General features: G+C 35.6%; 1 protein-coding gene across 4 annotated transcripts; it reads right to left on the bottom strand.

Moving 5' to 3' along the window:
* Positions 1-15,250: 15,250 nt before the first annotated feature.
* LOC149814599 (putative LRR receptor-like serine/threonine-protein kinase At1g07650) lies at positions 15,251-48,216 on the bottom strand. Of its 4 annotated transcripts, none has more exons than XR_016427807.1 (24): positions 47,911-48,216; positions 42,773-42,959; positions 41,861-41,932; positions 41,655-41,723; positions 38,911-38,982; positions 38,759-38,830; positions 38,600-38,671; positions 30,647-30,718; positions 30,490-30,561; positions 30,332-30,403; positions 30,166-30,237; positions 29,975-30,046; positions 29,822-29,887; positions 25,062-25,130; positions 24,937-24,972; positions 24,742-24,800; positions 24,252-24,628; positions 23,986-24,181; positions 22,946-23,089; positions 21,832-21,950; positions 20,842-21,052; positions 20,507-20,728; positions 15,944-16,094; positions 15,251-15,868 (listed from the first exon to the last, which is right to left on the bottom strand). XR_016427807.1 is itself a non-coding variant. In XM_089988238.1 (24 exons), exons 1-24 carry the CDS (start codon positions 48,101-48,103, stop codon positions 15,479-15,481), a joined length of 3,153 nt encoding a protein of 1,050 aa, XP_089844364.1. In that variant the 5' UTR covers positions 48,104-48,216; the 3' UTR covers positions 15,251-15,478. The 4 variants fall into 4 exon arrangements, 3 of the variants coding, with proteins under 3 accessions (XP_089844364.1, XP_089844365.1, XP_089844366.1); XM_089988238.1 differs by having other exon boundaries at positions 20,491-20,728; XM_089988239.1 differs by having other exon boundaries at positions 20,491-20,728; positions 30,647-30,715.
* Positions 48,217-67,535: the final 19,319 nt, after the last annotated feature.

Here is a 67,535-nt window from a genome sequence, read left to right as displayed (position 1 = left end):
AAGAGGCACTAGGGGCTTATCATATATGAGAAGAATCCACAAATTTAAGGTATCCGTTATATTAAAGGTTAAGCACCCATACCTTATTGCTGAAAAGTAATTGTTAGCCCAATGTTTCTCGACTATTTCCTTAGTCACGTACAAGAATACGACTTTATCTTGCTCTCAAAACTTTTTTATAAAATAATTGCATTGTTGTCTTGTGATTGCTCGAGCTGTGCTCCACCAAAGTACATTGAGTGGTGAACCAAATTTCTCAAAAAAGTTTTTTGTTAGGTGCTTCATGCAAAATCCAACATGACATCTAAGTCATGTGTGAGAAACAACATACTGAAGCTCTAAGTGTCTATTTAAGGCAACTGTCAACTCTACTTTATCTTTGTATTTATCAGTGTCAAAGCGTAAATTTTTTATCTTCAAATGCCTCAAAAAACATGCTCACAACTTCTTTAACTCCTTATCTATAACTGTAACTGCTACATGAAACATATCACCTCTAGGATTAATACTATGGATCAACAATAATCTATCCATGTATTTTCCTTTTAAGAATGTGTTTTCTATCATAAGAGCTGGAGAACAACCTTTCAAAACTCCATCGCTGCATGAACAAAAGAATAAGAAAAGGTACTAAAATCGATCTTTTCTATCGGTCTTGATAATACCTAGCGATCTGCGATTAGCCATCATTAAATGATTATAATAGACAGAAAGCATCTCGAAGGACTCTTCGAATGAACCATATATATCTTTGGTCAATTCCGGTCCACTCTATGATTGTTTATAATTAACATCAACACTTTTCTCGCGACTTATGCCATTCATGATTTCTCTTGGAGTCAACAACAAATTGATTCACTTTTCAATAGGTCTGAAGCTTTTGCATTAGCAAGAACTCACGTTCTTTAGATACATGAGCAAAATCCTTCACCAGCATGTTCCACACTTCTGATGACGTCTGGAGACCCACAACCAGTTCGAGCACCTCTTTAGACAAGGTGCATGTGATCACAAACTCTAGGTTGGGTTGATTACCATCAGAACTTTTAATTGTCGGTGGTGGCACAAAATTTTTTCCATCGATTAACTCATTCATATCTTGGCTCTCAATAAAACCAAGAAGTTGAGTCTTCCATAGAAAGAAATTGGAGTTGTTCATCTTGATCGTAACAAAATTTGCTGTGTTTAGGTTAAACGGGTAGAAAAACTTGACAACACTCAATGGATGATGAAGCCATGGTACACTATGCATCTCTCTCACCCAGGAGAAGAAGTGTAGCTTTGATACCACAAAGATAAATCAGGCACACACAAAAACTAAATTTAATGTGGTTTGGTGTGTCTAGCACCTATGTCCACGATGGGTCAACTCCCTCCAATGAATTATGGTGGTGGAACCTTCCACTATTTTAAATGTTTACAAGAGAGAGTTAAAAGGAGATTTACAAGGAATTTTCTTAATTATGTCCTAAACTTAGGGTTTGCATAAATAGGAAACTTAGTACTTAGTGAGATCCATTGGATCTCCTCTAGGTTTTGTCGCCGCCCCTTGTTTCCTCTTCTTCATGGATCTGTTCCATGTATGGATTATGAAATCCTACCTTGTGTGACTTTTAAGATGGAAGAAAACCCAATTTCCTTTTCACCTTGGGTTTCCTTTTCATTGTGGGTTTCCTTGTCATGGGAAGTTTCCAACTTATGATGAGTTTCCATATAGAAGTCCTTAGCATGGTAAGTTTCCTTCTTTTCTTAGAGTGGACTGGTCTTACAACTGAATCTGGACCTGGACCGTGGGTCTGGATATTCATACTAACAAGGTTTCGTTCAGACACAAAAGGCAGGAACAATTAGCATATACCAGTGTTGGACCTTGTAGCTAGCCTGTAAAATTTAGGTGAAGCACATCAAAGGAATTTGAATGTTAGACCTCTGGTAACCAATGAATATACGGCCATTACGCAGTCGGATGAACCTTAACCTCAAGACTGACGGCCCATTTGTATAGAGGTTGATATAGATATAGATTATCTAACGAGGCTATTTTTTATGCAGCTCCACTACTGCTGACCATCTATCTAAACATTTCTGTGGATGGACACCGTACCCATCTCTAGAAATGCCAGGATAGATGGCTGTCAGGCAGGCTGTTCATGCTCACCATACAGCGACACTGTATATAGTGTGCCGTTTAATGGCACCCCAAACCCAGTTTTAAACTGAGTTTTGAACAAGAAAAATCAGGTTTTGGTTACCAAAACCTGGTTCACCTAACTGGGTTTACGTCAAAACCCAATTAAGTGAAAAAAAACTCCCCCCAAGTTGAAAACTTGGTTTTATCAGGGAAAGGCTTCTCCACCCCTCAAATCCTCCCCCACCTTACTGTAGTCCCGCCATTTTCGGTCAGTCATCAGATGGGAAATGGCCAAAAAAAATGTTGTTTTTAATATCAAGGCACTGGCCGAGAAATGGCCAGCCAGCCATTCTTTTCTTTTCTTTTTGTAATTTTTTCCCCTAGATTGTATATTTTTTTTGGGTGACCAAGAGCCTAAAACCCAGGTTTTTGTCACCCAAACAGCATTTTAAGGCTGTTTTTCAGCAAACCAGGTTTAGTAAATACATGGTTTTTGGGGAAAACCTGCTTTGCCAAAAATCAGGTTTTGCCCTTGTCATTCAAAACGGGGCCTTATATAATACCATAAATAACTAACTAAAACCATATTTCTAACAAGCAAAAGCTGACACATACCATGTACAAGTGATGTACGTAGGGGTGGGCATCGGGCCGGCCAGCGGGTTTGAAATCTGCTCATGACCTGGCCCAAATTCATTAAATTGTAGGTTATTTTTTAATAAAATTAATAAATTAATTTTAGAATACCAATTTTTTTAAAAGTTAATAAATTATTTTTAATAAAATTGATAAATTAACAAGTTTCCATATACTGAACTAATTATCTTTCTAGTTTTTTATAAAATCAATGCAACTAATTACACATAGTTACCAAGTTACTATGCAATTAATTAATTTTTTAATATTTATATTAATAAAAATTAATAAATAGTTCAAGCCCATCGAGCCGACCCAGACCCATCCCACGTGTATAACAGGCCGGGTTTCGGCCTCTAGCTAACGGGCTAAAACCTTGACCCAAACCCGGCCCATGGCAGGCCGGCTTGCCCTATCAGGCTGCCGGGCCTGTTGCCCACCCCTAGATGTACGTACACCTGGTTGTTTTAAATCTTAAAAGTATATGGCATTAAATATTATTTATTTGACAAATAATAATTTAACCATCGAGCGATTAAAATGAAATTTTGTTAGAATAGATTACGTAGACAATTAAATTCAGTCTTTCTCCCTAACTGAAAGGTATATTTAATAATACAATAGCTTGATTAAAGAAGTCAACTAATTATATTTCACGTAGTTCAGAAAAAAAATAAACAAGTAGATATTCCAATATTTCCTAAGTGAGCAGTTAAAATAAACGTCCACTACATAGATTGTCAAATACCAAAAAACGTGATCAAGTTTCATGCCTAAGAACAAAGATAAATAACAACAGGGTCTCTCCGTGGTTGGTAGGAGCTGTCAGTGCACGTCTTCCTGTGGTGGGACGTTGCGGGTTCAAAACCCCAGTGGTACGTTGAATAATAACTGGTGGGATCTTTAAAAAAAAACAAAAAACAAGAATAAATTATGCAAAAGGTAGAACCTTAAAAACAAACCAGTTTCAGAGACCAAGAATATAACTCAACCCTCTTTTTTTTCTCTTAAGTATATACCGGCCGAACAAAGACACAATAGCTCTAAGGGCACGTTTGGAAGAGAAAAAGATGTATGAAAAGTTGCGCAAAATAGAAAATCGGTACAGATTTTTGGACCTTTCCAAATGAGAGAGACTTTAGCTTAAAGAGTTTTTCTAAAAAATACATTTTTTGATAGACAACATTCTTCCATTTGGGGGGGGGGGGGGTGGAAGAACGTTGCCTACCAAGAAAAAATTTATTTTCACACCACCCACCTCACCAAATCTCATCACCACCACCATCCATCTCACCACCACCACCCACCATCACCACCAGCCTCCTTATCCTCTCTCATTTTTTCACTCTGTTTTTCTCATGCTACAGCCTCTCTCAGATGCGAGAGAATCGTTTACGGTGGTTTGGACATATTCGGCGAAGGCCTAATGATGCTCCAGTTAGAAGGTTGGAGAAATGGGAAAATATATTAGTTAAAAGAGGTCGGGGTAGGCCTAGGAAGACTTGGATGGAGATGATAGGAAAGGATATGAATGCTTTGAACCTCACCGAGGACATGGCATTGGATAGAAATGATTGGAGGAAAAGGATTCATGTGGAAGACCCAAAATGAATTTCTTTTTTGGTTCATATCGCTGACCCCAATTGTTTTGGGATGAAGGCGTTGTTGTTGTTGTTGTTTGTTTTCTCATGCTACACAAACAAGCGAAAAACTTTTTTTTTGAAAAACTTTTCATATCAAAAACTCAAAAACTCTCATAGGCAAAACTTTCTTTTCTTATGAGAGTTTTTCTCTCCTTCCAAACATGTCCTAAGTAAACGTCCTTGAAAAAAAAAAAACAGAATGTTGTCATCGTTTGGAGAAACTAAGCATACATAATCACAACAAACCTACTATTTCCCCTAGAAACTCAAGATGTGGCATCACAAACACCTATCTTTTTGTAATAAGAATGTCAGAACTTGAAACATAGACTTTGACCTCAAGTTTCTACTTGTAACTGTAGTTTCACAGATTTGGTCAGGTTTCACATGGACGTGCTAGTTTCAAAACTGGAGTTTGATGCGGTGAGATAGGACTTCCTCCAACAGTGTATGCGTGGCATGGTTTTTTCCACCATCTTCATTACTTGGATTATTGAATTGGTATCTACGGCCCAAATTGTGGTCTTGGTTAATGGTGAAGGGGGTTTCTATTTTGTGATGAAGCCTGGTCTTCACCAATGAAAGATAATTAAACTTAGGAGATCATATTGAGGTCTCACTGAGTTGATATTTACCAATAAGTCTAGATAGCAAGGATATTTCTCCTTTAATATTTCCGAATGCATGATATGGACAAGGGTAGCTTTGTCCTTTGACACTATCCAACAAAAGGAAAGGTCATTGGTTGGACCTTGATGCCCTATAACGTTGGGAGCTTTCATCTGTCCAATCAGTGCCTTAATTATGGTCAAGTAAATGTGGAATACTTGTTTCTTTCAAGGAATTAGTCAAGTACATGCTTGTGAAATTGAAGACAAAATGCTAACTAACCTTTGCACGCCTGTCACAACATGAGCAACTCTCTTTATTATTGTCCCTTCATCCCATGACTTAGATTTTTACCAACCCAAATTTTAATTACTATTCTTTATTATTATCCTGTCATCTCATGAATTAGATTTTTACCAACCCAAAATTTAAATACTATAATGAATATTATCAATAGTATAGTATATTCGCATATGATTTTAATTAAGTGTAGAATTTCATTGTTTATGGAAAACAATTATATATATTTTATTTTTATTTTATTTATAAAAAATAATTATACTTATGAAACAAGCTACGCACTTTTATAGATATATATGACATGTCAATTTAAATATGCAAGTAAAATCTTCATGATCAAATCAATATTCTAAATTAATATATAAAACCATTTATAATGAATTGAAATATTCAAGTATATCTAGATTAATCAAATTTTAAATAATATATACTTGCAATTAAAAATAAATATGTAATTATAAACAACAACCATCGATATGATTTTAATTAATATCATAAATAAGATCAAGCTTATTTAAATAAGCAATTGAATCTGTAAAAAATATAAATCATTTGATTATCATGCAGTTTCAAACATAAAAAAAGAATTGCTTCTAATTTAAGAAACAGAATTTAGAGAATTGAATAAGTTTTTTTTACACATCAAAAATCACAAAATTATAATATAGGTTGGAAAGTTATGAAATAAGTAGATCTCATGAGCGCTCCAACAATACAACCAAGAGATTGATGTGGTTCACAAATCATAATCAACCCGTAGAATGGTGCTACTTAAATGCATATTTTACCTTATGCTGACCAGAAAATATTAAGGAAGCTTATCATACTGTTTATAAAAATGACTTGTCTTTAACAACAATAAGGACTTTGAATTTGTAAAGGTGGAAGTCATAAATCCCTAGAGGTGACATACCAATTCTAATTTTTAGTGCAAATACAAGAAGAGAGCCCTTCTCATTTTCATAAATTGCCTCCTTGACATCCTTCTCCCAAACAATCACCGTACACCTAACTTGCCAAACAGGGGGCCACTCACCCACTTAGAAATGTCTTACACCATTTCCATCGCATAAAGAAAAAATCCCTCCCATCCAGCAACCTACCGGCTCCCAACTAGATCCTAATTAAAATCCTCACTTTGTACTAAACATACTCATGAAAAGTGGCCAACGACGCTTGTCTGGTAGGAGCAGTTAGTGCCCATCACTTTGTGTTGGGGACGTTGCAAGTTCAAAACCCAATAGTACACATGTATGACTTGTGGGGTTCTCCCTAACCCCAGCTTGCCCATAAAAAAAAAAATCATGAAAAGTGAAAACCTAATTGAAAGGGGTCTAACTCAACCCTTAATTTAGTTTTCATTTCATCATCTTGGTCTTAAAAGCCTAGAACTGTTTTTTCTCACATTGTTTTTGTCAAAGCTAAGCAATGAAGTGGCTAAGTGGATATGGGGTTTTAGATTCGTGTTCATGTTAAAGATTTGCATTGATGTCCTTACCCTTTAGGCTAAGTCTTGAAAAAGAAACATGCATTCTACCCTCTCATTCTTTTTATCCAATAGGGTTTAATCCAAAGAACTAAATAGAAAAAAGTTTTATTTTTCTTTTTTAACTAGGCCAAGGAAAAACCCCTTTCACAGATGGTATATTGGTAGGCCTTCAATTGGTAAGACCCTTGAGGTGCCCCCTGCAGACCTGGGGTACATCAATCTTTTGACCTTGCATTAAGAGATGACTCCCTTGACATGTTCATGGTTAGATCTTATGTATCTTGAGTTTTAATGGTAGCTTTCTATTTTTAACTCAAGTTTATTATTAGACCTCATGTATCTTAAGTTTTAATGGTAGCTTTCTATTTTTAACTCAAGTTTATGATTAGACCTCATGTATCTTGATTTTTAATGGTTGCTCATTTTTATTGCATGTTCATAGTTAGATCTCATGCATTTTAATTTTTAATGATAGATTTTTATTTTTAATACATTTTCATAGTTAAATTTCATGTATTACGATTTTTAAATAGTTGTTTCCCATTTTTAATACATGTTCATAGGTAGATTCCATATATTTTTTTGATAGTGATTTTTATTTTAAATACATATTCATACTTAGTTCTCATGCATTTTGATTTTTAATGGTAGATTTCTACTTTTAATACATGCTCATAGCTAGACTTCATGTTTTTCAAATTTTAAATGGCGATTTTCTATTTTTAATACATATTCATAATTAGGTCTCATATATTTCAATTTTTAATGGTGGTTTTCTATTTCAATACATGTTCATGGTTAGTTCTAATGTATCTTGCATTTTAATGATTGTTTCCCCATGTATATGCATGTTGATACATGTTAATCATCATGTATACACATGTTTGAACCTTAAAAAAAAAACTATGCTTTTAGTAGGCATATGAGTATGTGCATTTCACACATAAGCCAAATTCAAGGATGAACCAAGTGTGGGTCCGAAATGTGGAACCACACAAGAAGTTCTAGGATCCAATTCATAAGACACTGTCTAGATAAAAAAGAAAAGAAAATACATATAATATATGTATGCATATCTCAACAAATTTCAAATCTTCTATGTTATATATATATATATATATATATATATATATATATATATAGAGAGAGAGAGAGAGAGAGAGAGAGAGAGAGAGAGAGAGAGAGGTGTATCGTCATACACCCAAAAATTATGATGTTAAATAGAATTATTTTACACCACTGATCGTGTGTGGGATTAGTGATACAAAAAAAATTGTGTAAAATGCTAGTTTCTGGTTAAATCAAATCATTTCTGGTTGCCAGCCTGGTTTAGGCCATACCTAAACCTACTTTGGTTTAGGTCAGATCCGACCCAGGCCTATTCATACCAGTCCTGAACCAAGTTTCAGGTCAGGTCAGGTCTGAACCATAAATTTGTTAAGGACTGAACTTGAATCCAGTTTTGGTTTAATCTGATCTAAACCTAGGTCAGTTTATATCAAGTCTGAACCAGGCTCAATTTAGACCAGATTTTAACTTAGGTGAGTCTAGACCTGATTTGAACCAACGAGCCCTATGTTGAGCATCTTGTTAAAAAAGAAAGAAAAGATAGAAAAAAATAGAGGTATATATTATTGAGTGTATACCCACAATTTGAAATGTATATGTGCAAACACATTTAAAACAAATACCTATGTATGCAGTTTGTGTGTGTGTGTATATATATATATATATATATATATATATATATATATATATATATATATATATATATATATATATATATATATATATATATAACCATGATGTATGATGTAAATACATGCAATGAACTAATGTATGAAGCAAACACATGTTTAAGTATGCATTACTATGTAGATGCATGCAGTGAACTAATGTATGATGCAAATGCATGACTAAATATGTAATATGATGTAAATGCATACAATGAATCAATGTATGATGCGATTACATGACTAAGTATGCAATATGAGATAAATGCATGCCATGAACTAATGTATGATGCAAATGCATGCTTAAGTATGCAATATGATGTAAATGCATGCAATAAACTAATGTATGGTGCAAATGCGTGACTAAGTACATAATATGATCTAAATGCATGCGATGAAATGATATATGACATAAATGCATGCATTAAAATGTTGTATGACCTAAATGCATAAATTATTTGGGCAATGAGATTGAATGTGAAGCATGTTATTTTTGAGGTTCTATATATGTTTAAAGCATGCTTGCACCATGATTTAATTATATTTGAGCATATGATTTAAGGAACATTTGCAGTGTCAATGGACACACTTGTGTGAATATTTTTATTATTGTATGTTATATTGTTATGCATGCGAGCCATGTCATTTATTTGATAGCTCGGGCATGAGCTTGAATCGGTTAAGAACCCATAAGATGTGCAAGGGCATACCATACAATACTCGCCTTCATTGGCAAATTGCTCATATGGGCTAAAGGCGCTAGAGTAACGTGATTGGGTTGTGTATGTAACATCATCATGTTATAGCTTTTGCCTTAAGAGAGTACTTGGGCTACAAAGCCCTGTTTGCCCCACGGATTGAGGTACATGAAATATTAAATGCATTAATTAAGAAAAATCCTATAACCCATTTACGCTTATGATCTATCATAGATATAAGACCTATAATTTTTTTGAAATTTTAATCAAAATAAATAAAAAATTTAATATAAAAAATCAAAGTTGTGAAAATGTTGATTTAATGTTTATATTAGCTAATTAAGGTTGTTCATATTTTTAGAATTTAAAATTTTAGTATTAATTAACTAGAATAATTAAGCCAATGTTTAATTATTAAATAATCATAATTAATTAAAAATTATGTTTAACTAACCTCAAGTGGCGAATAACTTTTCAATTATTCATTAAACTATGATTTTAAATTAAGGTTTAGACCTAATTTGGACTTGGATTATCTAACTAAAAGATCCAAAGTAGAAAAAGTCATGAAATCGAATTTCTAAAAATAAAGTAAGGTCTAATATGGTTTTTTTGTAAATTGAGGTTCCTAAAAGTAATATCAACAAATAGTGAAACTAACAAATAATAAAATATGATAAAAAAGTAACTAGGCAGTTAAAGTTAGTTGAAATAGAACAAACTAGAGTCTAACCATGGGTGGGAGGTAATCATTGTCCTGGGATCTATAGCCAATAGAATTTTACCAAGAACCCAACAGGATTCTAAACAAATTATAGAAAAATTCAATGAGGAAAAAGCTAGAATCCTTAGCATTTGTGGAGGTTTCTATATTGGTGAAAGTCTTCACATGTTTATAGAAGTCAAGGGTCGTATATGAGATTTTTTTTTTGAGAATTGGGTTGGACTAATCTCAACCTTCTATTTTCTTACAAATGATCTAAACCACATATCTCATTTTTATCATTACTTCTTGCCTATAAATACCACTCCAAAAGGAAGATGAGAGACATCTAAGAGCTCTCTCTCTCTCCCACGATTTTGGTGTTTTAGATCATCTTCTCCACTTGAGTGTATTGTAGGGTGCCTATTGAGGAACTCTATCCTGTAACACTTATGAGTTGAAGATCTAAGAGTGAAGTAGTTCAAGTTAGTGGCATCAACAAGATAAGATAATTAAGTGAATTTATATTTTATGCATTTTGATATTTATTCAAACTCTTCTCTCTTTTTTTCTCTCTATCTTTCTCTCATCAACTATATAAACAAGTATTTCATAATACATGTGGGTATGGTGAAGGAATTCACATGGTATAAACTATGATTATTTTCTTAAGTATGCACTTTCTTGAGTCGGACACAATTTTTGGCAAGAACCATGGTGAAAATGGATATGCACCAACTCTAATGTTGTTTCATCATTTCAAAACCATGATCAATCATAAATAGTGATTTATGTTTTATGAAATTATCATTCTTGAAATTTATAAGCATCTCACAAATTTTGTTTTTCTCTAACAAAGTCATACATATGAGATTATCATACTTAATACATGAAGTTTTTCAATTATGAGGTAGTCTTGAAAATTCGTGCGAATGTGATGGAATTTACAAAATGGAAAATGATTTCTTATTTATGATAGAAAGTCAAAATAACTCATGAAGAAAAGAGTGATAGCTATTCATGGCTTAGTCAAATTATTTATGTTTTTTTATGAAAGCAAGTTGTCTCAATAACAATGGTAGATTTGTTTCAAAAAGATGAAGAAATCAATATACATATTTGTTATAATACTTTTCACATTGCTTAAGATTTTACACTTGAATTTGAAACAACAAATGCACTCCAAGCACCTTCCCATACATATTTTTGAAACACTCAAAAAAATATATATACAATGTATATACATGAAATGATGGCTGGTTGGATAGACCCAGTCTGGACCCCAAATGTAGTCCAGACCAAGTTTGAACCATGCCAAGACCGGATGCATCTGAACCAACAGTTGGTTCAGACTTGGGATCCAATTGGGTCGACATTGACCAACCCGAAACCGAGCAAACCAGTTTGGGCATCCTGTGCCAAGCCGGTTCAAACCAGCTGGACCGAATGGTTTGGTCAAACTAAGGTATAAACCAAACTGGGTTGTTTGATCCACAACTACTCCAATACTGGATGGACAAACCAACAAACCGTGGCTCCTTAGCTGCAAAAATTTAAAAAAAAAAAGAGAGGAGAAAAGCAAAGAAAACAAAAAAAAGAAGATAGAAGGAAAAGGGGAAGATGAAAGGGTTCATTGCAAAAATGGTGGCCATGGATAAAAATAAAGTTTATAGCTACACGTTCCAAATTATTTTGACCTAAATATATTCTTCAAAAACCAAAGCAAATTATATTGCAAAACTTCTCTCATACGCATACTTGAGAGGGTTAGGCATGAGCCTAAGTTTTTCATATGTAAAAACATCATCATATCTGATTAGATGGTCACACACTCTTGAAATTAAGTGTTTAATTGCCTTGAGATCAATGCAATACGATTCTCAAAGAATGATTTTGTTTTGCCTATGCCTAGGTGTATGACCAAAGCAATATAACATTGCACATAGAATCAATAAGTATATGTATATGATTACAATAGATGCAATATGATATTGCACATACTTGACTATACTCATACTTGAGATAAATGCAATATGAAAAGAACGAACGTATCTATGCATATGATAAATGCATTGCATATGCTCAAGATAAAGGCAATGCGACATTGCTTATAAGAAAAATCACAATTGTCTATGCTCATAGAATTATCAATAAGACATCGCTCATGGAAATCGTGCTTACTTATGCTCATGTTTGTAATAAGTATACTTTGACATAGTGAATGAAATACTTATGATATGCTTGACACAAATACATTATGCCATAATGTCTATGCTTTGGTCGAGTGCCATATGGTAACACTTGTTCATATTATGCTAAATGTGAATTGCCTAAGGCTATGCAAAAAATGAAAGATGCATATGACATGAGGTTATACTTGATTCAAAGAACTTGCATAAGCAACATTTGATGCATAGAAACATGTGATCATGATGTTCATGTTTTTAACATAGATTATTGCCTTTCAAATTGACTATAATGAAATAAACACATATTTATGCATTTGAAATTTTTTGTATTTGATATCACTATAGGTATATACGTAGATGAGAAACAAGATGCTGCCCTCTAAGGGTTACAAGATATATATATATATATATATATATATATATATATATATATATATATATATATATATATATATATATATATATATATATATATATATATATATGAACATGTGAACCAAACTTAGTTTGGGAAAGCGAGTAAGCATGATTGCTCATTAAAGTTTGGTGAATCTTCATATATGTGGGTCACGTGAGAAGTTTTGGGTCTCACAACATTGAGGTTTATGAAGTTTCCCAATTTTCTCGTAGTATGGACCTTGAGAAATGAGTTTCCCAAGTTAGAGACCACTTTTGGGTGCAGTAAGGTCTCATTGAGAGTGTAATGAGCCATTTGTACTAGTTTTGAAAAACAATTTTTCTCTTAAGTTAGAGATTTTAGTGTGACTTGGTGGCCAAGGTCCTGTGTACCTATGAGACAATTTGTTACCTTGAGTGGCATTGTACTCGCCTTGAGAGCAAGTTTGTATCAAGTCTATGGAATGTGCTGAGTTGCCAACATACTCCTCAATTGACGATGGAGTATTGTTGTTGTGGGCTCTACCTTGGTCACTATTATGACCTTTTTTTCAAGGGAAGAAACTCCTTAATGAAGGATTCTAGACCTTGGTGCTGGAAAAGCCGAGTTCTCGTGGGGTTAAAATAAAATATGTAAATCATCCATGGTTAAATATACACTCCTCGTGTAGACCAACGAGCCTATAGTGGCATGAGGTAGTGGTGCTCTCATGGAGATAATAAGTTTATTGGAACCTACACTAATTTTTGTGTGCATTGGTAGAATAAAAAAGATGAATTTAAATAGAAAAAAAGAAAAGATACGCATGCATTTAGGTTTTGCATAGTTGGTAGGGTTACCTCTCGAATTAGAGATTGTGTCGAGTCAAATCTTGCAAGAAGTCAGGGTTTAAGAATCGTGTTTAGCCTTGGACTTAGCTTGAATCTATTTTTTTTTTTCAAAATGATGCAACAAACTATAAGAAACATATGGTTAAATTCTATAAATACATAAGGAAGCATATAGAAGAAGATGAGGCTGCCCAAAATAAGATTGAGGAGGAGGCAAAGAACAAAAAATGATCGCAATAGAAAACAAAAGGTCTAAAGGCCAAGCAGAAAGAAGAAGAAGAGCAGATATCGAACAATGAGGTGTCAGATGACCTTGCTCAGGAAGTTGAGCTATGAACAATCCTGGGTCATCATTATTGATTATTATTGTGAATCTGACATAATTGTAAAATAGAATGATTCATTAATAAATATTTTATTTTTATTTTTTGGGATATAGATTTGACATATTGGATGCAAATTGATAGAATTTTGGATGTTTAACATTAGTTTGAATTGACTATTCTTTAAATGTTCGAGGTTTTATAAATTTTGGATATTTAACTTCAGATCAGGTTGGATGTTCCTTAAATCTTCTATGTTTTATTATTTTTTGATGTTTTGTAAACCTTAGTTATTTAATTTCAATTAAGGTTAGATGTTCTCTAAAATTTAGATGTTTAGTAAATTTTGGATGTTCTCTAAATTTTGAATATTCTATAAATTGTCTATAGTATCAAAGTCGTATTTTATAAATGTAAAAAAATTGCATATTTAAGAAAAAAAATCACAAATACATGTTACAGTTCACATGCATATCATGTAGGAATTTAAGTACAATAATGATGTTCGCAAATAATACAGTATATTTACATATATATTATACAAATTTTCTTAAGTTCACAAGTAATGAAGTGCATTCACATAAAAATTATGTGAATATACTCAATTTTGTAAATAATAGAGTACGCACGGACCTCTCTATTCTCGCATCAGAGTGTGCGAATACCATCAAGTTTACATATAGTAAAATATATTCACATAAATGTCATGTGAATATCCTCAAGTTCATAAATAATAGAGTATATTCATATCAACATCATGCAAACCTCTCTATCTTAGTAGCACAATGTGCAAATGTCATCAAGTACACAAATAATGAAGTATATTCGTATAAACGTTATGTGAATGTCCTCAAGATAACAAATAATGAAGTGCATTCGCATAAATATCATGCTGGATTTTCTATTCCTGCAACACAATATGTGAATGTTATAAAATTCATAAATAATATATATTTTCATAAACGTCATGTGAATGTTCTTAAGTTCGCATGATAGCTTGCGAATGTCATACTATATATGCAAAGGTAGTACCTAATTTGAAAATATCAACTAGAATGCAAAAGTCAAAGACATTCACAAACATTAATATCTAAATGTCTTCATATATTTGCGAACTACCTTGATGATCGGTTACTTAAAGGAGATTCACATGGTAGCTCACGAATGTTGTTTATATGTGTGAATTTTGTACGGTATTTGTAAAGGTACGAAGATTTTATTTACAAGAGGTTCACAAATTCAGTTATGCGGACTTTGTGAGGTATGCAAAATCGGCATGCAAATGTACTTTTTAGTAAGAGGTTGCAAAATCGAGACAACATACCTATATATAGTGCGAACCTCAGAAGGTTCGCTCATGAGAACAATAAAAAGGTCCTAAAAAAGTTGGGCATTTACAAATTTTGACATGGAACAAATTTTAAAAATTGTAAGGCATTTTGGGAGACATGTTATTTTTTCTGTACAATATGGTTATTTTTTGAATTTTAAAACAAAAAAATAATCATATTTTTTACATAAAAAAGATGATGCAAGGTATGACCATAGCAAACGGACCAAGCAGAATACTTTTGTGGGTCAAATTGAGTCAATACAGCTTGCACGGATGATGATTTTCTAAACAGTACGTACAATCGACTGTATATATACATGATGGAAGCCCACGTGTGCATTTATGCGTTGGGCCATATCCTACGTGTGAGATTGCAAGCACATGAATAAAATTTGGTAGCCCAGATGACCACAGAGGAGTGACGACAAGCAGGGGAGTTCCCACAATAGGACACATCACTTTGTTTATATTAATGGATAGATTTCATGGGAACTTTCTGCTAAAAGATGCTCAATATCGTCGTCCTCTTCAGGGCCTGACATTGTGGTCCCAGTCCATTGCATTTCCGTTGAACGGCTCTGGCTCTGGTTGCTGCTGTGCTGAGAATGCACTCTAGGTGTTCTGTTACTCCACTCACCGCTTGATGGTGCTGGGGTTGGAAGTGGGGACAACACGGGTGTTAGGCCTTCGAGCATGCTCACCACTGTTGACATTGCCGGCCGAAGTGAAGGGGATGAATTGGTGCACAGGAGAGCCACGTTAATCATGTCCAAGGCTTCTTTCTTGGAATAGTTTGAACCCAGATCTGGGTCTACAAGCTCTAGCAGGTTCCCTCTATCCTGAAGAACACATGCCTGAGGAAAATAAAAAATGATTAGCAGAGTGGAACTGACTATATGAATTTTGAAATTCAACGGGCACAGACTCACCCAATCTAGAAGGTAATCACCATCTTTTGAATGCTTATAGCTACTGTTGCTCTTCCCACTAACAATTTCAAGAGCGACAACTCCGAAACTGTAAACATCTGCCTTGAAAGTCAAGTGACCACGCATGGCATATTCAGGTGCCATGTATCCACTGCAGTTGCACGAGATTTATATTTTCATGAAAAAACAATTCACATACCAAAACCATGGGTAGTACAGAGATGTCCTGCTTAAGTGTAGCTATGCAAAGCATGCGCGCAAAACCAGGTTCTTCCATTTTACCATGAATTAATTAATCATGGGAACTGGCAACCATAGTATCTCGCAACAAATGTCAAAAGACTCCATGGCCTATTATGAACATAGGCAACTTGAACGGACTTGGCTTCATCATAAGAGAGATGCAACCGCTTTGTCAAGCCATGGCCCTATGAATGAAGTCCATTTGGACTTGGATGGTTTCTTGAGTTGCCCTCATCAGTCAATGTGGCAAATGAATCAAGGTGTTGCTTCCCAGTTCACAAGTTGCATCAAGGGTCACCTAATATGTCTATGCAACAAATCTTGCACCATTTGATACCTTAGGAAGTGTTGACCCTTGTCACTGAATCTCGTTTATCACACTAACAGCCTGTTAAGTACTATGGCGAGTTTTCTTTGTTTTCACAATGTATCGTTTATGGGAAACGATGAAAGATCTTTTGGAGGATTGATTAAGTTATGAGTGAGGCAGCATTGTTAGATAAGGTGTTTCCAAGGAGAAGGGTAGGGTTTTTATTTAGCTCTTTGTGTCAAAGATTTGCTGTAATCTCTACTGTTTTCTTTTAAATTTCACCTTTATTTATAGAGATATTCTATTGAGTTGGTTCTACTTCATGCTATGCTCATCTGAGAAAAATGACAATCTCACTCAGGCTCGAATGGCTAGACCTACCATCTTAGAAAGATTTTAAAAAACCAGTTTCTAAATTAAATTTAAAAATTGATATATTAATTAAATCTAGCCTAACATGTCATATAGAGGGTAAGCAAGTTCCTCCATAACATTCATGCAATTTCCTCTTCACGCTCAGATGACTAATATCTCTCACTTGACCATGTAGGCAGATAAGTTACTCCTATTTAGTGGTGCACTTTCTTTGTTATGAGGGTTAATCTAGCTAGCTCTAAGTGGCTTCCTTCCATTATGACATCATGAGGATATTCTTGTTACATAAACTTGTCCATAATGATATTCTGACGAACTCGGCCATGCTTGAGTCTCATAAAGGTGATAGGCATTGCAAATAGCTTATCAAAAGTACATTTAAGACAATGGGGTTGCAATCATATCACGTGTTCGAACGTTGATCAGCAACTATTTCATTTTCTGTAACAGTATCATACACACTGATTTTGTACCAACGTGTTAGCTTTTTGAGCCAACTATTCATCAACTGCTTGATTAACAATAAATTTCCACATAATCCATTTTGATAATGGCATTATGAAAGGTTAAGTACTATTGGCTAAATGAATGTTCTGCTCCACATAACCTTTTCTTTTGTTTACATAATCTATTTTTCTTATGTTTTATTATGAAACCATAGTATTGTTCTATATATAAGAGTAAATGTGTCATGCATAATTTCTCTAGCTATAGGGGTATTAAACACCATGAAACTTTATTAATAAAATAATAGAGGAATGTTTTCAAAGAGAATCACGAGTAAGAATATCAATTTGGTTTCATGTCAAAAGGAGCAACTATAGACGCTAATTTCATATCAAGACAACTTATAAAAAAGTTTATAAAGAAGAGAGGAGATTTTTATATGGTATTGATTTAGAGAAAGAGTATGATAGAGTTTCAAAACAACTACTTTGATCAATATGGAAGGAATCTGACATAGACATATCAAAATCATTCAAGATATGTATCATGGAGCTTCAATGAACATTAGGACTACTTCTACAAGTAAAAATATGTTTCTGGTTAAGATTGAGATATACTAATGATTTGCTTTAAGCCTATGCTTATTTGTAGTCATTGATGAAGTAACATCTTTTGTCCAAGATGAGATCTCTTGAAGTATGTTGCTTGAAGATGCTACAGTACTTATTAGCCAAAATATAGATGATGTACAAAATAAACTAGATCATTAAAGGATCATATTAGAGAAAAATAGTTTAGATAATTACCAAAATAAAGAAGATCCAGTGCATCTTTTAGTGAGAATGAGAGAAAATGTCACAACTAATATATGTTAACCTTGCAATTCAACACGTCAAAAGTTTTGATGCATAAGATTTATAATACAACAAAATGATGGATTTGATGAATATACCACTAGTATAATTTGTGTTAGCTAAATAAAATAGCAATAGGTTAATGAAGTGTTATTAAATAAATGTGTGCCTCCAGAAAAATAACACTTCCTTGAAACTGCAATAAGATTGGCCAGTTTTGTATAGTATTTAATATTTGAGATGCATATGTTAAGATGAGTGTATGGAATTACAAAGAAAAATAAGATTGAAAATCATAAAATCCTTTGGAATATTAACAAATAAAGTAAAAAGCAAAGAATGCCATTCAAGACAATTTGGGCATGTTGTGCAAAAACTTACCATAGTAATAATAAGAAAGGTTGTCACCTATGGTACCTGGACACTCCATTTTGCCCTTCGTACCCGTGTCGACATGCGTCAACACTTGGACACACAATTTTACCATCCACACATACAAGTTTGTATTCAAATAATTTATAATTATATTTTCAGTATGTATTATATATTTTAGATATAACATATATATTTAGATTATATTTAGTTTATTTTGAATTTATTTTGTATTTATGTGATATTTAATATATATATATATATATATATATATATATATATATATATATATATATATAGTAATGTCTCCATACCCACATTTTTTGGAATGGTGGTGTCGTACCCTCCATACAAGTACCCATAACCGCACCCGCACCCAGGTGACAGGTTGTCACGGAGAAAATGATATAGAAAAGAAGAAAAAATGCCTAAGGCTAGGAGTGAGGCAATAATAGCTAATATAAAACATTCTAGAGTAACAAATGCTGTTCTTAGATAGGAAGGAATGGAGAAACAAAACAGATAAAGATGATCCATGTAGTTGGGAGAAGGCTTGATGATGATTTTAACATCCATTTGATGTAACTCTTAACCTAAGTGTGCTACTATATAAGAAAAATCCAAACGGATATTAACTTAGCTACTAGAGAATGTTCATCCATATAATTAATTTCATCTTCCTGAGAACTTTTGGCAATTAATTTAGTTCAAAACTTACATTCGATGTCTTTGCATGTTAGCTCATCCTATATGGCATTCTCTTAAGTCATCTATAACGATGAACAAACAAAATTTCTTAGCAATAAATAAATAATAATCATTTAAGTAGATTATCAGGTTCGTTTTGTCCTAGTATATATTATGTGAGTTCAAATGGTTCACAATGAGTCTCTAAATTGACAAAATGCAACATGGTACAACTGGATAGAGTAATCAGTTCTCAAAATTGGGTTTAATACACTACTATTAAAAAAATCAGCATCTCTAACCTAAAAACTTTTTAAAAGCGATAAAGCTTAGGCTTAGATTTAGTAAGATAACCTATAAGGGGAGGTTTGCACATTGGATGACCCCCAAAATCAAGTTGAAAACTTGTTTTTGGATGATGCCTAACTGGTAGATGAATACCTAATCAAATCCATGATGGCTAGTAACGCGGCAAAAACAAGGTGCATGCAATCTACTTGATAAAATGTCTGAAATAACTCCATCACAAACGAAGCCAGTATCACCACGTATCAATGAAGCATTGACAATGTACCCTTCAACATCTTTGACACCACTGAAAGATTTTTAGAGGTCGAATCAAACTATAAACAAGGAGGCATCATAAGATAGGATCACAATATGATTTTTCTTCAACTCTTTGTATTGCAGATTCACTGTAATATTTTCTGCATGCTTCCTTTTATACTTATGTTTGTTGGAGGAAAAAAATCCTCTTATAAGGCTTGAATGACTAGATTTATCAGCTTATGACCTTCACAAGATATTTGTCCTGAAAATGGACTTATAAACTTATATATTCATTAAATTTTGACAACACGTAGAGAGCGCAGGCCCATGATCCATGACAATCATGCAGTTTAGTCACAAGACTAACACGCAACAAGACAGGGCCTATGTGGTTCCTGTCAAATTTATCAATAGTATTAGCAAATTGCTCCTGTAACTCCAGAAATATCCTGAGGTATATCACTATTTTTTTATGAACAAGCATAACAAACTTTTCTTGATTGTTCACAACCGTTGAAACAATTATGGAAGACAGCAAAACAAATTTCATCTTACATAGTTACAGAAAATTAATGATTTTCTCTACCTAATAAAGATGTCAAATTAAGAAAAGAAAGCACCTAGATGATTATGACTGCGATTGCACTAGGAAACAAAAGAATAGGAACTCAAAGCAATAAGGCAATAATAAAACAGAGAGTTGAACTTACAAAGTTCCAGCTATACGAGTGCTGATGTGGGTGTTATCATCGTCATCAAGTTTGGCAAGTCCAAAGTCAGATATTTTGGCATTCAGATCTTTGTCGAGCAGAATGTTTGTACATTTTATGTCTCTGTGAACAATCTTCAGAGTAGATTCTTCATGAAGATAAACCAGACCCCTGGCTATTCCGATGCAAATCTTACAGCGGGTAGGCCAGTTCAGTTTCAGTTGATTTTCATTTGGACCTATAAAAATCCAACCATATAGGTATTAATAGAGTTACACAAATCACAAACACATGGATTTGGAGAAAGGCAAACTTAGAGGAGCATTTAAAAATGATCATCAGCAAGATTACCAAATAGAACATGGGCAAGAGAATTGTTTTCCATGTATTCATATACAAGCAGTAATTGTTTCCCTTCAATACAACAACCGTACAGCCTTACAAGGTTTGGGTGTTGCAAGGCAGAAATCATGCCAATCTCAGTGATAAATTCATGGCTTCCCTGCTTTGATTTGGAAGAAAGCTGCTTAACTGCAACAATGATTCCATCTGATAGATGTCCCTGAATCGACACATGGGCAGTTTTCTCTCCCAATTAGCATTCAACAGTTAACTGACATAAACAGCAGCAACGTCATATTGATGATTCCCCCCCCCCCCCCCCCCCCCCCAAATTTTCTGAGAATCAGTATCAAATGACTGACAATAGTTTGAACCTTTTTCACTTTCACGCAATGGTTAAAAGAAAAAAAAGAAGAAGTTGTTCTTGTAACAAATAAGAGCTAAATTGACTACTTGAAAAAACTATGTACTTCAGTCAAAATCGTAGAGCGAAATTTTGCCTTGAGGCTGTTGACAGAGTCTTGGCTACACAGTATCTGAACAGTGGGAGTTTAAGAACTTAAAGGTCAGTGTTACTGATGGCAATCCAGAAACTATGGCCTTCTTTACATGAAGGCATGTAATATAGTCACCTCGGTAGATTGGTAATAACCAGAGTTACCGGAAGCACCTAGTTAATCGGGGAAGTGCTTCCCCGAAGCGCGAAATGTCGTGCTTCTGAAACACGCTGGAAAGCGTGCTTCCCCTCGCTTTCTCGCATTTCCCCCACGCTTCCCCCTTTTTTTTCTTCTTCTTTTTTTCTTTTATTTTTCTTTTTTCTTTTTTTTTTCTTCAACCTCGATTCCTAGGTCACTTTCGAGACGGTTCGTGATTGGCTTCTAAGTCACCCCACAAATCCCGCTTCCTAAATTTTTTAAAGTGCCTCGCTTCCCGCTCCCGCTTCCCCGTATGGCTTCCCGCTCCCGCTTCCTTGACTGGCAACCATGGTAATAACTATACCTTGTAAACTGATCCAAAGCCTCCTTCCCCAATCTTGTTAGCAGCATCAAAGTTGTTTGTAGCAGCTTTAATTTGCCTCAAAGTGAAGGAACCAGTTTGGAGGTCAAGTCGCCGAAGTTCTGGTAAAGCAGCATGGTTAGAAAATAAATGGTAAGGCTACAATGAAATAATTACACAGGTTGCAAAAAAGTACATGAGTTTTTAATCTGGCATTTTATGGGAAGAGCTTATTCCAAAAGAACTCCAATGACAAACGCATTTACTGGCTATGAAATGGTGAGCTACGACTGGAGTAGGTTCACCCAAATGATATAATAATTGTTTAGTTTTCACAAAATATTGAAGATACATAAATTAATAAGATGGAAGTAGATTAAATTCATGAATGGACTAACATAAGTTTTACAATGCGCAATCTTTTTCAAATGTAATTCTTAGTAAGCTATGAGCAACTATCAATGAAGAATTGTTCCATAATTATGTTCTTTAAGTGCTATGGATCTATTTACTTACTGTTTTTACATACAAATAGAAACAATATTTACCAATAATTATGAACGACAAATAAAAGTATTTCTTGGATGACAAAAATGTTTTTGGGTGTATATGGATTGCATCTATGTTGGATATAACTTGGAAATAGTTAAACCCCAAAATTGACACCACAATCTAATATGGGTCCTAGCCATGAAGATCCAAGTCGAGACTAGGTTTATTCATGTTTGCGCTAATTTGGGCTCAAATAGCCCATTCAAACTTATGTGTGTCTTTGTTGGATCCTACTTCATCAAAAACTTAGCACACCCATATTGGATCCATCAGTCGAATCTGTTTTAACCCATGGATCGTAGCATTTTGGAAATGAACATAACTAGTTGGATCAACCAACATTAGTTGCTATTCTTGGGCCTTTTGCTGAACCAAGGTTTGTTGATTTTATAATGCTAATGCAAACTATTTACATAGCACAAACATAAAAATTAGATGTTGAAAATAAGCATAAATACAAATAAACAGAAGCTAATACTAGTTAATTATGCATTTGACTTAAAAAATAAAAATCCAAAATAGAATATCACGTCTTAATGTGTTTTATTGCATCACTTATTCTTACCTATTTCGTCTGGTTTGTGGCAGAGAAATCCCTTCTTCCAAAGGATAGCGATAATCAAGAATATCAACAACAAAAAAGATACCACACCAATCACAATGCTGATGATAGTCTTCCTGCCATTATCTGCCTTAGGAGGCTCAAAATCTTGCAGATAGAAAGCAAAAATTTGTATCAGGTTCTGAAAGAGAACAATAACGATAATTTAGAAAATAGACTCCCTCTCTTCACATGCCCCACACATGCATACACATGGACACACGTTACAAATAGCTAGGACTTGAACAGTGGACTAGGGATAGTACCAAGACAGCTAACTCCAACAGCTAGGACATGGAGACTGGACTACAGATAGTACCAAGACAACTAAGTCCATGCCGTTCATTCCAGGGTGCAGGTATTATGAACGGATGTGAGACCTTACAAACCAGGAAGATATGTTTTCCTAAGTTGGAGCATTAGTTGCCTAGTCATCTAATTGTGGGTACTAGGGTCAGCTACAAAGTGTATCTTAGACTGGTCTATTGGCACAGTCATACATTGGTCTGGTTACTATGTTAATCAGAAAGTTCAACCAATGTCGAATCCAAGGCGCTTAGCTCAGACACTGCCTTGTCTCAGTTTTTGTATTTCTCAATTTCTTATCAATATGTGAAACCGAGATAGTTTTTGTTGATATTGAATGTGCAGGCACCTAAATATGCAGTAATTAAATCATTGCCCCTTTATGTAAGTTTCCCTAGACAATAGCAATATTATGTGATATGTTTGTTTCAGCTTGACGATCAATTCAGAATTCAATGTTTTGGTTAAATTTACCTATGGAAAACCTGCAAATTGTTAACACCACCCACTCATCCTAGTGGGATGGAGTGTACCACCAGAGGTAGGCTCCATCTAAAATACGTCCAAGTTGATTTGGTGCTTAATATCTCCTTTCTAAAATGGAGGAATAAGCACAGCATGAAATTTGATGATACATGGACAGACATAAAAAAAATAATAATAAAATAAATTATACTGAATAAATGAGTGAGACTTACCAGCCTCGACTGAAATAGCTGATACAAGAGGACCATATACTCCTCTTTTTGGAATTCCCGTAGTGCCTTTTCCAGCCCAAAAGAAGTGAATCTCCAGTATGTTACTTGTCACATTCACATGAAATGTCTTCACAGTGGCCTTGCCAGATCCGTTTGCATCAGTTTTGATGTTAAAATCCTTCAATTCTAGCTTCCCCTGCATTTAGATAGTATAATGTAAGTCCTAAAAAATTTTGTCAGAGCTTTCCTATGACTTGATTGCTTACCTGAATATACACATCAAATATTCGATTTCCCAGGCTGCTAAAGTTTTTATCATCAGTTATTACTATTTCAGCAAAGTGGAGCTTCACTGTATAAGGTCCATTCCAGAGACATAGTCCATAGTATTTGAGAGAGAGTGGAGAAATACGCGCTGTTGTGTACAGTTTTGGATTGGGCATAGAGAGTGTTGAGCTGTTGGCCACAGTGTACTCATCGTTGTCATCATCATTGTCCAGAAAAGTCCCTGTATTGCTCAATGCCCAGTTTCCATCAGAACTTATGAAGAAAGTTGCAGCATTAGTTGTTCCATCATCTCCATCAAATGTTGTGTTGCCATCACTAGTTTTATTGCCCCCACATTTTATATGAAAAGAAGAGTCTGCCAAATGTGTTACAAACACAATTTATGTGGGTTAAAAAGCCAGGTTTAGAAGAAATCAATACCTCTGGCTTTGGGTTCAAAAAGAAAAACGCAAAAAGGAGCAGACTCACATTTTGGTTTTTTGGCATCACAGGGAAAATTTGTCCTCATGCAAGGATGTATAATATTCCTGTATTAAATGTGGAAAATGTCAATAACAAATAGTATCTTAACTACTTGCATTATTTATGTTTGGTAAGCATATTCATTGAGCATTCGGAAGCAAGAGAAATTAACATACTGCCAAATTGTAAAGAGAAGCTTACTGGTTTTCCAATGTCGTCGAGCTTTTAACTAAATTGCTGAAGATGGATGATAGAAATGCCAGTGAGAAACAAGATGGATTCTAGGAAATCTGAAAATCATAAAGTACAGGAAGAAGGACTCTTACGCTTTTTGTTGCATGCAATTAGATGATGCTTCAGAAGTCACAATTGTGAAGTTATTGTATGACAAATCCCTATAAAATAATGCCAATATCAATTGAAAGAAACACCAGAGAAAAATGCAAGGGAAACATGTTATGAGAAATCATCTAATGCCTTTTATACTTGGAAGTTGCAAAGTGGAAGAACTTGAAACAGGGCTTGATATCAAAGTCAAAAATAAAGGTAAGATTTAATGGTTAGATGACATCATCACCTCGAGTAGATCATTAACATTTCATAGGTAGACAAAATTAATCGCATGATCATCAAGTAGTAGATGGACATTTTCTTCATTTTATAAGATAGACGAAGCAAATTTTAAGAACAAGAATCACCACTAATCAATTATGGTTCTAAAAATGAAGTAAATCCGAGATTTACCATAAATATTCAGTTGACTTGTAATGAACAAACCAGATGCCAGTTGTTCAACTTGGCCAGATAGTGGTGGTCTCAATGCAATTGCAATGTCGCAAAACAACGTGGAACGGTAGTAACAAATTCAATAGGATTTGATGCGCAGAGTGTTCAGCCTTCTTATTTTCACTGCTGGCCCTTTTGTGATTGATCAGCATGAATGAAAAATAAGGCGATATGACCATCCATGTTTTGGCATTGTCATGGTTCATTAAAATGATCATCATCAGCAGCAGGGCGGCTTCTGATAAAGTCATATAGTCCCCTTGTGTGTGGGTGCATGTGTATGGCTAAGTTAAATTTATTTGGAGACCTTACTAAAGTGGGAATCTTGGTAAGTTACGATTTAGTGTGCCACAAAAATGACTGGGATTATAAGATTAAATGGCAATTTTTTTTTCTACTTTTACAGTTAACTAAAGAATTACTGTTTACATTCATATGAGATGAAAGAGAATAAATTAGAAACATATTGAAAAGGAAAAAACACCGAGTTGTCATAAAAGAGATTTTGTGAATTTAAGATGGCACATTATGACTCTCTTACAGCCATTAATTAGAAAATCCCTATCATGTAGGATAAAATGTTCATAAAATCTTCTACCGTCACATGGCTGCACCTGTAATAAAGTTCTGTAGGATAGTTATAAGAGGAAATGATGTTTTTGGAGGCAATTTGGTTTGTGCTCAGTGGTCACAAGAGTTGTACATCTTTTGAGATTACACCTGACATTTGTAGCCCTATCTATGATAACCTGTTGATGTTTTATCATGTTCCACTGCTCTTTATCTGTAAAATTTTAAACATGAAGTAAACTCATGCATTAGTTAGCAAGCTATTAACATGTTGTAAAACCCCCTCCGGCAAAGTCGCCGGAGGGGATAAGCTTAAAAAAAAAAAAAAAAAAAAAATTGGAAACTGCGGTTTCCCCTTTGGGGAAACCGCGTAACGGAGAGGGGAGGATAAGCCTCACCCCCCGAAATCCGCGGGAGGGTGAGGGTTATCCTCACCCTGCGTGAAGGTTATAAAAACCCTCACGCAGCCTCCCTCCACCGCACCCAAACAAGCGGCAGAGAGTGAAGGGGGAACGAGAGAGAGAGAGAGAACTTACCGGTGACGGCGGCGAGGTAAGCCCCTTCCCTCATCTTCTTCTTCGTTTTCTTTTCCGTCAAAGCAAGGGGGGGCCGGCAGCCATGGCTGCCGGCGAGTTACTGTTAAAAAAAAAAAAAATCAGAAACAGAGAGGGGGGGAGAGAGAGGAGAGAGGGGATCGGCAAGCCGGCCGACGCCGGTGGCCGATCTCCCTGCGTTGGGGGGGCGGCCTGCACCGGCCACCGGCCGATGCCCTCCTGGACACAGTGGAGAGGGTCGGCAGGGGGCCGCCCCCTCCCTGTAAACGAAAGGGGCCTTGCCCCTTTCGGTCCTTTTTATGCAGACCGGGTCGGTCTGGGGTGACCCAGACCGAACCGGGTCGGTCTGGGTGCGACCCATGTCGCGCCCAGACTGTGTACTTAAAAAAAAAAAAAAAAAATTTGGTTCGGCCTGGGTGCGACCTAGACCGAACCGGGTCGGTCCGGGTCGCACCCAGACCAAACCGGGTTGTGAGAGTTGGATGAACCGGCTCGGATCGAACCGGTTCCAGCCAAACTGGTTCAAACCGATTCGGTTCCAGTTGAACCGGTTCAGGCCGAACCGGTTTAGACCAAATCGGTTCAAGCCAAACCGGTTCAGGCCGAACCGGTTCAAGCAAAACCGATCGGGTTATTTGTGGGTTCAGGCAGAACCGGTTCAGATCGGATCAGATCTGTACCAATCCGGTTGAACCAAGGTCCAAACCAAAACTTTCGGATCTGGATCTGGGTTTTTCTGTTCGGACCCAGTTCAATCTGGACCTCTCTCAGATCCAGATCAACCAGGTCCAGATCTGACTGGATCAGTCTCGGATCTGGACCCAGTCAGGCAGGTCTGGATCCAATCAGACTGGCCAGGATCCAGTCCTGCAGGCCCAGATCCAACCTAGCTATCCTGGATCCAGTCAGGCTATTCTGGATCCAGTCAGAAAAGAACAGATCCAGTTCAGACCCGGTGAGACTTTCTGGATCCAGTCAGCAGTGTTGGATCCAGTCATGAGAAGGATCTGAATCCAAACAGACAGGGTTTGGATCCAGATCAGGATTGGATCTTAAAATAGTCTCGGATTAGCCCGAAATCCGAAATGCGCCAAGAGATCCATTTGGATCCGTGAGATCCATTTCTGTGAAATGGACATATCTTCGCACTCCGAACTCGGAATCGAGCAAGGTTTGGTGCGTTGGATTCGTATTAAAAAGAGGAATCCATTGGTCTATGAACTTCAGTCAAAATAGTAATACAGAAACCGTGGTTTCTTTAATAAGATTCGGGAGGGGTATTTTGGTAATTTTAGTAAGAGGTTTGTGAATTAATTCAAATATATTGCTTTAATGACCAGATCCTATTGTTAGAGCATCTTGAGACTCACCTTCGGTGGAAGTACAATGTTTGCACTTGAGGTAAGGGATGTTATAAGTAATTTTAGATGTGAATAAACCCTTTACACGTTGCTTGTTATCGTAGTGCTATAGGGATCATGTGATTAGCATGATAGCTTTGTGTTAGACCTTGACATGCATAAATTCCATGCTTGACAATTATGAGTTACTTTAAATACATGTTTATTTTGAGATGCATGTTAGTGTTAATATGTCATGCATGATGGAAAGAGATTGGGTTTATGATTGCATGTTAATTGAGCATTTATATCATGCATTGTGATGAGATTGAGTTAGATTAGAGTCTCATTTAATTCATTCATGTGGTGTGAATGGATATTTAGAGTTCAGCATGCAGTACCCCTTAAATCCCGAAAGTGGCGACCTGTGGCAAGGGTTACCTGGTTCGCGGCCAGAGTGCAGCCACCATGGAGAGTGGGCCGCCGGTGATTTAATGATGTAGAGACACTACATCATTGCGTGCTAAGTGAGAGCGGTGTGAGTCCTAACGTCATCATGAGATTGAGAATGAGATTGTTGTGATTAGTCATGACATCACTCGTGAGGGAACGAGTGAACTTTGAATTTGAGAATATTGTTCAATGTGTGAACTTGGCTATGACTTAGGATTTCACTCACACTGGTTTGAGACTCTAGAGGACCATGGATGGTTAATAACCATCATGTTTAGGATGTAGCATGAACCATACCGAGATTGAGAGCTTGATCCCCCGGCTAGCTACCGGTGGGGTCCCCGTGGTGGTTCACTGCAGTGCCTGGTGGTCTGGGGACCACTGAGAGTGTATGGTTCATTGTCTGGCCAACATGTAGAATTGGGGTGTTCTACAGGGTTGCTACGCCCATAGATGGCTATTACCGGTATAGCCAGCCTAGTGATAGTTGTGTGAAAGAGAGTAATTGAGAATGATAATGGGAGAAATTAAAATAGACAAACATGTGTGGTGTATCGAGAATTAAAATAAGACTAGGGGCTTAGAGCCCACTACAGTTGTAAAGTGTTGTTTATTTACTTATGATTATCTCTTACTGGGTTGTAGACTCACCCCCATTTGTGTTTAATTACAACTGTAGGTTCCAGGTATTAAATCAGTCGTTTGTGAGCAGTTCTTTTTCAGTCTTCAGCAGAGCAATGGTATATTTCTACTTTCCTTGTCATTGAATAAGATGTATTTGTTTTAGTTATTATGAATGATGAACAATTGTAAGAAAAAGTTTGATTTATGAGAATGAAATAAAAAGTTTTTTTTTTTTGCCACGTTTTCACTGTGTAAGCTTTGCACTCTTCCCTCTGGGAAGTAATACCAACCGAACTCGGACTCCTGAGGTCCCAGATCGGGGTGTTACACATGTAAACGAATCAGAAAGTAAATTTTGTATTTCTGTGCAGTTGGGTCCGTAGTATAGTCCTTTAAGATAATTACAAGAGGGAAAGGAAGTTCTGGAACAGATTTCGTTTGTGGTGATGATAGTTGTACACTTTTTGAGGTTACACCTTATGATGTTTGTAGTCCTATTCATGATGACTATATACTGGCACACATGTTTTCATTACTTTCTATCTGATGAATTGTGAACATGAAGTGAGGTCATGAAAAATTAGCGAGCAATTAACACAGACAAACAAGTGAACAATAAATAAAACAAACAAAGGGTTAACTACTGTCATATATTATAAAATAAAATAAGACATTCTAGAAGAAATAATACATCATTACCAATAGAATTCTTTTCTATCCCTTAAAGAATAATGTAGATTTGTCAAAGGAGAAACATACACTTCCTTATTCGTCCTCAATATTGAATCAGGTATGGTGCCAGTTAGGCTGTTGTTGTTCAGAAACCTACAAAGTATTTTCTTATGGCCATGTTAACATGCCAACTATTTGTTGGAAAAAATAAGTGCTACCATTTAAAACAAATACACTTACACGAAGTCTAACTTTTTGATGCCTTCTAAAGACCCTGGCACCTCACCAGTCAAATTATTAAAGCTTAGGTCCCTGAAAGGTAAAAAAAAAAGAACAATGAATTATGTAATGAACACCAGCCATTGTCATGGGTATCCCACCTAGCATTTTGTGTTCAGTCTACTACCTTTACATAATAATTAATTACTTACAGTATCTTCAAGCTTGTAAATTGATCAATATATTGAGGGATTTGATCAGATAGCATACAGTTCCTCAGTATCCTAAATCATAGAATCAGAATGTTAGTTTAGTCCATAGAGTGGCATAGACTAGTATAAATTCATGACGCAAAATCAATGTGGCCATTCAACTCACAGTCGTTTTAACTTCTTCATTCTGCTCAGATCCGGGAATCTTGAACTTGTTCCATTTATGCCATTAATCATCCTGCAAATCACAGTGCCAAGATCATCAATGTTGTGACAGAACTAGACAGAACAATAAAATATTACTAACTTGATAAGGAAACATACAACTGTGATAGACTTTCCAAATTGCTGATGCCAGATGGAATAGGCCCCATAAGATTAGTGCCCTCGATTGCTCTGATACAAACTCATAATGAAGAATCAGTGGAGCATATAGAAGAAGTTTCTGCCAATCATTCCTAATGTAATTGATAGAACTTACAATTTGTCCAGCCACTTCCACTTCCCAATAAATTCAGGCAGTTTTCCAGAAAATCCATTGTCACTTATCCTACTGCAGTGCAAGTAATCTTTCAGCAAATCATTTGTTTTCTCATTAATCATGTTCTTATAATAATTGATTTGTCATATTGTAACCTTAAATTTTACACAGTTTGATCTGTAATGATAGCACCAAAGTTTGTCATACTTTTCAAAACAGAAAAAGAAGTCCTGTATTAATTGAAAACATTTGTTTTATCAAAATTATATTGCACTGCTATTACAGTGCAGAACAATAGGTTGCGCATGTCCATCTCATTTATGGTAGGCATCATCTATTACTACTAGCTGGGTTCACTGATGCCAGTTCCAGTAACAGTCCCAGTTGACTTGGTTTTGCTCATTTATGGGGTTCAAGCCACATCCATTTTCAGGGCTATGAATCATAGTACATCCTTAATAGTAGGTAGGATATCAGATTTATTTTATGTTGTACTAGGCTGGATATAAGTATGTATGTGGAGCATACCGTTCTCAGTATTTCTAGTCAAAATGCATCTGATCATATCTCACCTCACAGTTTCATACTAGTGGTTGATCGGAAAGATCAGGGTTACCGGAAGCACCTATGGGCTTGGGGAAGCGTGCTTCCCCGAAACGTGCTTCGGAAGCACGAAACCTGACACTTCCGAAACACGTGGGGAAGCACCCATTTTGATTGGGAAGCACACTTCCCATTTGGCTTCTCCAATCACTTTGAAGCCACTTCACAATTGCTTCCCAATCACTTCCCAATCGCTTCCCACTCCCTTCCCAATATTAGGATGCACATTTTTTCTTTTTTTTTTGGGTTTGGAGCCTTTAACAAATTTTTTTTTGACAAATATTAGGAAAATTTGGTTCCTATTAGCTTCTCACTCAAATCCTAGGTCGCTTCCAGTTCGCTTCCCTTCTCGCTTTCGTGATGATTCTCGGTTCGCTTCTAAGTCGTCCCACGCTTTCCGCTTTCTAATATTTTAGAAGTGCCCTGCTTTTCGCTTCCGCTTTTTGAATCGCTTCTCGCCCCCACTTCTTAAACTAACAACTCTAGGAAAGACTAAGTGGTATATAGGTGTAAAGTCCAAAAATTTCTCAGAATTTCTAAATAGATAAAAGAAGATTTTTTCTGATTTTTTCTAGTATTTAGCTTTGATTAAATATCATTTTATGGCAAATTAATTAGCTAATGCTGGTCGATTATTTAGCAATTGATTATTGTTAGTATTTTGGCATTTATTTAAGTTATTTAATGTTTAATTGGGGACTTATGAGGTTTTATATGAGGTATTTGGATCTGGACCTCAATGAAGATCCATGAGGATCAACCAACACCAACATAAGTTCGAACTATCTGAATGAACACATAAGATCGATTGGATCTTAAATTATTCAGAATTGGATCTTTGAATGATACAGGTCAACCTGAATGAATTTGGATAGGGTTTAGACCCATACCGGGGTTTAAACTAGGGTCTAAACCAGACATAAAAGAGATTTCGATCAATTTGAGACCCAAATGGATCTCTTTCAAAAGTAGAAAGCATTTTGTATCCATTTAAAGACCAAATTGGATCTCATTAAATAAAATGAGTTTGAGATCCATTTAGAGACCCAAATAGATCCCACTAAGGAAAAGATATTTTGGATCCATTTAGAGATCCGAATGGATTCCACTAAGTAAAATAGGAACATCGAATCCACTTGGATACCCAATTGAATCCTGCTAAGGCTTTTGGATCCATTTAAAACCCAAATGAATCTTATTAAAATAAAATAAATTTGTTTGAATCCAATAATACCCACTTGGATAACTCTTATGTGAATAGGATTTGAGTCCATTTGGGACCCAAATGGATCTCACTATATATATATATATATATATACTAAAGTGAATTGGATTTAGGTTTAATGAGACCCAAGTGGGTTTCACCAAATCCAAACCCAAATGAGTTGGGGTTGGATCCAAGTGAATCCAACCCACAACTCCACTGTTATCAACCCATGTGAGTTGGATCCAATAGGATCTAACCTAGGACCCAAAACCCCATCCAACCATATGGGGGGGGTTGGAGTTGGATCCACCCAACCTCAAAAGTCACCTCAGTCACTTCGCCTCACATACCCTGCCTCACATCAGGTATCAAAAGGGTACCCCTCGACCACGCTCTCCCTCACTATTTAAACCCCTACTCCTATGTTTTTTCATTAGAACTATTCTCTCTCTCTTTCACTCTCGCTCTCTGAGTTCGACGAGAGGGCCGAACACCCCCCCCCCTTCTCTCTTTTGATGAGCAGAACCCTCAAGCCAATGACGACACCACCAGAGCATTTCCTTCTTGCTCCTTCTCTCCACTGTCACCACCCGGAGCCACCATCGTCGGCAGGTCGCCCGCCTACCACAGGACCCGGCTCCCTCTCTGCCTTCGCCTCTGTTTTTCGGCCAGCACCAATGCCTGGCCGGCTTCTTCTTCCTCTCCTTGTTATGTGTTCCCGGTAAGAGGGTGCAGGCCTCCACCGTGCACCATCGCCACCACCATCCACCTTGCGCCAGCCCCAGCCAACCAAACCACCTTCTTCCCCACTGCTTCTTCCCTTCACTGGACACCTCCCTCCTCCCGCTCTTCGTTCCTGTTTTGGCCGGAGGAAGCAGGCCCAACGGCCTTTCCCCCTCCTTTGTTTTCTTCTCTGACGGAAAGGAGTGGCCACCTGCCCCATCTTACATTTTCGGCAAGCAGAGGGCCACCCACCCACCCTCTGCCTCTCTTTTTTCCCGGCAGGACAGGAAGAGTCGCCCAACTCTTCCCCTCTCTCTGCTCCCTTGCTCTCGGGAGGGGTCGACTATCACTTCTCTCTCGGCTCCTTTGTCGAGAAAAGAAAAAAAAAAGGTGGCGGGTTGAGAGGGCCCCACTGTCGCAACCACCGCATCACTGCCACTGTAGCAGTGGTTTCGAGAACTGCACCACCACCACCATCATCGGATCCACTTTTCCATACTTGCGACATGAAACTCGAGGTAATCGCATGCATCCTCGTTCGAATCTGAATCGTTAGTAAAATACAATCTATGTCATGCTTATCGAGAATAATCTTCAAAGGTATTTTTAAGATTTCTCCATTCCTTGTAAGACCACACGTGTTACATGGTAGGTTTACGACAACTTACATACATGCATACTTTTAGATTATTTAAAATGCATGAATTTTCATATATATATATATATATATATAGTTTCAGAAATTGTTTGTTCTGCATGTTTTAAGAGAAAAATATATATTTATGAAACCATTGAATTTTATGAACAAAACTACCAATGTGTGCAAAAAAAATTCAAATTATCCATACGTGAATGTTTCAAATATGTTTCAAATGAAAATACATATATATTCAAGTTTACAAGCAAATTCATGCAATTCGGATTTTGCCAACATGTATATGTGAATGCATTTTTGAAGTTTTTGAATAATTGTATGTATGTGACTCAGGCTTTTTAAATATGCATGCTTAAAAATGCTTTATGTAATTTTACGTGTGTATGAATAAAAAATAGATTTTGATGCATGAGTACAATATGAATTTACGATGCATATTTGCACGATGTTTATGCTTATGACATAATGAACAATGGAATGCATATTGAATGATGTATGCATGTATTGTAGAATGTTTATGATGAAAACCATGTTATGTAATTGTTAGTTTATGATGGCTCGAGCCTGAATGAGTAGCTCTTGACCTTGTGTACAGTTAACTAGACTGATATATTAGTGCCTTAAATGGGTGGCCGATAACCTTGGGTTAAATGAAATCATGTGTGCTTGTGCCCTTTAGAGGTTATTGAACCTATAAAAGATTAATTATAGTTTAAAACATGTATGTCAAGAGAATTAATCAAATGATAAAGAATGTATATGTTAATTCTCTTATAACTTATAATGTGAGAGTAAGCAGGTATACTGTGCTCAGTAGGATTTTATTAAAGCACGGAGGGTTGCTTCCCCAACTACGGATAGAAGGGAATAGCTGCCATCAGTGTCGTGGAGTGGCGGTGATATTGTTTCAGCTGAAAATCAAGTTTGATATATTATGATGCAGGTGTTGGGGTTTCTCTCTCGTCGAATCGCCCCTCACCAAAGAATAGAAAAAGAGAAGCAAAACCAAGATAATAAGATACATATTGATTGAATATACCCCTAAGTCGAGCCTCTAATTTGAGTGTCGTCTGCATCGTACCAGTAGAATATAAAGAAAGAGAAACAAGTGTTTTATGTATATAATTAAGCATGACATGCATCATCTAAGAAAGAAAATGTAAATGAAATGAATTATAAGTGATTCATGCCTATGATGATTGCTTCACTTGCATTGGTAGGTCATGCATGAATTGAATGATCATGCATGAGTAAGATTATTGCATATAATATTGAATTGTTATTTATCTGCACTGATAATTGCTTATTTAAATGAAAAGACTATTATTTCATATATATGTTTGTTTCTATGCATGTATGTTTTGTTATTGTTTTTCCGTTGGGGGTTGTTCTAACTCCCTACTAAAACAATTTCATGTACTGAGTAGCTGCAACATAACGGTTGCGGGAAACTAAGACGATGTCAAAGAGCCAGTAATTTTCCTTTCTCGAAAACTGAGTGTTTGGATAAACTTCACTGGTTGTTTTAGAAAACATTACTGTTATTTCAGATTTTGTAAATTACTTTGTTTATGGAATAAAATCACTTTGAAAAATGGTAATTGTCTTAAATTCAGTATTATTGTAATTAATCATTCTATAACCTACCCGAGGTTTCGATACAAAATGAAAATTTTTAGAATTTTACGCATTTTTCAGGTTTAAAATCTTGGGGCATTATAATAGGAATCCACTCTAGAAAATATTCTTAGAAAATTGAAAACATGTGAACCCATATGATTAACAGGTCTCATGTTTCATTAGATTTTTTAGAAATTTCATTACCGGTTAGGAAGGTGCCAATGAGCTATGTCACCTGAGTACTAGTACGTGTATGCGTACGGGTACAGGTATGGAGGGTACAACACGACAATTTCAAAAAATATGGGTATGGGGACACAACTAAATATATACTAAAAAATATATATTATATATTTAAAACATCGATTGTAAGGTTATACGGGGAGAAAGTGTAGCTACACAACATAGAGTCTTAATTTTAGATCTTAGAATTAGAAAATGCCGCAAAAGAGATAGACATAGGATAGATCCTAGAATTAAGTGGTGGGCACTGAAAGGAGCTAAACAAGGAATGCTTGTACAGCAGGTAGTTAAGGAAGTTGATTGGTGTCTCGAGGAGGATTCAAAATAAATGTGGAATAAGATAGCGGGTGGCATGAGAAAGGTGGCTAAGGAGGTTTTGGGTGAGTCTAAAGGCGGTGCACCGCTAGGTAAGGATACATGATGGTGGAACGAGGATGTCAAATTAGCTATTAAGGTTAAAAGAGAGTGTTATAGAAATCTAAGTAAGAGTCGTGATAATGAGAATTTGTGGAAGTATATGATAGCAAAGAAGGAAGCTAAAAAAGTAGTTTGAAACGCGATGGATAAGGTATATAAGGAGGTTTATGACAATTTGGATACCAAAGAGGGCGAGAAGGATATTTATAAGCTTGCAAAGATGAGAGATAGGAAATTGGGGGATCTGGGTATAATTAGATGTATCAAAGATGAAATGCAAAGGGTTTTAGTCAAAGATGAGGAGAGATGGAAAGATTATTTTGATAAGCTATTTAATGGAAGTCATGCTCAAGATCTTGGAGACTTCTCCATTCCTTTTCATGAGATGAATCGTGACTTCATGCGCAAAATTCAAAAGAAAGAAATTGCAGAGGCTTTGAAGAAAATGAAATCAAGAAAGGCAGTTGACCCAGATGGTATACTTATCGAGGCTTGGAAATGCTTGGGTGAGAAAGGTTTAGAATAAGATTTGTCGGACAAATAAGATGCCTAATGAGTGGAGGAAGGGTACTTTGGTGCCTCTATATAAGAATAAAGGTGATATATAAGATTGCACAAACTATCATGGTATAAAACTCATGAGTCATACTATGAAGCTTTGGGAGAGGGTGATTGAGTATAGGTTGAGGAAGGTTATCATGATATCAGAGAATCAATTTGGTTTTATGCTTGGAAGATCAACTATGGAAGCTATACATCTTCTTAGACAACTTATTGAGAGATATAGAGAGAGGAACAAAGATTTGTATATAGTTTTTATTGATTTGGAGAAGGCATACGATAGAGTACCTAGGGATGTTCTCTGGTGGACAATGATGAAGAAAGGTGTTTCTCTCAAGTACATTAGTATAATTAAAGATATATACGAAGGAGCAGTAACCAATGTCCGCACTTGTGGAGGGGTGACAACCAATTTTCCTATAATGGTTGGGTTACATCAAGGATCTGCATTAAGCCCTTTTCTATTTGCTATAGTGATGGATGAGCTTACGAGATCAATTCAAGAAAATGTGTCGTGGTGTATGTTGTTTGCTGATGATATTGTTTTGATTGATGAGTCTAAAGTTGGGGTTAATGCTAAGTTAGAATTATAGAGACAAACATTGGAAGCAAGAGGTTTTAAGTTGAGTAAGAGTAAGACAGAATATATGGAATGTCAGTTTAGTAAGCAACGAAGTAGTGATGGGAGTGTAGTGAAGCTTGGTGAGCAAGAAATATTGATGGATGATTGTTTCAAATATTTGGGATCTATCATTCAAAAGTATGGAGAAATTGATAGAGATGTAAATCATAGGATAAAGGTTGGGTGGATGAAATGGAAAAGTGCAACTAGAGTGTTGTGCGATCGTAGAATGTCATTGCGGTTGAAGGAAAAGTTTTATAGGACGACAATTAGGCCCGCTTTACTATATGATACAAAATGTTGGGCTGCCAAGAGACATCATATTAAAAAAATGAGTGTAGTTGAGATGCATATGCTTAGATGGATGTGTGGAAATACAATAAAAGATAAGATTCAGAATGAGGAGATACGTAACAAGGTAGGCGTTGCATCCATTGAAAATAAGATGAGAGAGAATCATTTACGATGGTTTGGACATATTCGGCGAAGGCCTAATGATGCTCAAGTTAGAAGGATGGAGAAATGGGAAAATATATTAGTTAAAAGAGGTCGGGGTAGGCCTAAGAAGACTTGGATGGAGATGATAGGAAAGGATATGAATGCTTTGAACTTCACCGAAGACATGCCATTTGATAGAAATGATTAGAAGAGAAGGATTCATGTGGAAGACTCAGAATGATTTTCTTTTTTGGTTCATATCGCCGACCCCAATTGTTTTGGGATGAAGGCGTAGTTGTTGTTGTTGTATATATCTAAAACATATCTTATATATCTAAAATATACCCTATATATCTAAAATATATACTAAAAATATATAATATAATATAAGACACAACAAATGCCGTGTCCAGGTCGATACGTAATATAATATAAATATAATATAGGACACGACAAATGCCATGTCCAGGTACCAGTGTCAACACGAGTACGACACCCTAAGTGCCTTGTCCCGGTTACATAGGGAATGAGTATTCTCTTAGAAAAGGTTATGTTTGCCTTTGGTTAGGGAAAAGTAGAGAAGTTGATCTCATCACATTTTCCTTTCCCACTTCACCCAAACAAGCAAATGGTAAGCCCATTGTGAGAATACTCGTGCTCAATCGCACCCTAGATGCAATTCGGAGTTCTCATTCATTGCCTTTCTGACTACCTAGCTTGCTGCTTACCTAATGTAGGCTGTGTAAACTTTGTGATCTTTCAGTTCATTCAGAAGGAAAATATAAAAGAGAAACCAATGGCAGTGGGATCATATCTTTTCTCAAAATTAATCAATGAACAATGCTAGAAGGGAATATAGCTTACAAATCAGTCATTTTTGTCAAATTTGCCAAAGCTTGTGGCAGTTGTCCTGTAAATTTATTTGAAGAGAGAGCTCTGCATTCAAATTTAACCACTAGAAATGATGGTGAAGTATAAGGCCAAAGGAAATTATGAAATGGAATATGTTAGCAGTAATCTTACAGTTTCTCCAAATTGGTCAAGTTTCCAATATGTGGGGGAATTTCTCCAGAAAACTGGTTCGCTTCAAGTGATCTGCGGTTTCAATTGCTTAGCATATATCAAGCCAAGTGGAGATGAGTATATTGCATAATCAAGAAGAACTTCAAACTTACATATTCTTAAGGGTGATGACGTCTCCCAGTTCCCCTGGAATGGGACCAGATAAGCGGTTCCCCATGAGAGTCCTGGAAAAAATTTAAAAATTAAAATGGTAATTATGACAACAGAAAACAAAACAGGGTAGCAAAACAAAATTAGTTTATATGGATTTTACTGTCCACAATAAACAAAAATCATCACAGAGTAAATGGTCTCCAAAAAATCATGAGAATTCAGAACCAGTGTATTTTTATGAACAAAGGCTGCAAGAACTATACATTGGTGAGTTGGTGTACATCACTGTACTAGTTTGCAACTGAAACAAAGCACAAGAAAATTTTACATACCAGGAGAATATAAAGTGGATAATCTAACATGTAAAATCTCAACCTTGGGCCCCACAATGCATGTTCGCTAAATGCTTTTCCTCTTTCAGGTTGATGATTGACAAACAAAGTTTTGATGGAAGATTTCTCTACATAATTTTCTGACAAAAAAATAACTTTTTACATTTTATCCGTTGCTTGAAAAAGGTTGCTCGCGTCTATTTTTTTTAGCAATGCATAGTTTAGTTTTAAAAGTCATAGTTATCATGTCATCCTGCCACGGTTATAAAATTGTGGGTTTCCATGGAGTGGTTGAAAATTTAGTGTTTTGCAGGTTATGGGGTCATTGAGCGTTTGAGCTCGTATCTTTTCCCTATTTTGGGCCCGTAAGTGTAAATCAGTCACGCATCGCCAGAAGTTGAAGAAAGAAGGAAGAGAGATAGGAGGAGGCTGCAGCAATTCTTCACTCATACCCTTTTAATATATGTTACATGTACAATAATGCCCCTAAGCTAGTGTAGGGGATCCTTACACAAGAGGGGCAAAACAAGAAATAAAAGATACATAAATATCAAATATATCTTGAGTCCCAACAAACTGAGTTCTAATTTCTCAACTTTTGATCTTATTTTTGATAAAGTGTTGATCTATTTTAATATGTTTAGTCCTTCCATGCTAAATTGGATTAAGTGAGATCTTTTATCACATTTTGATTATCACAAAATAATATGAAAGATGACGTCTGCTAATTTAGATAAGACAATAAAGAAAATGCTAGGTAAGAAAATGTGTCTGGAAAGATCTTGGTTTCAAATAAAAAAATTTATTTCTCTCTTCTAGGCAAGAAAATTAGAAATAGTCAATTTTTCTAAAACTAACGGGCTAAGAAATCTAGCTGACATGACCGAAGAAGGACAGGAATCCATAGCAAAGGAATAACAAACTAAAGAACGACACAAATATTGCTGTTGTCAAATAAAACCAGATAGACTGAAAGGTTTAGTCGCAAACAATACACTGGTAGGTCTTCTTTTTTTTCATGACAGACTCAGTTAAGAAATAAAAATAATTTTCAGTAGCAGCAAATTGATATTTACAGTCTCTAAGCAAGAATGTAATTTTTAAGAGAAAATAAGAATAGAAAGATGCCAAAACAGGTTGACGAGTTTGAAAAAGGGATCATATCTGAAAATAGAGAGAAAAAGGTTCATATTAAGATTTAGATTCAGATCTTAAACTAATGAGAAAAAAACACCCAAAAACGGAGTTTCGTTCAGGGTTAACACAAGAAAGAAACACCCAAACGTGAAATCAGGGTGACGAGTTTGGAAAGAGCAGATCTGACTACGCAGACTCTAGCCTCCGTCATGCATTGCCATAATCAGGAGAAGAAGGCTGCAACAATAATACATGTGACATGTACAATAATGCTCCTAAGCTAGTGTGCAAGATCTCTTATATAGGAGAGGCGAAAACATAAAACAAAAGATACATAACTATGAAACATAAAAGACATAAGGCACGTCAGTCTGGATCCAGATCCAAAGTGTCATGTCTCAATAGTAAGCCTATAGAGCCTTAAACTCTCATTTCCCTTAATTTCACCACACATATTTACCTCTCAAAACATGGTATGACTTGATATTATATGAATAGCATACTCTCTCTCTCTCTCTTCAAAGCAAAAATTTTTAGTGTATGAAAACAAGAGTTGTTGAAATCTACCACTTAAATTGTCTTACTTTAGAAAGGAATTTTTTTTTCTTTTGGATAGCAACGGAAAGGTGATGTACACTTAACTTCTCCTACCAGACAAGAGGAGACCCCGTTGGTGCTGATATGTAACATTAAAAGACAAAAATTACACCATTTTTCTAGATTTTAAGCTATTGTAATACTTTACACCTTTATCAATTTCAAAACCATTTACGAGACATGTTTGAGTAAGCCACGTTAAACAGAATCCTATATATATATATATATATATATATATATATATATATATATATATATATATATATATATATATATATATATATATATATCCACCAATTAACCACCCTTTTAATATCGATCGCCCCCAGCCTTTCTGTTGTAGAATCTTGAGGCTACGCTTGAGAGCCTTCCAATGGGATTGAAACATGGTTTGAATGTGTTGCCAAAATATCGTTTTGCTAATGTGTGATGTTGAGAGATGAAGTTGTCAAAAAAAAATTCTCATGAAAGGTCTCAATGCATTGTTTCAGCAATGCCACTACTTTCAAACAGCAAAACACAACAGAACTGCCGATCCAAGGCTCCCAAACATAGCCTAAATGTTTTTTTATTTTTATTTATTTTTAACTTCGAGTCACTGTCTTGGGAAAGGAGGATCAACAAAAACAAGTAACAAAGAAGAGCAATAAGTAAAAGAGAGCAATAAAGTGACTTACAAATTGACAACACGGAGGGTGCTCCATTCCTTAGGTATTGTTCCATACAGGTAATTGCGAGTGACGTCACTAGCAGCAAGAGTAAACAAAATAAAAGAAATGAATATAAAATATATAAAAGAATTATGCTACATGACATGCACGATATATTCAGGGAAGAAAAAGATGGTACTCATCAATCATCAAAGATGAGAGAAATGTGTTACAATTGACCAAGGAATGTCAGCTTGGTTAGTTCCTTTGGGAGTGTTCCTGGGAGGCCTTGACTCTTGAGCACTCTGCAGTCACCCAAAAGTATCTGAGTCACATACTACTATATAAAAGTATCAGCAGCAGTAGTTTGTGTGTATATATATATTATTTGGTAATATTGAAGGCATGAAACTATTGAGTGTAAACAATCATAACTTTCTTTAACATTTTTAGATTTCTATTATAGATATTGGACCTAATTATGAATGTGATCTATAAAGTTTGTTTAGTAGAAAATGAGTTTTGAATTATGTGATTGTGACATTTAGAGGTTTTCTTAAGGGCTTAAAAAAATTAACAACACACAATGCATTAAAATTTTATGACTCAAAACTTATATTTTTAAATCAAAATAACATAATCCAAGGTTTGATCCTTAACAAAAAAAACTATGCTAGATGCATGTGGTCAGATTGAGTCGATAAAGCTTCAACCAATGATTTTCTGCTCAATAGTTCTGGTCCTTCAATAGCACCATATATATATATATATATATAAGGTAAAGATTCATATATGAAACTCATCATCATCACACCTTATCCCATTTACTTGGCATCGGTCAATGAAGGTACAAAACTATTAGACTAGCTAGAAATCTTAAGTTGTATCGATTCAATCCAACCACATAGATGTGCTCAGCATTAGTTTGCTCATTAAGGATCAAAATCATTTTCGTGAATAGAAACCTATTTCCTACTAAAACCTTGTAAATCACATTTGTTGCCTCCAATCCATAAAAGACTCAAAATATATAACAAAGTGTTTTATATTGACAGTTTCATACATTCATTATTACCAAATATATACCCATATATATATATATATATATATATATATAGAGAGAGAGAGAGAGAGAGAGAGATTACATGCTGGTAACATGACAGTAACTGGTCCCATTTTGCGTCACATTTCCAGTGCAATTACACGTAATAGCATTCTCAGATCCCTTGGGGGCGTCAGGGTTAGCCCACCCGGCGTCTCCACTGCAAGGGTCAACGTTGAAGTTCCAATCGGTCTTGCCCAGGGCCTTTGCTATTTGCTTCAGAGCACTCACTGCACCCATTGCCATTCATCTTCATTTATGTAACAGTTATCCCAACAAATTAAAATCCATCAAGGTTTAAGCCGATGCCACCAATTTCGGTTTTAATTTGGGGTTTTCTCAGCAAGGGAAATTCTTGTAATATATTATTATTATTTTTAAAATCACATTAATATCGTTATAAAATTGAGATATTTCAATATAGACACAATATAAAATTATAAATATCATGTTGCTCTCGGTATTTTGATCTTTTGAAATATGACGAAAAAAATTGGTAAGATTTTCATGGGTATTTACACTTTTTTTTTTTTATGACAAGGTGGCCTCGTTGAGAACGAGGGTCACTTAATGGGTCCGCCCCACTGAGAGGCAAACCTCGTGACACCCAAGGCCTTATGGCACTCGCACACTCGGTAGGAGTTGAACCTAGGACGAAGGGGTCAGAACCTTCTTCCAGGTCCCACTGCCACTCGGGCCACCCGGGTGGGTGTTATGAGTACCTAAACATAATTCTATATGAGCAGAAGCAATTCATACCTAGACTTATTTCTATCTAAGCTGCGTTAAGAATTTCCTCTCCCAAATTTTATTAGGTAACCTTCTGTAGCACACGAAAAATGTTTATACATGCTCTTCAAACAAAGGCATCTGTGTTTATTCTCTATACGTAACGGCCATAACCACATCCAAACACAGCTGAGAGCCTAACCGTGTCTCTCCACTTAAAAAGAAATTCATGTAGGTTGGGCTGGTACCTGAGGATGTGTTTGACTGCTTGTCCAAGCTTGGACAAAATACACTGTCCACCACCGACAGGATAGTGTCCTTGTCTAAGACACACTGTTACTACACCCCCAAATGTGTATATATATATATATATATATATATATATATATATATATATATATATATATATATATATATATATATATAGGGTAACTAAAATGTATAAACCTGTCAAATATGTAAAATGCTATGCACTGATATTTTCATAGGTCTTTTTATTTTTCTTTCTAAAATTTCACCCTATGGATGCAATCTAGATGCATGGTTTTATAAAAACAGACTCTTAGATCATCCGATTACGACGTACAAAAAGATCTTTGAAGGCTTGAAAATCAATGACTCAGAATTTTTGTAAATATACAAGCATAAAAAATCACTTTTCCTGGTCTGATTATGATGATCCAATAGTCATTTTCAAGCAAACTAACAACTGCTGGTTTAGATTTATAAAAACCCATATGAAAATCTTTGTTCATTTACATATTTTACTAGGTTATTTATATAGAATCACTAGAATATGAGAACTGAAAATATGGGCATTTTCAACACTTTTTTTGCAAATCCAAACATTGTGGATGTGCTTGGCATGATGAATTTGCTAAGAATCAACCATTAGATCATGTATTTTTTATGAAAAAATATGATTTTTGAATGCTTGAATATTTATGAAGAATATGAGCCATTAATTTTAAAGCCTTAAAAAATCTCATTTATGCATCAAATGGGATGATTCAAGAGTGTGTTCTTATGAAACCAAGCATGTAAATCATGTCTATATGATTAGATTCAAGAGAAAAGAACAAAAAATTCATAAAAATTGTGGTTCACACATTAGTTCTCTTATTTCTCGTTCTCATATTCTAGTGACTATATATATAGAACCACTAGAATATGAGAGCCGAAATATGAGAACTAAAAATAGGGGCATTTCCATCCCTTTTTGGGCAAATTCAACTAAGTGGATGTGCTCGGCATGATGAATTTGCTAGGAATCAACCATTGGATCATGCATTTTCCATGAAAAAATATGATTGTTGAATCCTTGAATGTTTATGAAGAATAAAAGCCATTGATTTTAAAGCCTCAAAAAATCTCATTTATGCAACAAAATCTGATGATTCAAGGGCACGTTCTTATGAAACCAAGCTTTTAGATTACATCCATACTGTTAGATTCAAGAGAAAAAAACAAAAATTCATAAAAAATCGTGGCTCACATTAGTTCTCATATTATAGTGACTCATATATATATATATATATATATATATATATATATATATATATATATATATATATATATATATATATATATATACACACACTTTCTTTTTTTAAACCCCCCACCACTACCGTCCTGTGGAGAACAGCACATCTGCAGTTTGAATGTGCCAGCGTCCCTCGGTCCTCTCATGACTGTGACTTGGTCAGGGTTGTCAATGGGTCCGATCTATGTTAAGGACATTACCCTACTTGAATCTAAATAATTGGATGTGCTCCAAAAACAAGAACATGAAAACTAATAAATTGACTAGGGGAGCATGTGGACCAGATTAGATTACAGTGATTTCTTTGCAAATCTGGATCAGAAATGCAAACAATATATCTGAAGCCAAATCTAGATATGATGAGGTAAGGTTGAATGGAAATCCAAAATACATGTAGTAATACTGGGTTTAGAAGAAAAAAGAATAAAACCAAGCTATTTACATGTAAAAAACACGATAGGATTGGATTTTGATCCACCTATGAAACAGATTGAACTTGGAGCACAGATCTGTCCAGATAAAAAAGTAATCCAATTTAACATATCCGGATCTGATTCAAATGTGCATGCACATTTGGAAGTAACATGTGTCTGACCATAACCGATTGGTTTGCAGCCATGAAATATGTCCCCATATCTAATCGGATCGGTTCAGACTTATGAGATGTGAATGAGTAATACGACGGGTTTGATTTTCAAATTTGTACCACCATGGTAGTTACCCGTGTTCAGCGGGGTCCTGTATCAGGCTGAAGACCCAGGATCAAATCTCATTGGCCCATGGCTGCTGCTGTTGCTTTAACACGGTTGGGGGCACGTAACGCTGGGTGATCATGTCTTAAACCCAGAGTTTAACCTTGCAGGAAGGTGGGCCCATTAAGTGGCCGGGTTCTAGGTGAGGGTTCCTTAGTCATAAAAAAAAAGATTAATTTTCAAATTTCTAATCTGGATCTGGGTTTGACCTGAATTCATGTTAAGATCCATAAGTTTTTCAATGTAAATTGGTTTGCGTATTTGTGTTCTGACTCAAGTTTGATTCAGACTAAGTCAAGCCTCGTCCACACCAGGCTAGGCCAAGCCTATACCAAACAGCTGACAAGAAGGCCATCCGGTCAGCACCTTGAGGGCTGATCAGACCACCCATTGCATACAACCGATCATCTGCTCTATTCAATCCCCACCTCACAACCCACATGGGAAACTGTGAGAGTGTGACCCACATACTGGGCGGGCCGTGATTTGGTGCGCACTTCCATGAAATGGTGTTTTACTGTTCCGACTCCTTACTACGGTGAGAACAGAACTGGGGTGCTCTTAAAAAAAAAAGTTTTCCAATGCTTTCATTCCATCTCCTCTATCTCACTCTCTCTTTTTTTTTTTTTTCTTTCCCCTCTTTGTCTCTCCTCTTATTCCTTCTTTCATTTTTCTTTCTTGTTCTTCGTTCTTATTTTCTTTCATTCTTTTTCTTTCTTTTTCTTTGTACTTCATTTTTTTTTCTTTTAGGGATTTGATTAGTTTTTTTATCAATTAGATTTTTTTTCTTTTATTTTCATTAAGTTTTTATTTTTATTTTTATTGATTATAAAAATTTTTATTTTCATTGATTAGGGCTTTGAATCAAATTTCTTAAATTAGAGTTTTTTTTAGTTAATTTGATTAAGGTATTTTATTTGGTTTTCTTTGATTGGGGCTTTGAATCAAATTTTTTAAATTAAGGCTTTTATAGTTAATTTGATTAGGGTTTTCTTTGATTTGATTAGAGTTTTTGTTTGGATTTTCTATGATTAGGGTTTTGAATCAATTTTTTTTAATTAAGACTTTTTATAATTAATTTGACTAAGGATTTTCTTGTATTAATTAGGGTTGTTTTTCTATTTTCTTCTATTAGGGTTTGAATTAGAGTTTTCATTTAATTTTATGGTTTATTTTTCTTATAATTTCGGATTTTTTGGTTTATTAATGATTTATTTTCTTAAATTTTAAAGTTTTATGATTTAATATGATTTTATGATTAATTTGATTTTAGGGTTTGATATTTTTTCGATAAACTTTCATAATTAGATGTAATATGATATTGTATATAAAAAATATCAATTCTTATTTTTTCTCAAATTACTCAAATTTGAATCTAATTTGACATCCATATCCAAGTCTAAAATCTATGATAAACATATTAAAACAGGCATATGGTTGGATGGACCGATCCAATCGTGCAATCTAAAATGAAGTTATATGACTCATCATGCTGCCTGTATAGAGTAAAACAAATATTGGACGAACATAACTTTTTGTACAGTCGAATCAAACGTTGAACTTAGTAATGTTCCTTCCATCCAAGCTTTTACGAGACATCAAACATACCCTTACAGAACGTTTGATTGCACGGACCACCATATCCACCTTTCGTGCAATTTGCAGGGGCCGTGTGTGTGCCCAGGCAAACACAAGGCGTGTCAACAAGCGGGACACCCCGTCCCATGCATCCAGTTGTGAGGGGGGGGAGTTCTGACACGGTATCCCCTTAGAACAGGACTGGATACAGCATCCTTGGCAACTTTGAAAAAAAAAAAAAAAAAGAACAAAAATTTGCTATTGCCTATTGGGCATCCTTATCCAGGGCTGTCGGCAAACAAAGACAGGACATGGTATCCTTATCCTCCCCTGTCCGTGAATCAAACACCCCCAAATGCAAAGGCAAAACTTAAAACACCCAGCAAAGAAAGATATCCCTGGGGTGAGGGAGGGAAAGCCCTTCTGCCACAACAACGACTGTAAGTACGTCTGGCAGAGCCAGCGTGACCAAGTCTATAGTAAAAAAAAAAAAAAAAAGAGCCCGCTGTTATTAACTACGGGAAGAAGGAGGGCAAAAGGAAAGGAAGAACGAGGAGTTACGGTTGCGTGGGTGCTTACCTTCATCAGGATGCAAACGCTGGGCAGTTTGTGCCAAACAGGGATGGGCGGCAAGCAAGGCTACGCAGGCGAAGGCGAAGGCGAGGAAGAGGGTAGGGCTTCGGCGATCCTCCCCGCTATTCATGATCAATAATTTCTTTCTCCTTATCATCATCATCACTGATTGTTGTTTACCTTTAGCTGGCTTTTGCATCTCCCGTAATAAAGGTCTTGTGGCCAAAGAAGGTGTTACGATTTTTCCTGCCTACCACTCCATCAAAAGGTTCACTCCAGAAATTGAAGTACCCAAAGACAGCAGACCCCTTTGAATTAAAGAGAGAGAGAGAGAGAGAGAGAGAGAGAGAGATGATAAGGGTGTGGGGGCAGTACAGCGATGAAGGGCGGCCAGGCTGTCTGACTAATTGGCGTGGACTAAACCCATGTAACTGTATTAATGGGACCCACACCCTTTGCTAGGCAGTTAGTACAACGCGTTGGAGGTGCGTTTCAGACTTTCACTGATCTCCTCATGGGTGTTGCTTTCCATACAGAGACGCCCACGAAGTTGTAAACATGGCTGGGGATTGAAGTTGGCTGGGGACTGCGTTTTTCAAAAGTGAAAATAAATCACTCATGGAATTCAAAATCATGTGATTTAGAATTGTTTGCTTAACTTAAGAAATTAAATCTCAAAAAAAGTGTGATTTGATTTGAAATCACATATTTAATATAAATGTAAGATTTCAAATCTAAAAGTTGAAAAAAAAGACTAATCATATTTAATTCAGTTTCACGTCATCCGGGGCCTTGTGAGAAGAGAAGAGGATGAAAGTGTTATTCTCATGTGATCCAACAAACGTGTCCTTAGAACCCTGGAAGTTTGCATTTTTACAGATGTGTTTGGTGAGATAAGGGTAGATTCAAAAATAAAGGCAGCGGCATGGGTCCAACAACCAAGCGATTGATGTGACATCACGTCCATAGATGCCTTGGAAGACTTGATGAAATAAAAATCAAGATCTCCGATTAAATCTATTTTATTTGAAGCATGATTTTTTATTGAGTAAACAGTGATGAACACGTCTACAGATTTAGATTAACCAAAAACACATAAAAACTATATTGTGTCTGGGAGCTACTATTTCATATATATATATATATATATATATATATATATATATATATATATATATATATATATATATATATAGAGAGAGAGAGAGAGAGAGAGAGCTTGTGCTTGAAACTGAACAAAGATTCCATTGATTGTATGTTACAGTATAAATGTGAAATCAAATCATGCATGTTAAGAGAAGATGATAGAGAAGAAAGTGCTTGAGAGAGAAGTCACCATTGTAGCAAATGTCACAGATATGAAAACAAAGGGATGCACTGCTCAAATTTATGTCCAGTGCAGTTCCAAGGGCAGTTGGTACAACTATAAACAACAACAACTACGCCTTTATCCCAAAACAATTGGGGTCGGCGATATGAACCAAAAAAGAAAATCATTATGGGTCTTCCACATGAATCCTTCTCCTCCGATCATTTCTATCCATTGCCAGGTCCTCGGTGAGGTTTGGTACAACTATAAAGAAGATGAAAAATTTGGTCAAGTAAGATTTGCTTAGCCAAAATGGAATGTGATAAAAGGAGAGCATCAGCCACATAATGGCATAATGACAATGAGGACCATATACATATAGAAGGTGGTAGCCAATAACAGGGCTTTCTAACGGTTTTTCCATGTTTTTCTTAAATCTGATCATACAAATGCATTCTACATGCTTGATTTTATAAGAATCTACTGTTGGATACACGTAGGTTTTATAAGGTTTAAAAAATTGACAGTCTAAGATTTTCTTAAATATTCAAAGCTTAAAAAATCATGTTTTTCATCGAGAGAGAGAGAGAGAGGCATGGGATAACCACTATGCTAACCAGGCTTTCAAAGGTTTTCCTTACTTAAATCTGACCGTACAGATGTGTTTGGTACAGTCAATTTTATTAGGAAACTATACTTGGATCATGTTTTTTTGATGAAAAACATGATTTTTTAAGCTTTGAATATTTAAGAAAATCTTAGACTGTCAATTTTTTAAACCTTATAAAACCTACGTGTATCCAACAGTCGATTCTTATAAAATCAAGCATGTAGAATGCATTTATATGGTCAGATTTAAGAAAAACATGGAAAAACCGTTAGAAAGCCATGTTATTCGCTACCACCTTCTATATGTATATGGTCCTCATTGTCATTATGCCATTATGTGGCTGATGCTCTCCTTTTATCACATTCCATTTTGGCTAAGCAAATCTTACTTAACCAAATTTTTCATCTTCTTTATAATTGTACCAAACCTCACCGAGGACCTGGCATTGGATAGAAATGATTGGAGGAGAAGGATTCATGTGGAAGACCCATAATGATTTTCTTTTTTGGTTCGTATTGCTGACCCCAATTGTTTTGGGATAAAGGCGTAGTTGTTGTTTATAGTTGTACCAACTGCCCTTGGAACTGCACTGGACATAAATTTGAGCAGTGCATCCCTTGTTTTCATATCTGTGACATTTGCTACAATGGTGACTTCTCTCTCAAGCACTTTCTTCTCTATCATCTTCTCTTAACATGCATGATTTGATTTCACATTTATACTGTAACATACAATCAATGGAATCTTTGTTCAGTTTCAAGCACAAGTGCTAATGCATTCAGCTCATGGGTTTCATAGAAATCCAAGCCTCTCTTCGGATCACAATTCTTAAAAGAGTCACAAATGTTTCACCTTTGTTTATTATTACTAGAAAAACGGCCATCCCTTACGGGTTCCAAATTTCAAGTACAAATTGCTGCTCATGACTAGGGGTGTTAATGTGTTGGGTTTACCCAAACCCAACCCATACCAAACCCTATAGGGTCCGGGTATGATGATAAATAAGAAAGACCTTATTAAAACTAATCAGGTCTGGACTCAAAGGTCTGATTAATACATAGATCCAGGTATAGTTTTTGAAATTTTACATCATAGCCCGAGTTCTGATTAAGACCAGCAATTTTTCAATGTAAAAATGATAAAAAATATTATTTTACCGAGTATGGCCCGGGTTTGGTTCATGTAGTTCGTATTGGGTTCGGATATGATTTCTCTTATGGTGGGTCTGATTATACCTGGGTCTGGACCTGATACTAACCCAAAAATCAGGACCAGGTCTGGTTTCACCTGGGTCAACGGGTTGGGTCTGAACCAAACCCAACCCGTTGACACCCCTACTCATGACACATATAGGAGTACATGCTGGTAATTATTAAGGATACGCAGTGCTTCAATTCAAGGAACATATGAACACAGTTGCTTCAACACATGGATATTGAAGGATCACAAATGAAAAGTGATTCGTGGATGGCAAAGATACAGAACTAAAAGCAGGCTGATTTCAGACATGGACCACTGTTGACATGGTCCTCTCTCTCAAAAAAAAAAATCAAGTGAATTCTAAGATGTATATTCATAATGATGCTTACTAAATGGAATCAGAAATCAATTCAACCACTGTGGAAAGAAAGAAAGAAAGAAGAAAGAAGAAGATTGTTGCGATGTTGATGGTTTGGCCAAGGGATTTAGATTCTTTAAGTTTCAGCACCAATACAGATTAAAAGGAAAGGAACTACTTTTTCATGTTTAATCAGTAAGCAGACGGAACCCAAGATGCCAGTTGGTCCAAATATCCAAAATAAAGTTGCACTGAGAAAAGGAAGAAGAAAAGAGCAGAAATTACAAAAGGTCTGCATGATGATTCCTTTTTCACTATTTAAACACATTACAATCACCGACAACATGTTTTCCTTCCATCACCTTTTTTTTCATAATAGGATCAATGCTACATCAGCCTCAAGCACCTACAGATATGCAGAAAAAACCAACCAACCCGCCAGCCCGCCAACACGAACCCGACCCGCCATCCCGTTTACCCTACCAAACCCGTTTATTAAACGGGTTAACCGTGTCATGTTGGGTTACCCGTTTAATAAATGGGTCGGGTTCATGTTTGCCACAGCTGACCCGTTTATTAAACAGGTCGGGTTCGTGTTGAGGTATGCTGACCCGCCAACCCGACCCCATTGCCACCCCTACTAGATATAGGTGCTACACATCACATGTCTACAAATGATTCATAAACAAAATAGAGTATCCTGGCCCAGGAGTCATAGTTGGCAATGGTTTAAATTTGCCAATAATGAGCATAGGTAATGTTTATTTACCTGCTAACAGAAAATGATTTGATCTTGTGGATGTGTTATATGTTTCTAGCATTAAGAAAAATCTATTATCAGTTTCTAAATTTACTCGAATCTTGCCTCGGGCTACAGGTAGCCCTCCTATAGTTGATGAGCGTGGGAAAGAACAGTAAGCATGTGAAGGTTCCAAGGTAGGTGGTAAGAGATGGGGAGATTTGAATACCTAAGCTAGGTTTGATGTAGGCACACACTAGGCTCAACCAGATGGTCCACATGTGCTAGGGTTGATCTATGAAAATTCTGACAGAGTAACGATGCTGGACCTGATTCCTTGTGGTCCTTGACTTCTTGTATCCTGTTAAATTGGTTGTGAGTATTTGACTGTTGCCTCTGTGTGACGGCATAGCAATAATGCTGTTATGCTCTTGTGGGTATGTGGAGTGTTGATTCGAGGCACTCGCTTAAACCTTTTGTGCTGATTGCTGGTATTGGCTGGGTGGGTTTGGTAGTATGTCAGGCCCGGCTGGGTTACATCTCTATAAAAGAAAAAGAGAAAAAGAATTCTCTAATCGTCTGATGATACATTGGAAGATTTCTTGTTTTGATATACATGTGCACACTGGATTATATTGTTATCTTAATTGATAGTTTTCTCTTAATTGATAGTTTTCTGCAGGTAGATTTTAGCTTGAACAGAACTTACAATCTCTATGTTCTTGATCATGTCCATATTTGTGAGACTTGATGGTAGTGTTTGGGATTGTTTTGTTTCCATACGGACTTATGAAGTTCATTATTTTTTTTATTTGTTCCTTCTTTCTTATTTCTCTTTTCCCTATTCGTGGTGAGGCAACTATCAATTTCAGAATGTGTCACAACATACTCTCACATGCACAGAGACACATGGTTTATAAAGTTATTCAGTCATATTTCCTAATACTACCATAGAAAGGTTGCCTTTAAACCACAAACAAGGAGCATCATGGATCTGATGGGTCTAACGATCTTATATATCAGAGTCATATTTCCTAATACTAGAAAGGTTGCCTTTAAACCACAAACAAGGAGCATCATGGGTCCGATGGGTCTAACGATCTGATATATCAGAGTGGGTCTAAGAGCCTGGTATACCACATTGCTTCTAAACAATATCCAGTCAAACTTACCTGAAACTGAATTAGTCCTAAATAAGTCGCCTGCTCCCTAGCTGATTGGGGCAAAGAATGTCTTGACCTTTCGAAGGGCCCAACCTTAGTTGGAGAAACTACTTCTGACCCAGTCTGTTGGCCAGGTTGAGAACAAAAAAAAAAGCCTCCAGACTCTATTGCTGGCTATTACCAATACAAGGTTGCATGCTGGAAACTGCATATGTGTGGGTTGTTTCAGTATTGAACAGAAAATGATATTCTTGTCATAGAACTGCATATGTGTGGGTTGTTTTAGTATTGAACAGTAAATGATATTCTTGTCATACAACTGCATATGTGTGGGTTGTTTCGGTACCAAGCAGAAAATAAACTTTCTGTTATGAAACTATGGGGGTGTGTTGGCTGTACCGATGTTGTAACAGGCATAACAACAGCCCGATGCGTGTTGGAACACGCTCAATAGGAATTAAGAAATGACGTGATTACAAATATAAAATGATATAAAACCAACATGCGAGCTTGTTATAAAAAATTATAAAGTTTTAATATGAAAAACATAAAAAATGAATGGGAAGTGAGTGAGAAGCTAGAGGGTGCATTACAGATATAAAATGATATAAAACCAACAAGCGAGCTTGTTATAAAAAATTATAAAGTTTTAATATGAAAAACATAAAAAATGAATGGGAAGTGAGTGAGAAGCGAGAGGGTGCATTACAGAAATGAAAGGGAAACGATTTGGGAAACGAAAAAGAAGCGAGCATCCCACTAAAGGGAATCAAGTTTCCTATATTTCTAAAGTGGGTTTACCAAAACTTCCTCTCCTTTCGCACAAGCGAGGAGTTTTCTACTTCCAAAGCAAGCTTCCTTATGTAGCAAGAAAGCTTTTGGTAACTATGGTACAATATGTATAATATATTTAGAAAATCATAGGTGCAAGTTGTATCCACTGGCTTTGGCTTTACATATATGTTTGAAATGTTTCGCTTACAGGGAAATTGATGTGGTACTAACTGTGGTTCAGTCTACGATCCAAGATCCAAATGGATTCATACGCGCAGAAGCTCTATAATGGATAGTGTGGGTTTTGATAGGGTTCAATCCAGATGCATTTAGTCTTTACTACACACCTAATCTGCAAATTGTGGTAACAGAAAAACTGAAGATCACACTTTCGCCTTTCCAACAAACCTAAGTTTGTAGTTTTTAAACAAGGGGTTATCACTGGGACAAAGGGACAGGTGATTGATTGGTTGAAAAATAGTTACCCTTGGAACAACACAGTTAAGACATATCAAAATGATGGGTATCCTTAAGGAATCTGCCGAAGATTCATACAAAAAAGTTCTAGGTAATTATAATGTGGTTTCAACAAAACAAAAATCAGGTATATCGAAGTTAAGATGAATCATATACGACTCAGTCACTGGGTCAGACTGGTATAGTCCCTGACAGTCACCTGAGTGACTCTTCACTCTATTTCAGAGCATTTTTGATAGAGTAAATTCCAGAACAGGAAAATAGAAAAACACAATATTTGTAGGCATGCTTGGAAGCTTTACAACAAGCTAAGCCACACAGAGAATGAGGCAGTTCAAAACAATGACTAGTTCTCTTTGTCAGAGTTTCGAAAATTACTAAAACATTCATACAATCTTTCAAACACCAAAAGATTAGATTAGATCAGTTTTAGTTTTTAAAGTTTGATCCACACATAAAACACTTCAAATGGTAGCTTCTACAATAAGGTTTTTCGTCTACCTTACCCTGACTTCGGTTAGACTAAGCAAAGAAATATCATAAAGCAAATCTGTCTAAACAAGTAATCTCTAACAAAATCACTTTTAGAAAATGTTTTTTCCCAAACAAATGCAGCAACCTTGATTCTACTTAAGCAAGTTTAAGTCAAACTGAGTTTGTAGACAACATGGAAATGACTTCAGCAATATTCGAAGGTTCACGATGACACAGACAAATCGTATTCAACAGTGATACAATTTTCTTATCAACACAACTAAGGAAGGACCACAACAACTAAGGGATGATCGAACGTTTGGGCCAATGGTGGTTCACAGCAGTAACAACTCACAGCTATGAGGTTCACCAGTGAGCTTCTTTAGCATCACTGAAAATCAGCAACTCAAATATTCACCAGTCAGGATTTTTTTTTTTTTAAATAGCTTCATTGGCAGTAGGGCGTTCATGGTTTCTTCAACGTAACAACAATCTTCTAACAGCAGCAACAACAAAATGATCCACACGTCAAAGGGAAACAACTTCACATGGTAACCGACATCTCACCATAGAGGTAGCAACAACCAAGGTTGCAGAACCAGCAGGTCTTCCACCATAAGAAGGGCATCTAGAGGTAGGGGCGATTAGGTTGATTCCACCATATTCACACTTGATTTTTTTTTCAAATATAGCAGTCCCTTGTATGATTATCTCAAAGGGGCTTATAAAACTCAGCAAAGGCTGAGTAAAGGTTGATGCTTGATTCCAATGCCACCTCCAACGTGGCCAATGGTAGCACAACATTTGAATCTTCTTTTTAAACTTAGCATTAACTCTCTTTTACTAACAGTCAAAAACATAAATAAGCTTACACTATTTTTTTAGGAACCCTCATAACTCACCTTTCACCTTTCATCTCTTCAACGGATTGCTTTAGATCTAAAACCAAAACTACCCCCCATACACCCTCTACTGCCCAAAATAAATCTTAATGGGCACCAAAACTATCCAGATCTGTAGAATTTGGCACCTAAAAAATAAAATAAAATAAAAATAGAAAAAATATAAGGGTGATTCCAAAATTAAAAAAAATGGAACCACAAATTTAAATGTATTTTCTGAAATGATAATAACCAAAAGTCTCAAAAAATAAGATGTGTATAATGATGATTTTACATTTGAGATCCATCAGAAACATACCTTTTAGATCATTTTTTTTATGTAAAAATGAGTTTTTTTTGCTTCATAAAAAATTAGTATATTGTGAGTTGTTGATTTTTTAAGCATTTGAAAAACCTACTTATATAGCAAATATATGTTTCAAAACATATTTTCTACTAAACAAACATACAAATCACATTTGTAAAGTAAGATCTACAAAAAAGTTATAAAAAAGTTTAAAAAAGTGCAGTTTTCCACGTACACACACTATTACTCACCGTCACCCTGGTCTGTATCTGAGAACCATACCCCCATGACCTGCAATCCAGATCCAGAATCTATCTAGAGAGGGACACCTCTCAGAGTCCTTACCATGAGAGGCTTTCCTAGATTCCCACATGAGCAGGACTTTAGAGGATGCCCTCGTTGTTGGAATCCTTTCTCACTTGAGCTTCTTCTCTCTTGAATTGGTTTAGCAATGGACTCTTTTGCATTTGGTTTATTAATGTGTTTAAGACTCTTTGTTAGGTTCTATAGATAGGTTTACTCTTTGAATAAGATTAAGTGAAGTTTATTAAGAGAAATTTTATTCTTCACTCTATAGTCTACGTTTTGTCTAAGGGGTTGATCATTTCCCTCCACACGTCCTTCTGTCTCACGCAGGCCAGTGAGATTGATTATGTTGCTCCTGCCCTAAAATGGCCCCAGACGTCCCCTCTTGGGAATCATATTAGGTCAGTTGCCCCTTTATTTTTCCTTGCCCTCTTTAATTTCAGACAACTCGTAGCTCAGCTGCTAAAAAACAATCCCTCAAAAGGGTAAGTTTAGCCACCCCCAAAGCCTTATTATCGAATCTGCCCCTCCTTAAGGCTGGGTTCTAACACATAACTTTCCATGATAACTCAAATAAGCACATGGATATCATTATATCATGACTCAGAGTGGCAAGAAGCAATGCTTGGGGTTTGGGGTATAGTAAGAAAAGTTTAAAACAGAAAAATAACACCAACCTTTTTCTTGTGAGATATTAATTTTTTATTTTTATCAGTAAATGTTGCCAAAAAAATAATTTTAAAAATAGTAAAATAAATTGTAATAGAATAAATAAAAATTAAGAAAAATACTTCCTGACAATGTTGAATGTTTTTGTTTAGCTGGTAAAATATCATGCTTTTTGCTTCTTTTTAAACACTGATATTTGTCACCAATGTTTGGGGTTGAAAACCCTTTAATACTCTATTTTATTATCATCATCATTATTATTATTATTATTATTATTATTGTTATTATTATATTTTATTATCTTGGTTAGGTGGTGGTGGACCAATCCAACCACTTTCATAGTGATCAAATTTAAAGGTGATTAGTAGAATTGTCAAGTGTTTTGGGGCTTGAATTTTTTTTTCTTGATAACAAGTTGTCATTTGCCTCTTCTTTTTGTAATTTTCATGCAGGAGCATAGAAGAAAAACCAGGTCCACAAAGATCCATTTGGATTCATTTGCATTTTGTATTTTTTTTGTTATTTTGGTATTTCTTGTATAAGGATCATCATATTTGTTCTACATTTTTAAGATAAGTTTTATTTTTTTAGAAGGTTATCAGAGTAGGTAGTTTGTTTGATTTAGAATTAAGAAAAGTCTTATTTGTTTATAGATGAGAGATGTTTGTACTTGATCAGTTCAATGGATATTTGATATCAATTATTTATCATTTTACTTTAGTTATTTTTTGCATTTTCTAGTTATTTCCAGTTTTCTTAGATAATATTAAAAATTCATAGATAAGTCATTTTATATTTTCCTATGTAAATTTGGTGATGGGTTTACATCAACAATCTATGAAATGGATATTTTACATTGTGTTTGAATCTCTTAGATCAAGCTACTCCTTCCCTTTTGTCTCATAAAAGCACAAATCTTAGATCTAAGTTTCCCTTGGATCTAAGAACCATCATTTTGTGATAAAGACCTCACAAAGTTCATATAAAATGTATGCTAACTGTCATTTTGTAAGTACCAAAGTGTCATTTTGTAAATATTAAAGTGTTAATGCTAGTAGGTGGGTATGGTCACATTTAATATTTTTGAAAAGCAAATATGCTTTTTATATGTGGTTTTCTTGAGGAATTTGTGGTTTTCCCTATATATCACAAATAATAGTGATGAATATAATGTGAATTTTCTCCATATTTTTTTATTTTCGTATAAACATAGTATAAAAGCCAGGTTAGGGTTTCACAAAAACTAGGTTTTTTGTGGTCTCCAACCAGTGAGAAATTATGGTCTATTCTCAAGGCCAAGCATCAACGGTGAGAAGATCGACTTCACTTCATCAACAAAAAAATCAATGGTGAATTTTTTCGGTAAGCACATCTTATGGTATGCATGGGATAGGAAACAAAAGTTTGCAAGTTGTTCATGAATGTTGCTGATGATCATCTGAAAACTCATTCTCATCATAGAGAACGTAAATGATGATGATGTAGAACTGAAGGGAGTCTTTGGCTTTAATGAACTGTGATAGCCTGATAGATGTGTTGGACGATGATTATATGAAATTGGTGATATACTATATTTTTTGCTTATCAACATAGAGTCAATGTATCTCACAGTCAGTGTTCGATCACATGGTATGAGTGGGATAGAAAAAATTAGGAGAATACATAGTATAGAATAAATGATGGTATACTGTATTTTCTCTCCATAAAAAATACAACAATATACAACATTCTAATTGAGGCCCAAGAGATAGAGGTACCTCTACACATACTATGTTTTCTCCTTATCAAAGAGGCAATATGAAGCATTATTCTTGCGAAAGAATAAAATGAATGCAATGTACAAGCAACTTTATTTTGTAAAAAAATGAAATGAAAGCAATGTATTACCATTAATTCATTTTATAAAAGAATGACATGAATGCAATGCATAAGCGACTTCATTTTGTGAAAGAATGAAATGAATGCAATGTATGAGCGACTTCATTTTATGAAAGAATGAAATGAACACAATGTATGAGTAGTTTCATTTTGTAAAAAAATAAAATAAATGCAATGCATGAGCAACTTTATTTTCATAAAAAGATAAAAAGTTTGCACGTATACATATGAGTTTTCTTCAAAATAATCAAATTTTCTCCGTATGTGAGAAATTTTGCAAAGGGACAAGAAATTCACATGTATACAGAATAGATCACATGTATAAAAACATGTGAATTCCTTTAAAAATGTGAATTTTCAACTAAATATGCAAATTTTCTATGCAATTTCGTACTTAAGTGAATTTTCTCTATATGTGCAAAATTTCACAAAAGTATGAGAAATTTGTATGTGTACAAAATAGATCAAACATATACAAAATATGCAAATTTCTCTTAAATTTGTGAATTTCTAACTAAATATGTGAATTTCTCATATAAATTCACACACACACACACACACACACACACACACACACACACACACACACACACACATATATATATACAAATTCGCACGTATACATGTATATTTCCTATGCAAATTCACACACAAATTCACACACACACACACACACACACACACACACACACACACACACACACACACACACACACACATATATATATATATGAATTTCCTTTAAATTATATGTATTTTTTACTTACATGTAAAATTTTATTAAATATGCAACATTTGTGATTTAAATCATTGTTACATAACATGTCGGCTTGTTTAACAATTTAACAATACATACAAATAGAGTTTTTGAAATTTACAATTAAAATTAATCCACATCCAAATGACATCTATGTTTTTGTTCATTCTATCAAAATTATATCCATATTTTTTATTGTCAAAATAGAATATATTGGGTACAATAAATGGTCTTTGGCAGTCAGCATCATGCTTGCATTTTCTCCATGTGGTATTTTTGAAGTCTCTTTATGAATCTTTCTAGGTGATGCATCATCAAAATAAGTGATACATTCATGTTAGATTTAAATAAGTCCACATACAAACAATCAAACAACATATGATATACTCACTTCACTGACCAACTACGTTTCTTCTCTGAATAAAAGCACTTTACTACATTTTGGTTGTTGCATGCCTTCTTTATTCTCATCACTTTGTTTTCATCGCTAATTGAAAACAGAATTTCATCACGTACATATAAGTACCATTGGTTGTATACGCACATAACTTGAGCCATTAACAATTATACCTCAACTTAGGGGCGGGGATGGGGGTGGTGTTGGGCTGATGACCTAAGATTGCAGGACTTTTTTGTGTCACATTTATATATAGTGTCTTTCATGAGATACCTAAAATATACATAATAAATATAAGATATTGGAGCAATTCATTGAAAAATACTATATAAATTACAATGAAGCAATTCATTAAAAACCACTAGCTAAATATTTTCTCAAAGCATAGAATACTTATATACACTTTTATGAGTGTTTTCGCCTATTATGATCAAATTTACTACAGACATTGCACTTGTATGACACTACATCCTTATGTTTTATTCTCTGTCTCTTAACCTTGGGTCGCCCTGATTTATATCTCATTTTTGGTAGATATACAAGGATAAGGGTCAGAGGAATGACATGTGAGACATTATCCATCATTAGGAAAAATGGATATGTACTATATGCATCTCAATACGATTCGGTTGTGAAGAACTTGTCACAGTAATCTTCTGATAGCTTGCCCTTGTAAAAAATGTATGAGATTGCATATGATCATAGAATCCTGCTAACTTGCCACTCTTGACAAGAGCATGTTTGCTTCTCAAGATCAACATTATAGCCGTTAGATCAACAACAGACTTTATACCGACATTAGATGCAATGCGCTACTTGCACACATAGTAGTTATGTTTTTCTCTTAAGTTCATTTCGCTTATCTTTTATCTCAGGCAAAACACCTGACATTTTCTATCTACTAATGTGTTTTTTTTCTCATAAAGTTTCATCAGCATGAGATGAAGCCTCTCAATAAGAGGCACTAGGGGCTTATCATATATGAAAATAATCCATGAATTGAAGCTCTCTGTTATATTAGAGGTTAAACACTCATACCTTATTGCTGAAAAGTGATTGTTAGCTTAATGTTTCTCGATCACTTCCTTAGTCACAAACATGTATGTGACTTTATCTTGCTCTTGAAACTTTTTTATAAAATAATTGCATTGTTGTCTCATGATTGCTCGGCCTACGCTCTACCAAAGTGCATTAAGTGGTGAACTAAATTTCTCAGAAAAGTTTGATATTAGATGCTTCATGCAAAATCCAACATGACATCTAAGTCATGTGTGTGAAACAACATACTGAAGCTCTAAGTGTCTATTTGAGGCAACTGTCAATTCTACTTTATCTTTGTATTTATCATTGTCGAATAGTAAATTTTTTATTTTTAAATGCCTCAAAAATCATGTTCATCACTCCTTTGACTCCTTATCTATAAATGCAAATACTACATGAAACATATCACCTCTAGGATTAATACTATGGGTTGACAATAATCTATCCATGTATTTTTCTTTTAAGATTGTGTTGTCTACCATAAGAACTGGAGAGCAACCTTTCAAAACTCCATCGATACATGAACGAAAGGATAAGAAAAGGTACTAAAATCGATCTTTTCGATCAGTCTTGATAACACCTTGAGATCTGCGGTTAGCCATCATTAAATGATTATAATGGACGAAAAGCATCCTGAAGGACTCTTCAAATGAACCATATATCGCATATTTGGTTAATTCCGGTCATATCCACGATCATTTATAATTAACCTCAACACCTTCCTTGCGACTTATGCCATTCATGATTTCTCTTGGAGTCATCAACAGATTGATTCCCTTTTCGATAGGTCTGAAGCTTTTGCATTAGCAGGAACTCATGTTCTACAGACACATGAGCAAAATCCGACATCTGGAGACCCATGACCGGTTTGAGCACCTCTTTAGACAAGGTGCATGTGATCCATCCTCGTAACAAGTGGTCTGATTTTTGCTAAGTCACAAACTCTGGGGTTAGGTTGATTACCATCAGAACCTTTAATTGTCAGTGGTGACAAAAAAAAAATTGATCGATAAACCCACTGATATCTTGGCTCTCAATAAAACCAAGAAGTTGAGTCCTCCATAGAAAGAAATTGGAGTTGTTCAGCTTGATCATAACAAAATTTGCTATGTTTAGGTTAAACAGGTAGAAAAACTTGACAACACTCATTGGATGATGATGTCATGGTACAATATGAATCTCTCTCACCCAGAAGAAGTGTAACTTTTATACTATAAAGATAAATTAGGCACACAAAAACCAAAATTAATGTGGTTTGGTGTGTCTAGCACCTATGTCCATGATGGGTCAACTCCCTTCAATGAATTCTGGTGGTGCAACCTTCCACTATATTAAATGTTTACAAGAGAGAGTTAAAAGGAGATTTACAAGGAATTTTCTTAATTATGTCCTAAACTTAAGGTTCGCATAAATAGAAAACTTAGTGAGATCCATTGGATCTCCTCTAGGTTTTGTCGTCGCCCCTTGTTCCTTCTCTTCATGGATCTGTTTCATGTGTGGATTATAAAATCCTACCTTATGTGACTTTTAAGATGGAAGAAAACCCAATTTCCTTTTCACCTTGGGTTTCCTTTTCATTGTGGGTTTTCTTGTAATGGAAAGTTTCCAACTTATGATGAGTTTCCATATAGAAGTTCTTAGCATGGTAAGTTTCCTTCTTTCCTTAGAGTGGACTAGTCCTACAACTGAATATGGGACCTGGACCGTGGGTCTGGATATTCTCACTAACAAGGTTTCATGCAGAAACAAAAGGCAAGGACAATTAGCATATACTAGGTGTTGGACCTAGTAGCTAGCCTGTGAAATTTAGGTGAAGCACATCAAAGGAATTTGAATGTTAGACCTCTGGTAACCAATGAATATACAACCATTATGAAGTCGGATGGACCTTAACCTCAAGACTCACAACCCCTTTGTATAGAGGTTGATATAGATATAGATTATCTAACGAGGTTATTTTTTATGCAGCTTCTCTACTGTTGACCATCTATCTAAACATTTCTCTAAATGGACATCGTACCCATCTCTAGAAATGCCAAGATAGATGGTTGTCAGGCAGGCTATTGCACGTTCACCATACATCGACACTGTATATAGTGTGCCTCAGTTTTAAACTAAGTTTTGATAAAAAAAAAACCAGGTTTTGGTTACCAAAACCTAGTTCACCTAACTGGGTTTATGTCAAAACCCAATTAAGTGAAAAACGCCCTCCCCCCAAGTTAAAAACTTGGTTTATCATGGAAGGGCTTTTCCACCCCTCAAATCCACCCCACCTTACTCTAGTCTATTAAGAATATGGCTATGATAAAAAACACATCTTGCACAGGTTAAAATAGAATTTTGTTCTCAGAATATTGAATACCGATATATAAGAGGCATGTATTTATACAGACATATCCATGAAATTAGCTGGGATAAGGATAAGATTATTGTTATCCCTATCCTTATCACATATCCTAGAATACGATAAAGTTTTGTCTTTTTATTTTTAGATTAGGATTTATTTTATTCTATTTATTTAATTCATTGGGTCGGTAATAAAACCGTTTATTTATTTTTTTGTAAGCCCTCCGCAGAGGGCAGTACTCTTAGTTTAGTTATTTAATTAAATCATGTTGTTTTGGAAATAAAGATTAGTTTAGCTTTTATGGAATACAAAGTACTTCCTCCCGTTCCTTGAGATTGACCCAGACTCCACCACTCGTGCAAGTCAGTTTTTAGTATTTGGTGTCTGGCTTTCACACTGTTTTTTATTAAAAATATTATTTTAAAATCTATTTCATAAAACTTGCACCAATAACCTTTCGCAACAAGGCGTGCTTTGTAGCACTCAACAGATCCATCTGATTTGTACTTCACTTTGTAGACCCATTTGCAATTGATGGGTCATTTATTTGGGGAAAGATATGTAACAATCCTCGTATGGTTGTCTTGAAGGGCATGAATTTTAGTCGCCATGGCTTCCTTCCAATGATCACACCCTATGGATTGGGCAAAGGTCTGGGGTTCAAGGTTTTTTATAAGGGCTACTAGAAAGGCATGGTGAGATAGAGAAAAATATCATAAGTAAAGTAATGAGAAAGCGGATACCTTGTAACTTTTCAGTGAGCACTCAGAGCGTCTGACTGGAGCAAGCAAAATGCAACGTAACATTTATAATTATGAAGATTAGCAGCTGGAGCTCGTGCTCTGGAGGAACGACGAACAGGGATAGTGGATCCAAGAATTGTCAAAGAAAGACTCGAAGTGTCTGAAGGTAAAGTCATAGGAGGTGATGGACTTGGACAATTTTGGGAAACCGGTAAATTGACCTAAGTATCAATCGTTGGGAGTGGATGGGAGACATCTAAAGAAAAATCAGAAGAGAAAATGGGTAAAACAACATCCCCAGAATTAGATGGTGCACATGAAGCAGATTGGAAAGAAAAAACATGTTCATGAAAGATCACATCTCCGCTGGTGAAAATAGCATGGGAATCAAGATCATTTAAACGGTAAACAACTTGACCATATGGATATCCAAAGAAGATGCATTTTCTTGCTCTACTATAGAATTTGTGGGAATGATGAATGTTATAAGTATAACACAAGCATCCAAAAACTTTGAGGTGTTGGTAAGTAGGACTTTTATGGAATAAAATGTTGTGTGGGGTTTTCTCATGAAGGATTGCGTTGGGAACATGATTTATGAGATATGCGGCAGTCATAATACATTCCCCCCATAATTTTATAGGGAGATTGGCTTGAAAACGCAAGGCGCGAGCTATGTTAAGAAGATCTCGGTGCTTGCATTCCACCACTTTATTTTGTTGAGGGGTATATATACAATTGTGTTGATGAAGTATACCCTGGTTTTGAAAAAAATGTTTGCATATTGGTTAAAAAAAATCACTCCCATTATCACTTCTAACCTTTTGGATTTGAGTTTTAAATTAGGTTTTGATCATGAAAAAAAATCTTGGATAAGAGAAAGGTTTAAGATTTATAACGCATTAGGTATACCCAAGTAAAGCGAGAGTAATCATCTACGATGGTTAGAAAATAATGTACACCAAATAGAGATGGAGTTTGATATCCTCCGCATAAATCAATATGGATGAGTTCAAATGTTGATGTTGAAGTAATAGAATTGTTTAGAAAAGGAAGGCAGGATTGTTTAGCCAAAGGACAAATTGAACATATTTCATCAAAATTGCAAGTATTCAATTTATTATAATTAACAAGATATTGAAACCGAGAACTTGAAATATGTCTAAGTCGATAATGCCAAAGATGAGCAAGACTGAAATTAGAAAGAGTGATTCCACTCTAGATTTCAATTATATAAAATCCATTTTGCATCTTACCCAGTTCAATCGTATGCTTCGAGTGACCTTGAAAAGTACAAGATTCATTAGTGAAAATGACATCACACTGTAAATCTTTGGTCAACTTACTAACATATATCAAATTTTACTTAAAATTAGGGACACATAAGACATCAACGAGAGATATTTGTGGATTTATGTTTGCATTGTCAATGTGAGTAACAGGAGCAGATAGTCCGGTGGGTAATCCTATCTGTGGACAAACGATGGTTTATGAAGATTGTAATAAATCTAGACTAGAAGCTATGTGGTCAATACCCCAGTGTCTATTATCCAACAGGAAGAATAAAATAGAAAAGCTAGGGTTTTACCTGCTAAATTGGCTTGGGGTTCCGATTTATCTTGTGTCATGAGAGTAAGGGCATATGCTTTCTAGACAAGACATTGGTTTGATCAAGAGTATCTGATGAACCGTGTGGTTATTTCACCCGTGAAACCAAAAAAACCCTCATATAAACCCCTGTCAGAATCTGTGAAGGCCGAGGTGAAAAAAACTAGAGTAGTGGGATGCTGAATGTTGCGCAAAAACCCGAGCAGTGGGCCGTTAGGTACATAGAAGGTTCCACAGAACCTGTTGGAAATAACCAGTACTGCTGGTGAGTACAACTGGTTATTGTGTAGAGGTCGTGAGCAACATAGAGCGTCGACAAGATATCAGGCATTGAGCATCGGTAGAACAGGATGTCAGATATTGCAGAAGACGATGAATCCTGCAGAACAACAGAGGGCGTGAACAATAGAGGACTATTCAAGTTGGAATCAAGGAAAAAAATGGGATGGGACAACAGCAGTAGCTGGCGCCTGCTCTTGATGATGGGCTGAGACTGTATTAGTTGGGCGTCTTATAGCATAATAGATCTTGTAGAAGAACCTACAGAAGACAAACCAACCGACTAATAGAACAAATCCTGCAGAAGACCCTGTAGAACGAGCACTGAATGAAGAACCGATGAATCATGATAGAACTGAGCCTGTGGTGTTGATCTGCACAAACACGATCATTCATTCAATAGGCTCTGATACCATATTAAGAATATGGTTATGATAAGAAACACATCTTGCGTAGGTTAAAATAGAATTCTATTCTCAAAATATTGAATACCGATGTACAAGAGACATGTATTTATACAAACATATCCATGAAATTAGCTGGGATAACGATATCCCAATCCTTATCACATATCCCAGATCACGATAGAGTTTATCGTGATCTACTCGTTCTAACATAGTCCGGCCATTTTCGCTCAGTCATTAGATGGGAAATGACCAAAAAAATGCTGTTTTTAATATCAAGGCACGACCGGCCATTTCTCAGCCAGCCACTGGCGGAGAAACGGCCAGCCAGCCATTCTTTTCTTTATTAATTTTTTCCCCTAGATTGTATATTTTTTTTTGTGACCAAGAGCCTAAAACCCAGGTTTTTGTCACTCAAACAGCATTTTAAGGCTGTTTTTCGACAAACCAGGTTTTGTAAATACATGTTTTTTGGGGAAAACCTGCTTTGCCAAAAATCAAGTTTTGCCCTTGTCATTCAAAACCGGGCCTTATATAATACCATAAATAACTAACTAAAACCATATTTCTAACAAGCAAAATCTGGCACATACCATGAAAATGTGATGTACGTAGGGGTGGGCATGGGGCCAAACCGGCCCGGTTCTTAACGGGTTCGGGTTTGAAAATCTGCTCATGACCCAGCCCAAATTCATTAAATTGTAGGTTATTTTTTAATAAAATTAATAAATTAATTTTAGAATACCAATTTTTTTAAAAGTTAATAAATTATTTTAAATAAAATTAATAAATTAACAAGTTTCCATGTACTGAACTAATTATCTTTCTACTTTTTATAAAATTAATGCAACTAATTACATATAGTTACCAAGTTACTATGCAATTAATTGATTTTTTTAAATATTTATAT

This window comes from Nuphar pumila, chromosome 15 (genome assembly GCF_984573655.1).
Source record: "Nuphar pumila chromosome 15, dmNupPumi1.hap1.1, whole genome shotgun sequence".
In the NCBI taxonomy this organism is placed as follows: Eukaryota; Viridiplantae; Streptophyta; class Magnoliopsida; order Nymphaeales; family Nymphaeaceae; genus Nuphar; species Nuphar pumila.
The sequence above is the reverse complement of the archived record's forward strand: the minus strand, read 5'-3'. Positions and strand labels throughout refer to the sequence as shown.

Bases quoted from the DNA above. Each gene is read 5' to 3' on its own strand.
- LOC149814599 (XM_089988238.1), bottom strand. From the start codon at position 48,103: ATGCAAAAGCCAGCTAAAGGTAAACAACAATCAGTGATGATGATGATA. The intron at 24,801-24,936 runs GTAAGCTTCTCT...CATTTAATACAG, and splicing joins TCGACGACATTGGAAAACCA to GAATATTATACATCCTTGCA. The intron at 24,182-24,251 runs GTAAGCAATCAA...ATCTAAATGCAG, and splicing joins TATTTGATGTGTATATTCAG to GGGAAGCTAGAATTGAAGGA.